Source organism: Pungitius pungitius, chromosome 2, assembly GCF_949316345.1.
Source record: "Pungitius pungitius chromosome 2, fPunPun2.1, whole genome shotgun sequence".
Taxonomy (NCBI): Eukaryota; Metazoa; Chordata; class Actinopteri; order Perciformes; family Gasterosteidae; genus Pungitius; species Pungitius pungitius.
Window position 1 is genome coordinate 30,262,351 of NC_084901.1, and position 72,089 is coordinate 30,334,439.

General features: G+C 48.4%; 2 protein-coding genes across 3 annotated transcripts in view; both read right to left on the reverse strand.

Moving 5' to 3' along the window:
• Positions 1-294: 294 nt before the first annotated feature.
• On the reverse strand, positions 295-54,410 carry efnb1 (ephrin-B1). Its single transcript, XM_037460046.2, has 5 exons — positions 54,011-54,410; positions 30,724-31,001; positions 11,409-11,501; positions 6,363-6,479; positions 295-2,479 (listed from the first exon to the last, which is right to left on the reverse strand). Exons 1-5 carry the CDS (start codon positions 54,124-54,126, stop codon positions 2,085-2,087), a joined length of 999 nt encoding a protein of 332 aa, XP_037315943.1. The 5' UTR covers positions 54,127-54,410; the 3' UTR covers positions 295-2,084.
• Positions 54,411-66,145: 11,735 nt separating this feature from the next.
• stag2b (STAG2 cohesin complex component b) overlaps positions 66,146-72,089 on the reverse strand; it is a 20,253-nt gene continuing 14,309 nt past the window's right edge. The window contains exons 30-34 of one of the 2 annotated variants that reach the window (XM_037459753.2): positions 71,835-72,054; positions 70,900-71,007; positions 70,689-70,815; positions 68,844-68,921; positions 66,146-68,059 (exon numbers count right to left, since the gene is read on the reverse strand). In XM_037459753.2, coding sequence (XP_037315650.1) covers positions 68,036-68,059; positions 68,844-68,921; positions 70,689-70,815; positions 70,900-71,007; positions 71,835-72,054 — 557 coding nt within the window. In that variant the 3' untranslated portion in view covers positions 66,146-68,035. Of the gene's footprint in view, positions 68,060-68,843; positions 68,922-70,688; positions 70,816-70,899; positions 71,008-71,834; positions 72,058-72,089 lie in introns of both variants that reach the window. The other variant, XM_037459752.2, reaches the window with a different exon arrangement.

The following is a 72,089-nucleotide window of genomic DNA, read 5'->3' on the forward strand; positions in this document are numbered from 1 at the left end:
AAGCACCTGGATGTGCACACACTGCGCCCCCCCCCCCCCCCCCTCCCCTCCACGACCTCAAACCCCCTCCCTCACCCCCTCGCCTGGAAGCGGCGTGCACGCGCGCACACATCCGGCAGCTCTAAATCCCGCCTCGGTGCCCCCCCTCCCCCCCCCCCCGCCGCCCGGGGCGGTGTGATAGCTGAGCTGCAGTGTCCTCGCCGGTGAACACCTTGACGGAGGAATATTCTGCACAGCATTTTTCATTCACAGCGCAACTGGCGAGAGGATGGGGGGGGGGGGAAACGAATGCTAAACTACAAACGCCACCCCCCCCAACCACCACCCGGCCTCATTCCCCATCCCCATCTTCCCTCGCAGGTTAAAGCCAAGTCACAGGAACATTCCCTCCCCCTCCCTCTCTCTGGTGTGGGCACGGAGATGGCACACAGATTAGTCACACGCTGGCGACACAGCCGACCGAGCGCTCCACTGACTCATCCACAGATGGCAGCCAATTGGCATCGAGCTGTACTGTATCCCAGCGTTCAGCCGCCGACCGCCATCCGACTTATATTTAGGGCATCCTCCCTATGTAGGCCAGCCACACGACCTACACCCACCTCGCCCGGGCAGCGCGCATCACACGCAGGGGTTGATGCTTACACAGGAGCCCCACAAGCCAGAACAAACATCAACGTGCCTGCTGCACTTGGAAAAAGAAGCCCCCCCTCCCTCCCCCTCTAGAGCTCATCAGAGATGACAAAACCTTCAGCTGAAGCCAACTGGAGCGATGAGAAGGGGGTGGGGGGGGGGTGTTGTAAATGTTTGGGCTCCTCCACCTTTTGGTGCGTCAGTGTGCCGGTGTGTCTCGATCTTAAATCTTACCATACAGAAGCTGAGTGTTCTACCCAGAAGCCAAGAAGTATGCCCAGAACACAGGACTGGTCCGGACATGCCCCGACACACACACACACACACACACACACACACACACACACAGAATACACACCTTCAAATACAAATAGGCAGGTCATAAATACCAGAGTAATGGTAACGCTCATATCAGACCAGTGGAGAAGGGATTTTTCCAAGACACACAAACACACACACACACACACCTCTATGTCAACAGTCCGGGTTACGGTACTTTCTCAGGGGGGGGGGGGGTAAAAGGAGTGGAGAAAATGAATGCAATGGTTGACATGGGTGGTGAGAATACGATGTGGTCATAATGATGATCTATTCAACTCTATACATTGTGCACTTTTAGGAAAAGTCTAACAAAATACCACTGCTTTGTGAACTGAATCAGGGTTTGAGGAAATCCTCCATCAAAAATAGTAAGTAAGGCAAACATCAGAGGTGCGAAGGGAGAGGAACACGTTATCTTCACACGCTGTGTCTGATACCTGAGCTACCTGGAGAGTTTCCTGGCCCAACGCGGCAGCCTGACTAACACACATGCACGTGGACACACACACACACACACACACACACACACACACACACACACACACACACACACATCCACCCGTTTAATGCTTGCAAACAAACTGCAGGCTGAGGGGCGTCTGGGGCCTGTGTCTGCCTGTTCCTGGCGTGTGTGCTGGGATGGTGTGTTTTAATTGGGTGGAGCACAGACTGTACTTCAGGGGACTGAGATAAGTTACAGGGGACAGCCAAACCAGGAAGCTGCAGTTCCATCTGCCGGTTCGCTCCAGCCACCAGCTTCCCTCCCCGGTCGGAGCCCAGTGGGGAGATGTATAGCAGGTGTGGAGGTGAAAGGGTGAGAGGGAGGAGGGGTTGGGGGGGGGGGGTGGGAGGAGGAGGAGGAGGAGGAGGGGCAGGTGGGGATTGTCAGACAACCCAAACAAACAGAGTAAACCTCTCTCATCAGTCAGTCCACAACCCCGCTGGTTACTGGTCAGTGCTCGTCTCTCCAGATTTGTGCAGCAGGTGCTAGAAATAATACTGGGCTCAAAGACGCATCAAGTCCCCCAAAAAATACGAAGGAAAGTGTTCCTCCCAAAGGACAAAAATCAAACGCTCCTCTCTTCCTTCCTCCCTCCCGGCCGCGTCGCTGGCTGTCCGTGCGGAGCGCGTCAGACTTTGTAGTAGATGTTGGCGGGGCTCTGCGGGGGCATCTCCTGGACAATGTAGACGGGGTGGCCATAGTCGCCGCTCACCTTCTCATAGTGAGGGCAGTAGTTGTTCTCTGTCCGCAGCGGAATGATGATGTCACTGGGCTCCGTGCCAGCCGTGCCCCCGGGCAGCTTTGGATTGGACAGCGTGCTGAGAGACAGCGCCGAGGGGCGGGGCTGCGAGTGGGCGTTTTTCCTGGAGCGCTTGCGCATCTTGATGAGCAGGATGACGAGGAGGAGGATGAGCAGGAGGAAGATGATGCAGCCGGCCCCGATGGCGCAGAACACGGCCAATTTGGAGCTGAGGAAGCCGTCCGAGTTTCCAGAGTTTCCAGACTGGTCCTGATTCATGGGGTCTGGAGAGAGGAATAAAAACAGAGGGCTTAGGGACTGTGCATAAATCACTGAAAAATGGCTTTCATGTGAGCCATAAAGGTCCGTTTGGCCATAAGCAGAGGACATGGGGTACGCTGGAGGTTTTGCAGAGCACAAGCCCTCGGGCACAGAGCGGTTGACGGTTCCTGGTTCCCACATTTGGTGGATACGATAACAGTTTATTTAGCGGCTCTTTATTCTAAGACCGAGAGGTGCTGTGTTTTCACAATGTTGTTGGCAATAAACTTGTGCCGAGCCTGAGCTGAAGGGCCTGGGACACCATACAAAAAAGGATCTAAAGTGTTATGGATTTATTACAAACATTCGGTCTGAAAAATATTTAATTATGTTACTTTGAAATCATTTTACCCAGAAATATAAATCACTAAAGGGACCAAAGCACCCAATATGCAACTCAACCGAATGTGTACCTGAATGAGAACTCTTACTGATTAAGTGGACTCAAAACATAAAAACTATTCAATAAACTATGGAGCACATTTAGAATCCTCCCTCACTCTTCACTTGAAGTGAACATTTGAATGCAGGACTTGTACAGCATTCGAAGTTGTTCTTTTTACATCCCAAATAAATGTTTGAGTACACTCCTTCTCCCACCACTACAGAGACGTAAGCAGTTAAGCACAACCGTGTCTGACTAAGTGCCCGAATCACTAAACCGACCATGAAAACACACGCGTACGTTGCGTTGGCGAAATAAACCCCGGTGTGATTCTATTTCCTGTTTACTACCGGCTCATTTGGACTCCAGGGAAGACACCATGGGTCGTGTGCTTGTTTTTTTCTATTGATGAACGTGTAGCGTGTATAAATTGCACTTAGTGTGAGGCGGATGGGATGAGCGGTTGATATGCGGAGGACAGACAGACAGACGCAGATATCTCCGGCTCTGTAGCTGGATCCATTATTTTAAGACGTCGTACTTGCCAACAGAATGAAAGGGTAACAGCCAGTGACCCTCACCAACCCAATTATTCTCATTCAGCTGCTCAGAGACTACAGAACAATCAAGAGGATGGCATCATGTACAGCGAGCCCCTCCTCTCACGTGCAGATCTCACTGCTCGGTGCCCAAATCGGCTACGATCGCGTCCTCATTTGTTGTTCTCTCTACATGACTAACAGCCCCACTGATGTGATTTAATTGCATTAGCTCATTCAAAATACACTCACCGGCCACTTTATTAGGTACCCCATGCTAGTAACGGGTTGGACCCCCTTTTGCCTTCAGAACTGCCTCAATTCTTCGTGGCATAGATTCAACAAGGTGCTGGAAGCATTCCTCAGGGAGTTTGGTCCATATTGACATGATGGCATCACACAGTTGCCGCAGATTTGTCGGCTGCACATCCATGATGCGAATCTCCCGTTCCACCACATCCCAAAGATGCTCTATTGGATTGAGATCTGGTGATTGTGGAGGCCATTTGAGTACAGCGAACTCATTGTCATGTTCAAGAAACCAGTCTGAGATGATTCCAGCTTTATGACATGGCGCTTTATCCTGCTGAAAGTAGCCATCAGAAGTTGGGTACATTGTGGTCATAAAGGGATGGACATGGTCAGCAACAATACTCAGGTAGGCTGTGGCGTTGCAACGATGCTCAATTGGTACCAAGGGGCCCAAAGAGTGCCAAGAAAATATCCCCCACACCATGACACCACCACCACCAGCCTGAACTGTTGATACAAGGCAGGATGGATCCATGCTTTCATGTTGTAGACGCCAAATTCTGACCCTACCATCCGAATGTCGCAGCAGAAATCGAGTCTCATCAGACCAGGCAACGTTTTTCCAATCTTCTATTGTCCAATTTCGATGAGCTTGTGCAAATTGTAGCCTCAGTTTCCTGTTCTTAGCTGAAAGGAGTGGCACCCGGTGTGGTCTTCTGCTGCTGTAGCCCATCTGCCTCAAAGTTCGACGTACTGGGCGTTCAGAGATGCTCTTATGCCCACCTTGGTTGTAACGGGTGGTTATTTGAGTCACTGTTGCCCTTCTATCAGCTCAAACCAGTCTGGCCATTCTCCTCTGACCTCTGGCATCAACAAGGCATTTCCGCCCACAGAACTGCCGCTCACTGGAAGTTTTTTCTTTTTCGGACCATATTCTGTAAACCCTAGAGATGGTTGTGCGTGAAAATCCCAGTAGATTAGCAGTTTCTGAAATACTCAGACCAGCCCTTCTGGCACCAACAATCATGCCACGTTCAAAGTCACTCTAATCACCTTTCTTCCCCATACTGATGCTCGGTTTGAACTGCAGGAGATTGTCTTGACAATGTCTACATGCCTAAATGCACTGAGTTGCCGCCATGTGATTGGCTGCTTAGAAATTAAGTGTTAACGAGCAGTTGGACAAGTGTACCTAATAAAGTGGCCGGTGAGTGTAGACTCCTAATGAAATCTGCAGGCATCACTCCACATAACAGAGATTCCCGCTCTGATAAGACGGAGCCGTGGCCACTTGTGTGACGTGTCGGGGGCCACGTCAGTCCGGCGAAGGCCAAGCGACACATGGGGGGGAAAAAGCTCGAAAAAATATGGTTGACGAGGGCTTATCTGAACATCTGACTCTTATTTTGTCCTTTTGTCTCCGGGGGTTCTGGGGGGTCAGGAAGAGGCTGCGACTGAAATCTGAGAAGAACCCAAATCTGTTTTCCACGTATGTACGCAGCTGCTGTCAAAGAGCAGCACTCACCTCCTCCCACCATCACCTCTTTACTGTCCATGACCCCCCCCCCCCCCCCCACCGCCCCACCGCCCCTCTCCACAGGCACACAAGAGCCTTGTAGCTCCGGAGACGGCCATCCCCTCTAATGACTGTGTCTTTGCACTCGGCTGACCACTCCGCACTTAACCATTTACAGAGATGAGCCCTTGCGCCTTATCACGGCTAAATGACATCACTGAGAGCTACCGATTGCAGTCTTATCGGTGAAATCAGAGTCGCAAGGAATTTCCTAAGTTCTGGGCGCTGGAAGGGAGCCGGCGAGGCTGTCACACATTTCAATTCCTGAAATTTCAGCCCCTCAAAACCGCGGTGACACGTCCTTCAATCCACCCTCCACTTCTTTTACTTGACGTAATCCACTGATCTAACAATGGGAGACGGGTGAAAGCCTCGGTGTAGGGAAAAGTGACCGGGAAATCTTTTTATAGAGCAACTAATGTCAAATAAGCAATTATTTAATGAGGGCAGCTTATCACATGGGGAAAGGCAGAAGGGGTCTGTACTTTGGGGGAGTTTGTGGCATACAAAGTTGTGGAGTAAGACAAAAAGTTGAGAAGTGGTCCTTTCTGTGGGATGGAAGTTGCGAAAGGAAAGGAGGAGGGGCCCAGAGCTCCTGTGACTCCTTCAATTATCTCTGCTTTTAATCTTCTTTCAATTCATCTGCAATTCAAATGAGGTAATAAAAGGGATATAACGAAGAGGAATGTCTTTGGGTCTCCTTGGGTGCAGTGACTCAGCGTGAGCTGTATTTGTTTTGGGTGTGGTTTCGTATTGTTTTAATGCCGATTGCCTTTTGGTGAGGGTTATTCTACTCTGTACAACATCTTCTTTTCCCCATGTCGACCCCCGAAGACATCAGAGGAATGCCTTCGGCATGAAGAAGCCCCATGAGCGAATACTTACTTTGGCAGCTTCAACTAAGGTTTTTTATTTTCTCTTTTCAGGCTAAATGTGATTAATTATTAGAGAGATCCTTGAAGCTATGAACATCCCCTTTTTATCATAAAAAAACCCGTTATTTTACTTAAATATTTGCACTCTAAAAACTAGAAAGCCTTTTGCAAAGAGTCGGCAGTTTTCGGGGTCTAGTGTTGATCTGTCAATCTGCTCACCAGGGTTTCTTGGCATCTCGGGGCCATTCCGACCCGGGTCAGGCGGACTGGGACTGGACTCCGGTATGGCGTTGTCCTCAGTAGCGTCCGGCGCCACGGGGTTCGCTGCGTTTGGGACTGTGGGAAACACAAAACGCACAGAAACTCAGCCTTGGCCTGCTGCATGCGCTGAATTACAATGACTCGTTCGCCCTGCGTCAGAAAGGGTTATTTCTTCTTATGATCTTCTGTTGTATCTGTTATACACAGAGAAGGTTACTGTTGCATGTGTTGAAAGTGTCTCAGAAGTGAAGATGAAAGCAGGAAGGACAAGTTAGCGAACGTCTGCGAAACACGGCATTATCCCTGTCCTGTCGTAAAAAATGAGCTCACATCTACATCAGCAGCTCCTTCAGCAAACACTCAGACAGGCCTTCCCCACACACACACACACACACACACACACACATTCATATGGGCGCTTACGCACGCACGCACACAACAACAGCCCACACCTACAATATACTTACAATACACTTAGGCGTTGCAGAATGAGGGTAAAGTAGTTATATATTAACTTTTTATTGTTCTACATTATTCATCACGTTAAAAGGCCATGATATGTCTTATTTATTGCTCTGGCTTTGACTCTGCCTGAGAGAGGCACACTTCCGAGGAGGAGAGGAGAACGGGGGGGGGGAAGGAGGCGGTTGTATAAGCTCGGAGGGGAACGCAAAGGAAACAGACGGTTTATCTGTCCGTCTGTTGTGATTTCAGAACACGCACTTTGAAGTATTTCCGCGGTAAGCACCCGGTGGGCGCGCGGCGCGGCTTTTTACGAGGGCCGGGCCGGCAGCCAGAGGACGGTTATAAACTATTACCCATGCCGGTCTGATGGATTCCACAGAACACTATCCGATGCACAATCTGCATCTGCCCCGAAGGCCTGCCTGAAGGGTCGTGTGTGAGAAAAAGAGAGCAGGGCGTGTGAGGAGGCAATTTACATCAGGGTCCCTCGTGGCAGCTTTGCACGGCGTATGTGTGTGTGTGTGGCTCTGTGTGTGTGTGTGTGTGTATGTGAGTATGTGACTATTTTCTAGATCCACCTCAGTTTGGCCCGGGACTGGAAAAGGGAAATGATTTGGGTGTGTGGTGTCTGGAAGATATAACTGGGAGAAAAGAGAGTGGGGGGGAGGGGGGGGGGGGGTAAGTGGAGGGTCAGGAGGTAGGATTGGAGAGAGGAAAAACAAAGAAGGAGATAAAATCATGAGCAATAATGTTGCTTTCTGTTGTTGCAAAAACCACCTCCATGTGAACAAATTGATCTCCTCTTCCATCTCCCCCATGCCCAGACCACCGCATTGCTCCGCAGCGTCTGCAGCAGCGGCGAACTTAGCCACGAGCTGTTGTGCTCCGTCAATAATTGATGAGAAAAGACAGGAGTGAGAAGTGGGGGGAACATTCTCTAACGGCAGGCGGTGCGACGGGGAAACAGTGATCTTATTCACACACACACACACACACACACACACAAAGCCCCGACACTGTGCGTCTACCACTGAGCATGTGCGGGGAGCGTTCTAACGTTCTGACCCATTTTTCTGTGTGTGTGTGTGTGTGTGTGTGTGTACTGCTGACATTTTCCTTAGCTATGCAGACAGCAACTACATCAGAACTGCCGAACGGCAGAAGGAGGGAGGATGCGGGGAGGGGAGACAATGATTGGGAGATGGGGGAGAGAGAGGAGAGAGAGAGAGAGAGAGAGGTGCGTTCGAGGCAGTGAGTCAACATATTTCTAATGAGTGCGGTGACATGATGTGGCGGAGGGGAAACAGTGATGAATGTATAAAATGTGGGCTGCCCATATCTCCTCCCCCAATCAATTGAGCTTCCTCTTTCCTTCCCATTTCAAATGGAGACAAAAGGCGGAAAAACCAAAAGAGTACATTTAGATATCGACACGTCAGGATGACGCATGCTTTCCCAGATGAACCCATGATTCAACGTGATTGGGGCGCGGGGGCGTCCGCGCAGGAAAATGCACTACGGATGGAAAGTGCAGATTGGCGTGAGTCACCAGGATGTAATCCACAGAGCAAAGTGCAAGAGGGCTCGAGTGGACACGCAGGTATATGTTGGGATCGTGGCTGCAGGAAGTGTTGGCATTAGCTTTAACACAATAGCGTGCAGGGTGAGAGCCAGGATGAGACCTGGATTGTTCTGTTAATTGAAACAGCATCCAGCGAGGCTGCAGAGGGTTACATTCTGGGGCTGCAGAATAGGGATTGTTTTTTTTGTTTTTTATCTTCAAAAGACTTGAGTTGGTCTGAACAACAGGTCACAAGAAAAAAAAATATTCAATTTGTGGTTAAATGGAAAAGAGAAAAGCAGCACTCTGTGAGAACAGGCAAATGTTTGAGGTTTGTTTCTGGATGAATTCCCAAAACACATTTTTGGTAAATGAAAGAAATGTTCGATGAACTTTCAGTCAACCCTTTTGGCGACTTATCAACACGTCCTTTCAGCACCAGTGGAGTCAGTCTAAAGTATCCCTTTTCAGTTATATTGCTTTTTGGGGTAACTAATGCTTTTCTTTGGCCACTATAAACAGTGGAAAAAAGATTCAGGTGCTCAATCAAAACCAATACCACTAACTATACCATAATGTACAAATACTCCATTACAAATAAAAGTCTTGCTTTGAAAACCTTCCATGGGTAAAACTATAGAAGTATTAGAAAACGGACCCTCTTATATCTTTGTATTATTATTGATACAATTGTTAGTCCACAAAAAATGCTAAATCTTATCCTAATAAGTATATTTTGTCTAATAAAAAATTGTTTTAGTGATATGTAAGGGCTTAATTTTTGACAATATAATTTTAATTCAAACAACTACTTTTGAGCATTATTATGAAATACAACACTTCCCAATAGTAGTGAAATATAGCTAAAAAGATCACTTTTTAATAATAACCCCGTAAAGGTTACATCTTATTTCAATAAATATTTATCACCTATTTATTGCAAGCAAAATCTGTTCTATTTATCTTGACTAACATCCTTAGAATTTGCAAACAGCAGGTAAATCAAAGTTTCAGTCGATGCTCTAATTTCTAACGGTTCTTCCTCCAACCGTTTTGGGTTTGGACGGCCACTCTGTGCATCAAGTACTCCACTCACAGGAATGGATGTAAAAGTAGTAGCAGCTGGGCCAGCAGCATCGTTTTTAAAACAAGGTTTTTAGTGCGTGCCGCTCAGGCCAAGTTGAGTAAACGCCGTAGAAACTCTCGAGACGAGGCTGAGCGTTTCCTTTAGTAAGACATTGACTTTCAACTGCCATTAGCGGAGGCATTTTCTTTATTTTATCCATGTTAATAGTTTAGCGCAAAAGTCTATGCTGCCCTGCATTCTTGTTGTCATTGTTGCCCGATGGGAGATGGAGGAGATGCTTGATGTGACCTCTGTGGAAAGATGAAGCCACGACTGTCTGCTGCCCAAGAAGAATGGTGCAGAATTTTTTTTGTTGCTGTTTTTTTTTTTTAAAAGCCGACCTTGCAAGCATTAGCAGCCGGTTAGCTTCCATTCTCCCGCAGACTGCCAGGACACTCTGCTGCCATCCCACTGGCCAACATTCAAATATCTGAACACAAATTTGCAGACACACAAACACACTGCAAGTCTAAAGGTTTATTCTTGACAGGCTGGGAACCAGCTTTTAAGCCCCAATCAGTTCGTGGTGGTGGGCAGATGTTCCTCTCAAGGGGCGTTTAGTGTCTGTTTAGGTCAAAACTGCCTCGCTGGAGATGAGGGGGGGATGTTTAGAGAGCAACACATCTGTGTACTGTGCTCTGTCACATCCGGGATGTAGACGTCCACATATTGAGCAAAAACTGCATGTAAAAGGGAAAAGTATGATACGAACCAAATGTTGTGTCCAAGGATATCTAAACAAAGCTGGCTTGTTTACTTCCAGACGTTTTGAGACGTCATACCCCGACCGTGCACTTACATATAAATTTTCAAACACATTTCCATTGCTGGTTAAGCTTAGAAGAATCTCAAATAACAGCTGAGGGATATCAGGCGAGGTTTTTTTTAAACATTTTCAAGCAAAGGCCTTTCTTTTTAGTCATGTTGGATGTTCTTTCTCAGCGATCTCAGTACGTGAGGCAATAAAATCATGTATCTAGATATTCAACTGAGACACAGCGTGTAGAAGTAAGTAACCAGGTGGCAGATGTATGGCTACCGATATACCTTATCTAATCAGTGCACTTCATCACTCTGAAGGAAAAATCCTGTAAAGCCAATACGGCAGTCTATAAAGCAGTCCCGCTTATTGATTGGCAACATTGCCTTTAATGGCCTCATACAACCAGAGATATTAAAGCAACGGTTACCTCAGTATGATAAAGTAAGTGGCGGAATTTGGTCTAATGTCAAATATTAATAAATAACTGGAGATTTAAAAATGATTTAAAGCCAGAACAATAAGTTATAATACAATTTATCCACCTGTATGGCATCAATCAACAGTATAGCATTAATATTTAATGGTTTATTTAACCCAATGAGGTAATCATAATGTATTTTTTTGACTGACTAGCTTTATAATAATCAGAAATATATGACCCCATAGTTCATATTAATGTTACATATTTATTGCATACATTCTATTCATGAACTTCAAACAAACTCGATCCATGTAAGAATGTGTTTGTGTGTATAATCATATATTATTAAATATGATTGCTCTGTGTTATCAATCCTTCATTAAATATAAAAACTGTTTGTGGTAGAGATTTTAACTGTTGAAAAATACATGCATTTAGAGATGCGAAACACTACACATTTCTGAATGTATCTGTGCTGTGTCATAACCTGTTGAATAGACATAAACCACATCTAAAGACTCAGCAGCTCTCGTCAGAGGCCGGTGGCAGAAAATGTCACGCGAGGCACACATATGGCGATAAATGAAAACGTCAAACCCAGAGGGAAACACGGCTTTGAGGCAGCAGCGCCCTGTTGTGTTGCACATGTGAGGTGAGCGCGCCGTTACCTTGCCCGACTTTCATGACGACTTTCATGGCTCTGCTCTTGCACACGCCTCCCTCCCGGTTCTCCAGGCCCTCGATGGTACCGTTGGAGGTTGCTGGAGGGGAGAAAAGGAGATGAGGTGCGAGGAGAAAGGAGAGGAAGGGAGTGGAGGAGGAGGAGAGGGGGGGGAGGAGGGGAGAAAAGAGAAGCAGGAGAGGAGAGAGGACACACTGGTTAATGAGCACGTCCACAACGCACAGGGCTAATCAATATTTACGACAAGCACTGATTAGCTGTTCCAGTGATTAGCCGTTCTCACCCTCAATCAACCGTCAGCTCCTCTCAACGGTATCTCTCATTATCCCAATAAGTCAAATGAATGGAACAACATTAGTCCACTGGGAGGAGCCTGGTCAGACCTGTGTGTGTGTGTGTGTGTGTGTGTGTGTGTGTGCGTGTGTGTCTTTGCGTATGTGAACGGTGAGACGTGCCAGCCCGAAGTCCCCCCCGCTGCTCGCCAAGTCCTCGAGCTGCTTACCCCCTCAGAGCCACATGTGTCATTCCTCGCTGGCAGAGCCGAGAGCTAAAGGCCTCTCTTAACGTCTGTGTGTGTGTGTGTGTGTGTGTGTGTGTGTGTGTGTGTGCGCGCGCGCCCGTTCCATACTAGTGTGCGTGCGTCGGCCTCCCTCGACTTGTTTTAAAGTGCGCGTTCTGCTTGGACTTGAGCGAGGCTGTTTATTCAATGTCACATTCTCTTCAGACACTGTGACACAATTGGCTGTCTATTTCAGGGCTCATGATAATGACCTAGGGAGACAGAGTGTGACTCTGACCTTAACAACTGAGCGGCCGGCGCAAGGCGGTTGTGTGTTTGTGTGCGCGCGCGTGTGAGTGTGTGTTTGTGTGTGGCCGTGCGCCTGTGTGGGCGCACGCCATGGCAGCTCTAATTTTGGAATTCCCCGAACGATCTCCATCTAACGCTTAGTCTGCTGTTTCAACTTACTCCCTTCCTCTGAAATGCTTTTGTTTCTCTTCCTCGCATTACCCGCCTTGGCCTCCCCCTCTCTCTCTCTCTCTCGCTTCCTCCCCCTCTCTTCCTCCCTCTTCCTCCCTCTCTCTGTTTGGCTTAGTGCGTGGAGTTTTATTTTCATTTCATCCGACTTAACCCCTCCCCACTTCCCTCCCTTTTAACTCAATGACCATCTCCCTTGGTGATTGCTTCAGATGGCACCCTCATTACGAAGAGATGGTCCTGGGAGAGGGTGCTTATCTAATGATGACACAAAGAGGGGCAGACACAGACGTGGCGGGGGGTAGGGGGTAAATACTTACCCTCCATGGCACGCTCTGTCTAGGTTTCTACTGGCCTTTCACCGCTATATAACTGACGGTGCATCCAGCGGTGCTGAACCACCGGGCAAAAAAAAAAAGCTCATCTGGTTGATTCATGCCTTGTAGTTGCTAAGTATTATTAACGTTGACATTTTTTTGCCCTGTGGGAGCTCAGTTTGTACTCAGTCAAAATTGGAGAACAAAAAATAATGAATTGCGCTAATATTATGTTACGTTATCAGATCATACTGCGGCTGAAGATTAGGAGGGAAACCCCCCTGCATTCTTTTAGCGTGGTCGGACTACGTGATAATTCGCGAGGAAGGATTGCGATAACATTGTGACAGCAGCTCTTTGGCAAATTCCCCCAGCTGTAGACTCAACAGGCTCGAGCGAGCCGGACACTGAAATATATACGAGGGGCCCGGCCCTGCCGAGTGAAGCGCAGGAACTGAACGATCTTTTAAATTTACGTGGGACATTAATGTGAATGAACACTCGAAGGCTAAGTGAGTCCTATGATTTATGAAAAGCCCATGCAGGGGAACACGTCTCTTACTAAAGGGAACATTCAAAGACAGTGAGGTGAACGGGCCTGCCTCAAACCCCGGGCCAAGACTGCCCAATTTCTCCCCTTGTTTTGAATTTCCGGGGGACGGTGTGCGAAAAATGGAGCTCTTTGAAGACGGGAGCTCAAGAGGCTGCTTGAATAATCTGAGTAAGAGTGAGCGTCATGCTATGAATTTTATATCCACTCAGGGGGAGCTAATCTTCTCAGTGTTAACTTACCTCTGTCATCTAAATAAGCTTTTCCTTCAGGCTGGCTGAACAGGCTCCGCAGCTGATGCGGCACAATGATAGGTCGGCCCTTGGGGGGCTTCTGTTTCGGGGCAGAGCACCGAACGAGAGCTGGGGGGTTTTATGGAGGGATGACCACTTTGTACGTTGTTTGTGCTCGGGCCGTTTAAAACGTCAAATAATTCAAGGCTTTTACTGTACCAATGGAAAAGTCCTAATCCGATTAACCGTGAACAATTCTGACCACATTGTCTTATGTCCTTGCCTCTTTTAAGCAATATCTCAGATGGAAATTGACTCCAGAAACGACCGTTGAGTCCATTAACGTATATGTGCTCACGCGCTGCTGTTTGTCATTTCATCGTGTGTGTGTGATATATCTGTAGTTGCATTTATTATGCCGGTCTACAATGAAAAACAGATAACTGCCAGTCACATTACTCAAACTCCAAAACCGTTGTCCACAACAAGGACACACTGTCGGCTCATTTTAATCTGAAAGCCTCTCTCTCTCTCCTGACGTTAATCCAAATCTGGATTTCCAGATATTAAAAGGCCAACGGTCATGTCGTGTTTTGGAAAGAGGAAACTGGGGAATTGGGTCTTTCTGTGTGTCTCGGCGGAGATAAAAACCCAAGGGGATGAAGCAAACCGTAGGATGAAGAACAAAGAGACCCCCTCTCTTCTGTTAATGATTTAGTGGAACAAACCGGTTAAGCGCGAGGAGCCCGGGATACCAAAAGAGCTGGTCATTGCATGAAGGAATGTTGCTCTTTTTTAATAAAGCGGTCAGGCTCCAAAGCTGTTTTTTTGTATAATTTAAGGCTCTTTTTGTGGGTGTGTATCACTGGCCGCAGAGGGGCTAGCGGAGGGAACAAAAGATCTACAGCTGCTGAAGTCATAAGAGAAACCAGGTGCCAAATGTGGACGTTGGGAAATATCTACAGCACAAAAGACGTGTCAGCCTCGCTGGGTTAAAGAGCTGGCCCGCAACAAGGGCTCCTGTTCCAATGCTACACATGCATACCACTGCCAATGGCGCGTTCAAATCCACATGTGAATGCGCACACTCGCGTGTGAGCGAAATGCACACAGATTCGCCCAAGGACGTTCAGGATGGAGCCCGACGAACTGCTCCCAAAGGCGCAGGGTGGGAGACGCGCGAGGGACGACACAGGGGGTGACGCGGGGGGGTCTATATTTGTTCTCAGGTCTGCTAAATGAGGTCACTCAGGTGGGTCCTGCTGAATACATCCCTCCTCCCCAACTCCATCATGAATCATCTGCTGCTTATTATTCCTGTCCAGCCCAGGAGGAGCTGCTGGCTTTCATACAGTGGGCATGTGTGTGTGTGTGTGTGCGCGTGTGTGTGTGTGCCTGCGTACCTGCTCTTGTGCTCAACATTTGCCCCAAAGCACCAAACGAGGGGGATGGATGCAGTCCGTGTGACAGGAGCAGGTTGTTTAATGAGAAAGTGGATGAGAGGTGACATTCATTGGCTACCTTTCTTTGACACACACCCACCCACACAAACACACACACACACACACAAACCCTCATTCTCCACAGCATTCAGACTTCCACTTAGACGAGCCAAGCCTAGCCGGGGTATTCACAGTAACCACCCCCAGTAATAATGACTACATTTTCAGAAAGAAAAAAAAAAAAGCTCGACAAATAAACAGTCACATCCAGGATCCCATCACTCACACTTAGCATCAAGAAACACGCCAGCAAACAAAGCCGCTCTGCAGCCATTGGAGGCAAATCACGGAGCTAGACTATCAAACAACAGCGTCACAACAGAGCCGGGCTATTTCTCATACCTGCCATATTTCCATCTTGGTTTGGGGTTTACATTAGCGCACCGTATTCAAAGTGGTGGAGAAGCAGCCTATTTGAACAACATATTTCACTCCTGAACGAGCGCGGAGAGCGTTAGATTAGGTTTATGGGCCTGGTTCCCTCAGATTACCCAGCAGATCTGGCAATGCCTGCGAGCACACACACACACACACACACACACGCACGCACGCACACACGCAGAGACAGACTGAAGTTGGTAGACTGGAATAATACTGGGGGATCGAGATGTTTGCACTTTGAACCTTTTCTAATCCCAAGTATTAGGCCATGGCTAAAGCCTGATTACTGCACAATGAAATGGATCTAAATAGATGTCTTTGCCAACATTTCTTTGTCCCAGGAAGAAGGAGAACTGGAAATCAATAATCAGCCTCCAACCTCAGAGGAATCGCGCGCTTGGCCCATAGTTTCTTCTCGTTCTCGACAACCTCTATTTTTGCTAATCTCATATCAAATTTGGGCCGGGATAAATGTTTTTGCGTGCACACCAGGCATTGCGTGGCGCCTGCTCCCTACTCGCAGCATTAGAGTCAAGGTTTGAGGTGGTTAGCGGCCCAGTGCACACAACTGTTGCTCAGCTTACCGCTTCAGTATACAGCCAGCAGGGGAGCTCCTCTCCTGCGCCCTGATTAGTCTGCTCTCTCTCGCTCTCTCTCCCTCTCGCACAGTAACACAATCACACACACACACACACAAGGTGGCAAAAATCAAATACACGCACGGCTGCACACAAGTACAACCCCAGTTGAAAATAGTTTTGAAAAATATATAAAGACGTGTGAGCACTTGGCCCAACGGAAGCAAACACACCAAAGTACACACTGACACACTGTACGCACACACACACACACACACACACAAATATACTTATTCACAGGCACACACACGAACACACACACACATTGGCCGCCCTGTGTAGCCAGAAGATCAGGCAGGACTTAAGAGCTCCTCTGACACCAAAATTACAGGCCACCTCTAAGTCCTTCCAGCAGAGAGCAATATGGGATAGCGTGGTGGGGGGGGGGGGGGGTTGAGAAAGAGGTGTGTGCGTGTGTGGGGGTGAGGTGTTTAGAGAGGGCATGGAAAGAGGAGTGAGGGGTGAGGAAGGGCAGGCGAGGAAGCAGGAGATTCCTTTTTTTGAAGATGAGGTAGCGTACGACCTGGGGAGGGGTGAGACTTGATCCGTCTGAAGTGAGCTTGCATGCCAGTGTGTGTGTGTGTGTGTGTGTGTGTGCATATGTCGGTGAGGGAATATAGAAGGAGGTGATGAAGTGAGGAGTTAAGAGGAGGAGGAGGAGAGCTCAGTTTGGAAAGAAGAAGAAGTGGGAGGTGATCTCTCTCTGTGAAGTGGAGGAAGCATATGCAAGTGTTGGATTGTGTGCGTGTCTGTGCGTGTGTGTGTGTGTGTGTGTGTGTGTTTCTGCCAGCCCGCGTCGTTTTTACACTCACAATTTCTTACACGCTGCCCTGAATCTCTCCTTGTGTGTGTTTGGGGCTCTGTGGAATTGTCTGCATTTGAGTATGTGTGCGTGGGTGTCCAGTTATAGTATGCCTGCATGCTTGGACAGATATGTGCACGTGCAAGTTTGTATTCCAGCCATTTACAAATGTTCGGGAACTTTTCCTCGGTGATCTGTGTGTGTGTGTGTGTGTGTGTGTGTGTGTGTGTGTGTGTGTGTGTGTGTGTGTGTGTGCATGTGTGGTCGCTGTACATCAGTCAAGATGGTCCCAGATTACTGAGCCAAAGGTTATGCATCAAGGACTTCTATGGCCTCGAGCTTCAAGACTACTTATGACAGCTTTTAACCTCTGCAACGGACCTGTCAGCAGCTCCCAAAGTGTCTCTGAGTGTGTGTTAGAGTGTGTGTCTCTCTACAAGACTCACAGCCTGCAGACACAGAGAGCATCTGCATCATTTAGCTGAGGGTGTCTGTGTGTCACCTCTGCGGTGTATCCACCGGAGAGCAGGGCTTTCAACCTTCTTTTTCTCCATTTACCAACTCGGCAAACCCAGAGCTCCCCTGCACAACATTAAAAAACAAAGGCCGAGGACAACCCAGTTCCTTGTGCACTCAACGAAGCACATGAGATGAGGGCCCGGACATGCAGAAGTTTTACCCACACAGAGACACACACACACACGCAAACAAACAACGGTGCACATGCGGCGCAGGTCCGTCTGTCGGATCAGTAGGAGATAAAGGACGCGGAATAACAGGAGGACCTTGGGGAGCGGAGCAAGTCATCCGTCTCAAACACGAACAGACTGTGCACACTCCAACATGACAGATGCAGACAGACTCATCTTAGAGTACATCGCATCCTGAACCTCTCTCCAGAACTCCCGCCACCCCACACCCGCCTCTTCCCTTCGCAAACACACACACACACACACACACACACACAACATAATAAAGGCCTGCTTACAATGTGCACACAGGCTTCTAAGCCCAAAAACCCACGTAATCTGACAGGTGTGCACTGTGGGGACTTCAGATCATGGAATTTTAGAATGTGGTCGATTGCCACAGATTAACACAGTGTTACCTGAGGGATGGAAAGGCACAGCTTATAACGCTGTGAGCCGCTGCATGCAGCGTTGGAGTTATACCCACACGCAATGCAAAAATGCAGCCCACCAGGACTGTGTTGATGCTAATGTGGAACATTTTTAGATATTAGCTTTTTTTTCGACTTTAGCAGCTATTTTAGGCTTAATGTATTCTGTTGTGAGCAGAAGTTGCCACTAGCCCACACAACCCTCCCTAATGACAGAGTAGCTAATTGGCTGTAATGGCTCTTTTCACCGATATCATCGAGTTGCAGCCGCAGAAAACCTCAGCAGTTTTAAACAAATCATGTGTGGGGGGGAAATTGCGGAGGGGTTGGGGGGTGGAGGGGGGGGGGGGGGACATTCAAGCCGCTGGTTTTGCCTCAGATGACCGGCAGTTGCGTTCATCTGAAAGCACGTACTCGGCTGCAGAAGGAAAGAAAAACAAAAAACATTTCAGGCGACCATGAATCTGATCAGTTATAAGATTATTATTGTTCTCAAACGGGGCCAGCTCTTGTGGACTCACGCCCACATCAACACCATTGAACACACAACTAACTAGCTAACAGGTGAAGAGTCACGCCCCTTAAAGCGACACACAAAACACACACAGAGCCCGAGCGCACACACTTGCCGCCGCCGCCGTCCCAGACAGTGCATCATCTCACTAACAGCAGCTGAAATGTTGCATGTTCAGAGAAATAAGCAGAAGGGGAACTAGGTCAGAGGGAGAAAAAAAAAGGGCATTGCACTTTCCTATTGGTCAGATGGAAAGGTTAGAAGAGATGCAACACGCACGCACACACACACGCACGCACATATTCACTCAAAAGATAAAGGTTAATATTGTTCATGTGGCCCAGTTACTGTTTATCTCGTGCTGAGCTAATGTGTGTGTGTGTGTGTGTGTGTGTGTACCTAAGGCGGCTGTGTGCGTAGCTAGCAACGAGTACACAGAATGTGTTCCTCCTCAAAGAGGTAAGTTGCGCGTTGGCGTTTGATGCATCCCATCCTCAGCCAGGTGTTTTCCCTCACCAGAGGAATCCGGGGACCCTCTACTTGTGCTCTTGATTTAATCTACAGCAGCGGCCCGTCTGACCCGCCATCGTTTGCCCCGTTATTGGAGCTTCTGTCAGGCTGACGGACAACTTCCTGCTGCTATTTCAAATTAGAAAAGCCCCACACCGTGGTCATATCCTGTTCAGGGTTCAGGCCATTCTAGGAAGTCGTACACAAAGAAATGGAGCATATTATTCAATTTTCTACGGTAGCAGGGCGGGGGGGGGGGGGGGGGGGTACGGGGGTGTGGGAGGTTGACTGTTGACAAGATTAAGAGTTACTGCCCTGAAATTAACTACTAAAATTAGGCTGAAAAAAATATGTGCAATGCAGGGTGTCAAAACTTATTTATGTTCATAGCTAACCTTGATCTCCATTTGGCCGGACCACTAAAAGCTCTGCATAGTAATAGAGTCAGTATACTCACTTTCATTATATGGCCATTATTTATTTATTCATCAATAAAGCTCAAAAACTTTACTTTACTAGTATATACTAAGTATTTTGGAACTATACAACAATGTTACATTTCACTTATTTGCCGATCTAAACAACTTGTGCAGGTCAAGAATGTTTCTTAGTGTCCCACTTAAGCTTAACTTAAGTTAGCAGGGGCTAGCACAAGCACAACAAGTAACGTGCAAGCTATTGATGTATCAGGTCATGGGTTCTGCCGATATGGTTTAAAGGGGTACAAGTATGATACGGATTCATTCACACTGTCAATATTGCGCACAATTCTGAATATATGTAACAACCATTGTTGTCTTCCTGTCGGGATGGAAAGGGCACATGTTGTAATCAATCTTTTCTCTGTTGGAATAACAGTGCATTACATTGAAAAAACATCTGTGCATTTTCCACACTTTGCAATGTCATCTTGTGGGCAAGATTGAAGCCTTAACAGGGCCGGTTCTGGTCCACAGGCCATATGTTTACTAACCTGCATGTAATGGGGTCTTACAGATCTTTTAGGCAACACAACAGCAACCCAAAAATGTTCTTTAAATGATGTCATTTGGCTTGATAATAAGGATAGAATAAATCTAATTCCCCCATTATTGTGTCTATTACAATGCCTTAGCATTGATCTAAAAGCTTATTACAAATCTCAGCGGGTACTTCCTCAAAGCAGCAACATCCGCATTAGTGGGTGGTATTGCTTTTGTCAGGTTACACGTGTGTAATCAGCTGACAGATGCACACACAAGGTCTTAGTGAGCTTGTTCCTCAGCAGGAGGCTCATTGAAGTCTTCGTCTTGCTTCATTTGCCCTGATAATCACACGAGGTGAACCGCGGTTCACTCGCTAAATCCGGGCAGATGATAAAACTGATCCTCTCCGGCTCCTCTGCGGCCTTTGTGGTCGTCTACAAAGGTCGCGTGGGACTCCGGCAGAAGAGTCTCCCCCCCGTACGATCTAAAAAGTCCCACGAGAGACAAATCAGCCCCGGGCGCCGCCTGATAAAAGAAGCGCTGGGACGGATCGGAATGTGGCGGGTGATAGCGGTGGCATGTCAAAGGCCATGAGGCTCCAAAAATCTCGTCTGACCAGAGAGCTAATCTGTGCACAAACCCCCCTCTGAGGGAAAGCAGAGGCGGCGCAGCCCTGGCAAAAAGTTAAGGAACACCGAAAGGAAGGTGCGACCGATCGCCCTCAGAGAACCCGCACGCTCGCGCTGGTGCGTGTGGCTGAAAGTGTGGTGGCGCGTTAAAAAAGGGGCACAGAGATGTCTAAGCGTGTGCAGCTCCTACACTGTGTCCATTCAGCCCTTCGGCGGAGAGAGCAGCTTCAGTTCACTGACCTTCTCAATCCGGCCTCCAACAGAGAGGCAAGACAGCGGAAGCCGCCGCCTTGTGCTCCTCGTCACAACACAACTCAAAGATGGGCCACAAGCATACAAACAAACAACAAACAATGACTGTTAACGTTTTATTCGGATTCATTATTTAGTGCGTCACATGCCGCAGTGGAAAGTCTAAATGACAGCCCGGGGCTTTCAAATGTGGGTTTTTTTGTTGTCCAAACGCTGTCCCCAAAACCCAAAGATATTCAAATTAGAATGATATGACACAGCAAATCTGCCCATTTTAGAGTTCATGTTTGGGATTGTTGCTCGAGAAACGAGTGAAGGAGAAAGCGCGCCAGAGAGTGTACTTGTTATTTAGGTGAGAGTCGATGTCGACCCATCTGCTGTCCGCAAAAACTCTAAATCCGCAAGCCGTACACCAGACACAGAGATGGATAGCGAGATGATGGAGACAGTAAGCGTGTGTGTGTGGGCGAGCTTGTGTCCCTGCGACCGTGCACACACACGGTGTTAATGCAAGTGTGCAAGCCTGAAGCCCGGGGGGGGGGGGGGGGGGGGGGGGGGGCGCGATACTCCTCTACCTAAGCTAACATGATGGCGACTGAGCAAAGCGGACTGCAGCCAACCCAGACATTTGGGATTGCGCGAGGTGGCGGCGCTCATTGGTATACGTAAATATAACAGATGGAGGGGGTGTAAGGAGCCATGGGCTGCGAGCGGGGCTCCAAACCGCAGGCCCGGGCTGCAACACAAGACGCAGGAAAAGCAACACTCTTTTCCCTCCCTTCCTCCTGTGCTGTCGCCAAAACCCCAATCACAGAGCACAGCACACAGAGAAAATGCTGCTGATTACATCCTAATACACACAAAGCCGCCAGCTGAAGCACATATACAAACACACATACGCGCGCGCGCACACACACACACACGCGCTGATTACATCCTCCCTGGTGCTCCTCTCTCTCCCCTCGCGCCCCCCAGGTATCGGTTTCGCGGTAAAGCCACGCTGATCGAGGATCAGTGTTCTTTTGGCGCGATGGTGGTGGACGAGTTCGGAGGCTTAACCTCTAGTCCGAGAGAAACCGGGGCTCCGGGGGTCGTCCTGGCGCCCCCGGCACAAATAAACAGCTACAACACACACACACACACACACAAAAAGAATATATCTGGCAGACTCGAAACAATTTCCTGAAGGATCTGTCACCGAGCGGGAGGGATGGGGAGAGGAGGAAGAGTGTGTTTGTGTGAGGGGGAGGCGGGGGGGGGGGGGGGGGGGGGGGATCTAAGGAGGAGAGAAAATAGGTGGAATGGCAAGGCAGAGGGAGAAACATATTAAGTTGCAGAAGCAAAAAAGGAGGGAGAGGAATGGAAAGAGAGTCAGAGATTGAACCTGTGGGTTTGAAGGAGGGGGAGGGAGGGGAGGGGAGGGGAGGGGAGGGGAGGGGAGGGGGGGGGGGTCGTTCCATCGCCGTCTACAGAATGGTCGCAAACACATCACGTATTTTATTTGAAGACATGGAGCTTTCTTTTCTCATCCATCCTGCATTTACAAATGCATTTAGCAGCTTCTATGACGCAAGCCAATCTGAGCGCAGAGAGCATTGGGCCTTTTTTGGGGATGTTTGTAAGCTTTCATTTGCATGCAAGAGCAAGCATATGAAAAAAAAGTATATATATATATATATATATATACACACACACACATACACGCAGTGTCTTTGAATTTGCTTATGTGGCTTTGTGCCTATGTTTGTGGACACACACACACACACACACAGACACACACACCTCCTGTGTGTTTGTCTGCTCCTGTTACTGAGTTTGTGTGTCTGTGGCCACGCTGGAATGGAACACGGACATCTTGCCACCGAGCTGAATTCACAGAAACGGGCTCGGCCCTGGCCCGCCGAGCAGTATTTAGAACTCTGTATTTATGCTTTGGACGACCGCAGCAAACTCCATCACCGCCACGTGATTCATGTTTTGTTTGCTTTGCTCGGCGCTGATTCCATTCCATCAAGGAGATCTTTTTTTTTTTTTTTCCCATTTTCTCCCTTTAGATCAGACACTCATGCAAAGCCCCCACTCCCTCCCCTCGAAAAAGTGCTCTCTGCTGAAATGTTCTTGCCGAGTTCACGCCGGGTTGCATCAGCCGCCCCTCGTCGTAGCTGACCAAGCATTCAGTGGTTTCCATCGCGAGGATGCGACATTAAAACAGCCTCTATAATTATACGTCCATATTTCTCCGATGAGTTTGTGTAAACAGGCCCGGGCTCCAGCTCGGGGGGGGGAGGCGGACGTCTTGGCAGGGCCCGGCTGAGGGTGCCACTGAATGGCTGTCGGAAAACAAAGCCATTTCAGAGTGCGCCTTGGAAAAGAGAAACCACTGTTCTGGGGGTGGCGGAGGGCGGAGGGGGGAGGGGGGGAGAGATGGAGCTCCATCCGACAGGCTGAGAGCTGTGATTTGAGCTTAGCTATTGGCCTGAGAAGAAAGGCGCCGAGAATATGTGTTGTTGGCAAAGCGGAGGGCGAGCGACCTCAGACATCTCCGACGGAGAGGCAAATATGGAGAGTGTTTCAGTCCGTGGCTGTCGTCGTTTCTCTCTCTCCTGCTCTTAGGTTTTTCGTAAAGAGCGATTCGCCTCCGTTGTCCCGAGCCAAATCGCCTGTCGTATGTTAACCCTAACCCTAACAGCTATTCAAGGCAGGCAAAAAACCACAGAGATGGTTCCTTCCCATAGCGGACGGAATCAAAGACAACAAGGACGCTGCTTCCAACAGCCGACAAGAGTCCTTCCGCAAATGGGTTTGTGTCGAGCTGAGGGGATAGAAAAAGCACAAAAACAAACAAACAGTGTTGTTGTTTCGCAGAGTGAGCTCTGTGGTCTCCTGTGGTCGGTGTGTTGAGAGGAGATCTAAACTATCAGTTAACGAAAATGGCTTGAACACAGACTTCAATTCCTCTACACACACACACACACCACCTCTGTACGTGAGGTTCAGAATAAATGAAGGCGACCGGGAAGGAGCAAGGGAGGACGTAATGGGCGAGAGGGGGGGAGGGGGGGGGGGGGGGCTGAAGAACTCACACGCAGGATGAAATATTCTAATAAGATGAGCATGGAGCGCAGCCGAGGAGGGATGAGTGTCTGCATTTGAAGATGCACGGAGCGGACTAATTGAGATGAATACATGAATATATCAGCTTCATCAAGCAGCGACGGGTTCAGGCGTAACCAATGGTTACCATTCACTTATACAGCCACGTGAGTAGCTATCCCCTCTCAGAGAGACTCTGTCCCCTCCCCTCTCCCTCCCTCCCTCCCTCCCTCCTCCGCCTCAAGACAACACAAACACGCACCCGCCGCCCCCCCCCCCCCACCTCCCTCTAAACAAACTCCTCTGTAATAAACAAAAGGCAATAACCAGCGACAATAACGCTGTGCCTGCTAACCCCCTCCGGATGAAATATCCAGAGGAGAGGAAGCACAGGATGGATTTGCAAAGCAAGCAGAAAGTCATATATTACACCGGCACTAATATACACTGGGCTGTATTCCATTCAAATGGAGGGGCGCGGGTTAAATCTCCTTATCCCAGGTCATGCTGCTTCACCAGCGCTAACCCGACCTGTTAGCAGGGTTTACTGTGAAATTGAAATCCATTAAGGCTCAGCGATCAGCTGCCTAAAACGCTAATCGGCAGCTACAAAACGATCGGCTACGCCGTATATGAACTATTTCACGGTGTAAATGAGGTGACACGTGTTTCTTGTTTTTTTTTTTTCAAGGGTGATCCAGGGAAATGATTAAAACTGATTGTTTTTTTATTCCTTCGCATTTAGAAACTATTTGACCAACTTGAATCTATATTTCAAGTCCTGGGAACAAAGCTGCTAAATATGCAACAAAACAATGAGTCCTTTGTTTGGACAAAAAGAAAACCCTGCCCTGTGTTCCCAGTAAAATCTTCCAAAGAGGGAAAACTAGATGTTGAAAGTTTCACAAATAAATCATTTCACTTCGTCTAGAAATGTGTGAATTATTTGCATCTGTAATCCGACAATAAAAAAAAATCCCTTTGCCTTGTTAAAAACACGTTGCTGACAATTACAACCGATTTGGGGCTTTTTTTTTTGTGTTTTATTGGGTGGCTGTTATTGGATTATGGTCATTTCATAATAGCTCTAAAAGATGACATTCAACACGTTGTGTTCCTAATCAGAATGCAGTTTCTGCACAGCAACAAATAGAGCTACGAACCAGCCTGTGTCGAGGCATTTGCATGCAAACAAACGTGCAGCAGGGGAGGATCAAGGGTCAAAGATTTCATCCTTCACTTTTAAAAGTCTCCCGAGGGGCGGCTGCTTGCTATGGATGGCAAAAGAAGCCATTCATGGAGGTGTGGAGGAGGAGGGAGGAGGGGGGGGTTGGATGGTGGTTGTTGGGTGATACGGAAGATAGCCCACGCAAAAGAGCCTTAGCGTTGGTAACACCCAGCGTGCCGCCTTAATCCTGTCAGGTGCAGACACATCGTCCCACAGCACAATGCAGTTTGTACAGATGCTCAGGTTTACTGTTTCTTTTAAATCCAGGTCAGTAAACACATTTAAACGAGTCAGGAAATAATTTGAAATTCCAAATTCATCCACGAATAATAAACTTGTCATCTGTATTTTTTTTCTACATTTTTTTTAAATACTATATTTTTGAAATGGTCCATTGCACGTTTCACTACGGCAATCCTCTGAAGGTTCGATAGCATGTGCTCCACTGCGGCACTGCTCTGCAGGGGAAGTCGTGTGTTTCAGAGTCCACGATGGCACGCTGAGATGGAGAGTGACAGCTGTCAGGAGGGATCAGGCTTACTCAGCCCGCTGCGCTGGAAATCAAGGGAGAAGGGGAGTGCACGGCGACGGGCTGCCTCTGTTTACTGCCTCGTGGCTTCACCCTTATATAGAACAACAGAGACTCACCGGCCCGGCTACCGACCGAAAGCGTATCACGGAGCAGTCATGCTGCATTATTCCAATGAGGAGCAAATGGGAAAGAAAATGCCCCATTTTCTTTCCTTTTTTTTTGCTCCAACCGGGTTGGCGAGAGTATAAAGACTGTCTACACACACAATATATATATATATACATACACACACACACACACACCATAACATGCGTGTGCTTGTCGATTCTCCATTATATCACCTCCTCCTTAAAAGCCTCCTGCCTAAAATCACTTCTTTCCCGACTCCGACCCCTAAACACAGCACGGCCATTTTACTCCCAAACAGCTCATTCCACATCCTGTGTTTAGACAACGCAGTGAAATACAACCAGTTTGTGCACTCGTACACCGGGGGGGGATGATTATGTGTTTGTGCGCACAAGTGTGTACGTAGGTGGGGGGGGGGGGGGGGGGGGGGGGCGGCGCTGATGGACAGCACCGGCTGGTGCTGGTCTGGGGTTTAGATCAGTCCCGGGTTACCATTACGGATCCCCTGCAGTGTTTCCGCGACCCCTTGTCCGTGAGTTTTGACCTTTGACCCCCCCCGCCCCCCTATGACTCCTGTCAAAGCTGTGCTGGGATAGACGGGACCCGGTCGACGTGGATCCCCTGTTGTGACACCGAGGCACACACGCAAAGAAAATATGCACAGACGCACACCATTTGTTGCTTTCTTTACCCCACACCTTTTGTTGCTTATTCTACCTCATGCAAGGAGCAGAAGTGGAAGTGGGGGGCAGGGGGGGCAGAGGGGGGGCAGGGGGGGCGGAGGAGGGGGAATGATCAAGGACAAGACAAACGGAGCCTTGGAGACAGAGGGGCGGGGGGTCGGGCTTTTGGAGATTTAGTGGAATGTCCACTCCCTGTGCGTCTTCTTCAAACACCGTTTGCCCCGTTAAATCAGCCCAGATAAGCCGGGCGTTTTTTTTTAGCCGGGAAGATTTACGCCCGCTCGCCCCGGCGGGTCCGGAACCGCCACGCCGTCCGACGCCGTCGGTCACATCTTCCGGACGGGGCTAAGCCGGCCTGAAGAGGCCTCAGCGGAAAACGCGGGCAGAAGTCTGCGGTACAAGATAATCAGCGAAGGTGTGAGCGGCGTCCCCCCCCTCTCTCTCTCTCTCACACGTACAGCAAACACGCATCGTCTAAATGATTGATGAAGTGTGCTGCGGTATATGCGCCGGGCGGGACACATGAAAGCTCTCTGTGTTGCAAAGGACAACAATATTGATAACAATAGCGAGGCAGAATACCTCATCCGATTACTGAATGTTACCGCGTTTGAGTGTAATGATTAAGTCGAGTGTTTTTAACGCGTCAGCAGGGAAAGCACGTGGAGTTGGGAGGGTTCTCTCCGATGTCGGGTCCTACTGCAGCTCACGCACATGCCACTAATGGCGTTTGTTAAAATATTTATCATGTAATCAGCAGACAATATATACGGAGCGGCAGCTGGCTAGGAAAACTTTGAGCAGATGCCGAAAAAAGTGCCCAAGGTGTATTCCACAGACATGTGGGCGTAATAAAACTCAAAGAAGTATTTCTTTAAAGTCCACATGATGTGTTGCCACTGGAGCGGCCCCCCCGAAAAAACTGTCGCTTGATAACATCACAGGCTTCATGCTTCCCCACATTGTGGCTCTGAGGGAGAGCTCACAAAGATGGATTGAACTGCTGAGATCAAAAGGGAAAACATATGCAGGATTTAGTTTAGCATGCGTTATTTGTATTATTATTTATATTTAAAATATAAAGTAACTTGTTTTTATTTACTCAAGAAAAAGAAAAACGTACACCTTTTACCCAGGATTCAGACACTTTGATATACAAACCTAAATCATCCGTATTCAGGGGGAAAAGCCATAAAAGGAGTAGAATATTTTAAAAGGTAAACTTTCAAATAACTTCATTCATCCGTTTATTTCTTATGGCCTGCAGAGATTTGCTCTCCGATCACTTCATTGATACGGAGTAGAATCAATTACAGATGTGGCAGGACAACACTCCTCAGGACAGATCAAGCCCACCGCGTGTAATCAACTCCATCCAGGAAATGTAGGAAATGACGGATTCGAGGAATAATTAGATACGGCCAAAGCGGCGTCTAAAATAACACTGTCCTTGGCATTTGTTAACTGAGCCCCAGCATGCAGGCCTCTGCAGCTCCTGAGCTAACATGACGGGGAAGGAGACTGTGGCTTGTCGTCACAGCCGTCAGATGACCTGCAGCTTTGTAACCTACCCGCTCGTTACTTACAAATCCTTTTAAAACACTTAAAATCAACAATGCTCCATGACTTCCCAGAGGCGGGTTTAAGCCCTTTTGTTCCTGCTAAACACGTGAATCCTGAAAAACTGGTCAGAAGAAATGTGACTTCACTAAAGAGAAAACTGTAGAAAAAAAAAACTGTAATTTTCGAAGTTTTAGCAGACGTTACTCTGACCAAAGAAGTGCCTTCTTTAGGGACCACTGTCAGTGTCTGATTCAAACATGTTTGGTGCTCTAGTGAGTTTACAGCTCCATAATATAATATACTGTAATATTGGATAGAGAGCTCAGGTCTATGGTAATAAAATAACATGTCAGCCAGTGATGTGTTTTTAATAGTTGTTGGACAACAAAGGAGCTCTTTGGCTCAGAGGTATCAGTTATCTATATTAGGTTTTGTCAAAACCTGTAGGTAGGATTAATTGATTGCTGTTTTAGGCATTTTCATGGGATTTAATGGTCATTTCAAAAGGAGGATGCCATGCCTGACGATGGTAAGACCAGAACCACAAGACCAGAACCACAAGACGAAGCTTTGAATGGTTTGGAGTGAATTAGCTTGTCCTGCAAATATTTCTCTCCCTTTGGAATAATATATTCTGATGGGTTTCAAACACTAACTCTAATCATTGTAACCTACAGACATCATAACATTTCACCATTTCACCAAAATGCCTGATCCTGAGAAAAAGGCTGCAGAAACTCAGCAGAAATGTCTGTCGGACGAAGGCCGCTTTGAGCCGAGTTTGAAGCAGTGTGAAGCATCGGGTCAACTTCCCCCGCTCCTTCAGGGATGACTTGGTCCTGTCCGTCCTGACAAAGATCAGACCGACCAGCCAATACAATATCGGGTTAGGAGCGTTGCAGTGGGACAAGGTAAATGGGCCGATTCAACCTCAGAGCCTCAAAGTAGGACCTCATCTAAAACCTTCTGCAAACACTCCAGTCCAGGAAGATTAGTCTTGGCTGGATTAGACCTGACTTTAAATGAGGAGTCGCTAACACCCAGTCCAGAGGGAAACTGTGCTGAGGTGGTGCCGCCACCATTTTCTCCAACAACCGCCTAGTTAACCTCCATCTATTACTGGTGTTGAGGACAGGGTTCCCGATGACCTCTCGTGCTGAACTTGTGATCACTGCTGCAGTGCTGGTCGCCTTGACAACCAGCCTGGATAAAACAGAGCTCCCACCCTCAAGTCCAGATACAAACCCTGCTGAGGTTTTGCCCCGAACCAGGTTATCCGACAGCCCCTGTTGAAGCTCACTCATCGATCACTGGCGTTGTAGAGAGATGTAAATCCCCACTTGGATAATTACCCAGAAGGCACCAGTCAAAGGGACTGATGATTGTCTTTGAATATTAATGAATATTGAAAATAGCAGTCATTGTTTACACTCATATTATTATATTAACACAAATTCTCCTCGCTCACTTGATACATATTTTAAATGCTCTACAATTGAAAGCATGAATAATAATTTTAATAATAATAATAACATATATTTTTTTTTCATTAAGAATTTAATGCAAATTTTATCTGTATATTTTGTTGTAATCATTTATCTTCTTTAACACCATCTACTTTTAAACATGTTGGTACAGGGTATCATTTAAACAGCAGCACTGTGATTCCATTGTTTCCTAACAACTGACAATAAGTCATTAATATTGGATTATACCCAGAGAGACGCGTGTCTAGGAGAGGAAAGTGTGTGGAGAGGTGCAGAGTTTTTAATAAACATATTCAGAGCCTAGGATTGCTACTTTTAAAATATTACTTCTGTAAAAGCACAGGAGTGTCACTAGCAAAATGTACATGAGAATCTATGAGTAAAAAAACTAATCATGCAGAATAATTTTTTCTAGAATCGTCCGCCTCGTTCTACAGTGCTGCAATTCATTCGGATCTTTGGAAGTTTCCAGGATATCATTTTATAATTTACAATTTTATAAAAACTGAACTTGTGAAAGAAAAACTATTTTGGCGTCCAAATGAATATTCTATCATTATAGATTTATTATTGAAAACGTGTGTCTCAATTAGATTTGTTCCCTAAACCCATACTGACGACTGCGCAGTGATGACCAGACACTCTCGCAATTCATTGGAGTTCATGAAGTAACGGTGCCCCAACTTAACTACGTAACGACCCAATTACATGCTTAGTTTCAAATAAACTAACGGACATTCTTATTATTGGGAGTTTATTGTGAAAGTAAAGTTGTGTAAATTAAAAGGCTTACCATTGGGTTTAAAATATAATAATGTGGAATTTTCCTCTTGTAGGAGTGAAAAACCAGCTGTATTTAAGGAAGGAAGTACTTGAGGGAATGTCCATCAGGGTTGTAGATTAATCCTGAACTCTGCCCCTCTAAACACCAACCACCAGGATTTCTAGAGTGAGGCCCTCCGCTCCAGGTGTTGCTATGGAGCTGCTGCAGGGCCCTTACAACAGTTTTACCAGCAACCTCCCAGGTGTGACTGTGTGTAACCGAGGGTGAAGCAGATTTGTTTTTTTCTCCGTTTGAGTGCTTAAATGGAAGCTGAAAAGCTAAATAAAGTGGACACACTTTCTGGTCAAATCACATGAGAAAATGTTTCCAAACTTTTGACTGACACTGTGTGTCATCGTGGGAGCCGAACTTACAGGTGATGTAGTAGTTGACGTTCTTCTTGAACTCCAGGCCCATGTAGTTGGGGCTGAACTCCTGGAACTTGATGGTGAACTTGATGTCCTTCTCGGGCTTGTTGCAGTTGACCAGGACGTTGGGATCGAGCACCGTGCTGCAGCTCTCCGCCTGCTCCCTCTTCACCAGGTACAGCTTGTAGAACTCGTACTCTCTGCCCTCGTCCGCTTTGGGGCAGATGATGTCCAGCTTGTCCCCGATGTCTGGGTAGATGACGAGGCCCTGTCCGGCCACAAACCTGACGGGGGGAGGAAAACACAAACGATCACTAACACGTAATAAAGGCCGTCTGGAAAACGCAGCCCCATAATTCGACAGCAGTTTATACAGCCCTAATACTTTGAGCTTTGGGAGTTACAGGTTTAGATGTGTCTGCCGTGGGCCTTCGGGCAAAGCGTGGTTTATTCATCCCCCCGCGAGAGCACTACATGTAGCGGCTTGACATTGTTCAGCGTCAGGCGACGGAGCGTTTCACACAAATCCTCTCAACGTTTATTTTTTTCGTACTTGGCTCCGAATCAAAGCATACCAAAAAGTTTGCGAGACAAGATGGCCACACACAAAATGGCTGCCCGCAGAGGCGGCTGCGAATGGGATTACAACCAGAGAATGCAGCGGCGGCTTGTTTTTTTTCTCCATATTTGCGGACTTCAATAATAACCCCTGTGCGTCGACATCATTTCCGCGCCGCCTCTACTTCAGGAGGTACGAACTCCTGAAAGGAACACAGCGCACCCGGGGTCAGCCCGGAAGGTTCCTCGTATTCCCAGTCCATCTCCCCTCGGCCACGATCGTCTCCTGGAGGATTAAGATAATCCATCTGGCCTCACTGTACCTCTCCACCTCGCTCGCTGTGCTGCCAACTCAATCAGATCAGCTCTTGTTCTTCTTTATTCACCAAAGATGGGGAACAGGAGGAGACCCAGTGTGTGTGTGTGTGTGTGTGTGTGTGTGTGTGTAAAGTGAGCAGGGGGTGGCTACACTGAGTACTTGCAATGTATTTGGGCAGTGGTGTGTATGTTTCTGTGTGCCTGTGTCAGTCAGAAAAATGAGCTGAGTTTGCCGTCTGATGGGGGGGGGGGGGGGGGGGGGTTCGGAGGGGAGGGGGCTAAATCATTGTTCTGGACTTGTTTGAGGCTTAAAATGTCAACATGGTTCAGCTCTGCTGTCCCAGTTAGCCAGGCATTAACCTAGACAGCCGGACTGACCACGGGTGTGTGTTTGTGTGTGTGTGTGTGTGTGTGTGTGTGTGTGTTGTGGTCGCAGACAGCGAGCACAGCAGCGGGGCTATCTGCTAGATCTGCCCATGCCAGCGGATTTAAGCAGGATTTAACAGCGTGCAATGCCGTTGTTGTTCTTTCTGATCCCTCACGTTTTAACAAGACATCAGGGTCTCTCTCTCTCTCTCTCTCTCTCTCTCTCTCTCTCCCTGAGTGCCATCATCACACACATCATTTCACAACTAAATAACTGACTCTTCAGACAGGCCGAGGGAAGGGGAGGACTCGTGAAAGAGTGATAAAGGAGTCTGTAAGTGCAGTGATGGGGGGGGGGGGTCTGTGATCACCATTCCTCCCCTGATGTTGAACACGGGCCATCGTCCAGCCATTGTAAGTTACGGTTGTTTTTTAACCCTGCATGAAAATGAACATGATTGGATTAAGGCCTTTTCCGGCTTCACGGCCATTGTTCTCGGGCAGGCACATTACCAAATCAATTAGTTAATTCACAAAAGACTTAAATCGCAACCACAAATTTGCAAAACGGTTAAAATCCATCCACCGTCAACGGCCTCACTTTTTGTTGTGGGCTGCAATGATGTCATGAAAGAATGCGGGTAGGACCTCTCGTACGAGGCTTAGGAGCGGGTGAGACGTTATTTCCACGCTATTGTCTAGTGCTCATGGGGGCTGGCTGGAGGGGGGGGGGGGGGGGGCGGTACTAATTCAAGGGCCGATAGGAGAGAGAGAATGCAGGGTGTGCTTTGTCCTACCTCCCCAAACAATTTGTGGTTTTCAGAAGCAACACCCTGCCTGAGCCTGTGTGTGTGTGTGTGTGAAAGAATCAGCGTACATATGTTTTCGTGTGTGTGTGTGTGTGTGTGTATGTGCGTGTGTGAAGGGGTTACACGTGCGTGTGTCTATGAAGACACGGACACAATCAGCCTCTAATTGGATCTACAAGATGCATCAGTGAGGCATAAACAAGTTTCCATGGCAACGTTATTCTTGTTTGCTGACCACCCCCCCCCCCCCCTCATCCCCCCATCTCAGCCCTCTCAATTTCTGCTCCCCATCTCATTCCCTCTCGCTTTATCCTTCTCATTCACCTCCTCAACATTTCCTTCTTTCTTTTTTGTATTTTTTACGTTGCTCCCCCTCTCTCTCTCCTCTCTCCTCTCTCCTCTCTCCTCTCTCCTCTCTCCTCTCTCCTCTCTCCTCTCTCCTCACACACGCAGAAAAACACCGACAGAAAAACAAGCAAGAGACCAGGTTTTAAGACCAGGCAAACATTATAATTAGACCTTGATTTGTTTGACTCAACAAGTAGGTATTTTATTCTGTTTCTTTGTTGGAATATTGCATGCAGTTTATTTTTTTAAACAAAAAGTTTATTTATTTTTCTTTCAAATGAAACAATGAGCACGACAACCCGCTTCAAAGTTTCACAAACCATTTATTCCCATTATCAAAGCAAGCGGCAAGAATTTAGATGAATAATTAAGATTTGCAAAATCTGAATATCTTAATATCCCTGAAGGATTTAATCACAAGCCGGGCCCCTGTCATTGATTCAATTTTCAGAGCAGGCCTCCTGGTTGGCGGTTAGATAGCTATCCTAAGTGAATTCTCCGCTTCTGTTTCCCAGCCTTTGTTAACTGTCTGCTATAATGAGGCTCTGGCTGCTGTGGAGGTCTGGAAGCGCCATCGCAGATGGGAAAGAAGCAACATAAAAGAAATAGGGCAGCAATTAGTGTTTAGCCCAGTTTAAAAGCCCTCCACTTGGCAAGCTGCAGCCCAGCTCCAGTCCAGGATGTGAAACTAAACTGGTGGGCTGGGACTTTGTCTCCCGTTTGTCTCTCTGTTGGCTTAATCAGCGCCACTCCGGTGCTGCACACAGCCACACGCAATGGAGAGGAGGAGACGACCGACTGAAGATTATTGTACTTTTGAGGAGGTCGAAAGGGAAAAAGAGAGGCGGGGGGGGGGGGGGGGGGGGGTAAAAGGGAGGTTGAATTGCATCTTTCATTCGTGTCGTCTGGAGACTTTTAGAAGACCTGTTGATGAAAGAGGCTCGAGTGCACAGAGGAAGAGCCGCGCGGACGCAAACAGTGTTTCTGGGAAATGACCCCGAGTGCGAGCGATGGCGGTGGATCTGCCTCCACCAAGCACAATAAAGAGAGTCATTCTCAAAACAGCCACATGCGATTGGTTTTGTTTCATCTGGACGGCTTCGCGGCCGCGCTCAATCCTGTAAAGAGCTTATACAAACAGGCCTACGCTACAGCACAGCGGAGGGAGAACAGAAAACAACTAGGCCCCCCCTTCACCCCCTCTCTTTTTACATTCCACTGGTGAATATGAGCACATGATCTCACATATGCTACAGCCCAACCCCCCTCTACTGCCGCCACCGCCTCCACACACACACACACACACACAAAAGCACGGTGGGGTGCATCCTGGACCTTCCCAGCCACCCCTATTCAGGCGCCCCTGCCCTCACCGACTTTCATATAAAACGCCACCTACACCCAAGGCCCACTCAAAGCCCTCACAGAGCCTCAAACTCGCCCCCCGCTCCCCCTTAACCCCCCCCCCCCCCCCCCACCCCCCACGTGCTCTACACCCCCATCCAGTCAACTCGGGCCTCGGCTCCGGCAGGCGGCCTCCGATGGATGAAAGGACCCGAGACACAGGACCTGCGAGAGAAAGGAGGCGGGGGCGGCTCATATTGACGGAATGCTTTTCAAAATAAATTGTTCCTCCTGAGCAGCAGCGCGAGCGCGGCGCACATATCAATTACGATCCGTTATTTCTCGACTACGTGGACAGGACGATCCATCTCCGCGAGAGGGGACCGGATGGCCGCCTTCCGGTTCCCTCCGTTTCATTACTCTCTCTATTGGTCCCTCCCCCTCCGGCTTTTAGCACATGGCTGCAGGCCACGCCAAAAGAAACACAATCCCCGCCACGACAGGTTGGTACCCTACTCCCCTCGCTCTCTGTGAGGTAATTATCACGGCAGGAGGAGCGTTCCCTCACCAATTATCATCTCTCTCTCGCACCATCCACTGAATCCTCAGCGGCTGCCTCCCCGGCATGATCACAGAAGAAACTTCCGACGCCATATTTCAGGCCCTTTCAATCAACGTCCCGCGTGGGTTCGCCTACGGATTCTATGGCGTCCCGTGACACATTACAGTTATTCAGCCCCATCACAAGGTAAGGTCCGTCAGCGGCACAAAGCGGCATTATGCAAAGAGCATTGTAGTTCAGCTCTGCCGTGGGTGACTGGTGGGGGGGGCGGGGGGGGGGGGGGGGATTTCAAGCGGATTCACTTGCTGGAGGCGGTCTACGTTTTTGTGTAATCACAGGGTGCACAGGGTCCATCCCGCCCGAGCTCAGGTCAATCAATATCAAATAATGGCCCAGGCCGTTCCTGCCATAAACCGCTTTCAGATCCATCAAGATAGAGCGGCGCGTCCGGCCCGGGCCTCGCAATGCCGGAGCGGCTTCTCTCCTGATGTGCGCTGGAGATCCAGCGCGTGCTGTGGACACAGCGTGATCACTTCATACTCGCCACCGCCAAACTGTCACTCCGCGTAAAAGCTCCAGAGGATTTTGCCGTCGAGCTGCGCGTCAAACTGATCCGAGGATGGTTTGAAGTGTCCGTCCGCCCGTCAGTCGGTCCTCCCCCCCCCCCCCCTCCCCACCCCTGCCGTCTGAGACGGCGCGGCGGGGGGAAGGGGGAGCTGGTCATGGGTCCTCGCCCGCAGTGGCCGTAGCTTGTATACATAGCTGGCTTCCGTCAGGCCGTCGCGGGGGCAGATGTTCTTAGGGAGACCTGTCTGTAAACACGCACGCATAAACACACGCCCCGCAGTGTACACACGCTGATTTCCTCACGTCAAACACGGTAAACAAGTTGCCGCAATGCAGACACAGGCCACACACACACTCACACACACACACACACATACACACACACACACGTAGCAAAAGACACACCCACACAAACACAAGGATCCAGAAATTAAGCAAAACAAGGCCCATCTGGCTCCAGGATTGTTTAGCAAAGCAGGAAGGATTTGACCCTTATTATAGAGAAGCAGGACAAACTTGCTAACGAGTAGTGCTTTGGGTAAACTACGCACCACCAACTTGCATTTCCACTCCAGTGGCCAGACTTGGCAACTGTGACAGAAAGCTGAGTATTTTCCCCTCTGTGCTGTCCCCATTAAAAAGGGACATAAATGAAGATGTCACAGGCATAAGAGGGGGACCGAACATCCTGAATTCCGTCCTGCCGAGAGCCGCTTTGTACGTGTGAACACAGACCCCCCCCCCCCTTCTCTCTCTCTCTCTCACACACACACTCACACAGACAAACATGCACTAGCTTCGGTTAGCTCAGTCAACAGGCTGGCATGCAGAGCAAATCACATTCAGCATGACTCAGAACAGTTCACGGACGCGCTACACAACACGGAAGCACACACACACACACATTCACCAAGCAAGCCCGGGGCGTTCGCCCTCCGTCACGATCACGGTACGATCAGGTAACGCGATGGCGGCTAAATGGTCGTTGCCCTCGGAGGGGAGCGGAGGCTGAGAGGAGTGTCAGAAGTCGGGGGGGTAGAAGGAACACAATCGGTTCCTCCTTACGGCCTCTGTGGTTTTCGTCGGTGCCGAGCCCATCCCTCTCCAAGAGCGGTTCGCAGTTAAGCAAGCACGGGTGTGTGCGGTTGTGATTGAACCTCGTCCACGGTATCACTGACAAGCAAGAGAAGACCCAGGCTGTTGCTCTCTGCCTCTCCACTTATTCATCCCGGATCTCAGGGACTGAGCTCTTCCAGCTGGAGGGCTCCGGCGGCGAAGGGGAGGGAGAGAAAAAAATAAAAAAAGAGGAGGGAAGATTTGGCTCGGCTAGGCGAGAGCGCTTGGGTCAGTTTCAGCCCGAGTTTAGCCCTCATTGTGGGGGTGCTCTCTGACCCGAATGCACACACACCTCCTCCTTCCCTGGCCTCAACAACAACACACATACACAACCACACAAACACACACACACACACACACAGCTGCCTCCCATTGCTGAGGAGTCGCCACAGATGGGCCCTGCATGCTCCGTAAAGATCTCTCCACAGGCCCGGTCTACAGTCGCTGCCAAAACCCGCCTGGCCCGAGCCCACTGTATGCGTGAGCGTGTTTGTGTGACCGTCGGGGGGGCCGGGGGGGGGGGGGGGGGGGGAGAGTGAGATAGAGCCAGAGAGAGATAGAGAGATTCCCCCAAGGACCAAGAGCTGCAGAGTCGAGAGCTGGACCACGATGCAAGGCTGTAATCAGTGGCGAGCAGAGCAGGAGGGGAGAGAGCAGCAGAACCTCCACCGCGAACAATGGCCTCTCTCACACTCTGGTGATTGTTCTTCACTCCAGCATTGGGGGAGAGCGGAGGAGAAACTAGGGAGAAACTGAATGACGGACACTATCAAACCCGAGCAGCTTGCCCCGGTTTGTAACCCGGCGGCCATTTTCCTGCTCGGTATCTCCGACCATATCGATTAGAAGCCCTCCGAAAAGGGCCCGTCACAGCTGCTACTCGATCAGCACATTACGTGTGCTAAAAAAAAAAAAACAGCCATAAATATGCACAAACAGCTCAACTTTTTTTGTCCTTCTTTTTTTTTTTTTTTTGCTTGGTTAAGAAAGAGCCGGTCATGGCTAAATTCAATTCTCAACAAATGCCTTCCTATCTCGGCATGGTTAAAAATGACTCGCGGGATCACGGTTTTAAACTGCATAATGAAGCAAAATGAAAAGCTCATGGATGGGATGGGAGGCTTTACAGCTCAAGTTAGCTCTTTTTTTTAAAAATTCGGGTAGCCCCGCTAAACTCTGTACCAAGTCAGCGAGGGATCACAGCCACGAGGCGTCCCCCGGACAAACCCGACGTCCATTGCTAATGAGGCTCCATGAGACACATCGAGCCCCTTTCTGGCCATGAGTTGAGACGCCGCTGAAGCAAATATGTGGAGCGGCCTGTTAGCTTAGCTTTAAGACTAAAACAACAAGGGGAAACGGCGTGCATAGCTCTGCAGGAAGGTAACAAAATCTGACCGGCAACACCCAGTTACACGGCTGTGTGTCGGCGTTACACTTTGGCACGGATTGAACCAACGGGATGCAACGCGAGAATCAGTGCACTCCGGAGGTGCTGGTAGGAAAAATGTGTTACTTTTCGACAGAGCCAGGCTGCTTTATCTCCCCCCCCCCCCCCCCTTTTAGTCTAAGCTAAGCTAAGCTAACTGACTGGAGCTTTGAATTCAGGTTACGGACGTGAGCCTGAAAATCTCTAAATGCAAAACAGAAAGCAAACAAGCAAATTTCCCTGTTTCCTAATAGATGTAAAACAAATAGATTTTCTGTTTTAGGGTTGGAGATGCGAGTTGAATAGGATCACACAGCAACTCCTTACTGATTAAAGGGGGGGAGCTGAATAAATATTGCAAGAGTCTGTGTGTTGTTAACAGGTGTTAATGTGCTACAGAAAGTGATGCTGGAGAGGAACCAAAGCCTCGCCACAAGAACAAAGGGGGCGACGCGGCGCACAGAGAGCAAGTCAATCAATCTCTGCCAGAACTCGTCTGGCTTTGACAGCGCGATTCTGAACCCAGAAGTAAAAAGATAGCACGCCCGCAAAGTTCAATACTTTCATTGTTCATCTGTCAGCGGGAGAGACAATCGCAGCAGAGCGGGAGGGAAAATACCAGCACAATATTTATCTTGCGTCCCCTTCCCTCCTGACTCTTTTTTAATGTATTCCTGCCATTGTAAGCGGTGCTGGGAGATGGATGGCTGGAGGAGTCCGGCAGGTTACAAGCGTCTGCTACCAGCACAGGGCGGTCACTCACAAACATTTGCCCCGTCTCCAATCTTAAGCAACGGCAATAATTCAGGCACCAACACACAGCGCCCGGGTTTTTCTTCTTTCTTTTTTTTTTGTCATTTCGATTGTCGGCAGTCGGTGTTTTTTCTTTCTGCATTGTTCTTGAAACTGCTTCCCTGGGAAAGTCAAACAGCTGACGAGACGTCACCTCGTGAACCCTCTCCTTGGTTTCACACACTCACAAACAGCCACGTCGGCGATCCACCACACACACACACACACACACACACACACACAAACACTACCCTCTCTTTTTCTCCTTCACACACAAAATTCTAAGGATCTCTCATCAACTGCTTGTCAAGCTCAACGGCACACAGCGCTGTCTAAACAGGCCGCGAGCCTCGGGTCCGACTGGAGCCCTTCCCGAGGCCCGTGACATTTGATCATAACGCGCCGGACACGTGAGCCTCGCGTCGCCTTCTGGCCTTCCCCCTTCGTTCACATGTTGCGGTTAAAAAAACTCACAGTAAATCTCCGGGCCTGCTGTCGAGCGCGCACGCATTCCTGTTTCATTTAGCCCGCAGCCGCGAGAGCTCAGAAAATAGAACGTCTGTGTGTGTGTGTGTGTGTCTGTGCGTTTGCGTGGCGCGCTAAAACCTCCACGGCCGTGTCACCGCGGTTGTACCTGCTCGCGGTGCACGTCCGTACCTGGGCCTCACACAGGCCTGTTGGGACCGGTCATGCGGTGCTTTAAAAGGGGAGCGTGTATGACCTGAGGAATTATCCTCCGTTTGAACAGGGAAGTATGCATGCATGAGCGCACATTCTTGCATGTGCCTGTGCATTACACACATGCACGTACGCACGCAGGCACACAGGCACACACACACACACACACACAGGCAAATTCTTTAAAAGCCAACAGTAGCGAAACAAGAGAAGATAGGCCTCTCTGTGTGCGGCTGACAGAGTGAATTACACGGTGCGCTAAAGCACTAGCTCCCCGTCTCACACAACAGGATGCCTTTCAGATGGATTTGGCCGAATCCTGTACAAACAGTGAGTCAATAATGGGGTAATGGCCAATCGTTGGGGGGAGAACAATTTGCGAGTGATTTGCGGCAAAAGTGTGTATTTAGGGCACTTTGTACCACAATCTGTCACCCAGCCATAACAAGGGCCCGCTGCCAGTGGGCTCCATCTGCAGGGCGTGACAGCATGCAGATCCCCGAAGATCCCCCCAGCCATTAATATGGAACTCCATACACCTTATTGCGGTGAGGTAGAGGGGAAAAAAAAGAAGAAATTCCACTAATGAAAAGCAGCTAACTCTGTCTCCAGCGTTTAAAAAAAAGCCATGAAATCAAAGATAAATTTCATTACGAGCAAACAAACAAGACATTTTAATCCTTCGGCACTTCCTCCAGTATTTATGCCTGTTGGCTGCTCTGTCGTTACCATAAAGCGTGTTTCATATTTCTCAGCTGGGCGAGGACCCGCCACACTACAGATGATTGAGTGCACTGGATTTAGTGTCTCTTCCTGCCCCTCTTTCGCTCTCCTCCAGCTGTGTCCACGTACTTCAGGACGCACACACACACACACGAGTTGACCAAAGAGAGTAAAACAGAAGAACAACAGAGGGTGGAAGGGAGGGGGGGCAGGGCGGTGGCACTGTGTAAGCACTGAGGACATGGTGCCAACCAGAGAGGCCCACCGTACCTCGGCCCCATCTCTCCAGCTGAGGGCTTTGATTCGCCTGAATGTCTCCAATATTGAGACACACAATAAACACAACACTTGGCGGCCATTTGCAATTCTAATCAGACCCTCTCGACAGGCCTGGACAGCCCAGCTACGGTCCACTGGGATATCACTCGTCAGACTGCAAAATAATGACACAATCATCGCCATGGCTACGCTCCGAGCGCGCCCCATGAGCGGCAGCACGGAGGGGATATTAATACACAATAGTGCACGGAGGAATATATGAATTGGCTAGGAGCTTAGCTGGATGCCAGGTTAATGAGTGTGCCACGAATGCAACTCCCCTCCCCCCCGTCCAGCAGCATTGGGGGGTGGGGGGGGGGGGGGGGGGGGGGGCGGCCCCCCCCAAATCACTAGCTGCGAGTAGGCGAGCCAGCAGGCCCACACCTGCTTCTGCGGGACGTGCTGAAACAAGATTTCAATAAACAATCTTCCTCCAACAGGAAATTCTGACTATGTAAACTCTGGGGTTGATCGTTTCGTGATAAAGTTGCAAGTTTCTACCATCAGATTGTGACACACTATCAAGTGATATTTGATCGGAATCTGCCAGAATGTTGGCAAGTGTTCGTTTAGGTCGGACCACGTGAGCCGGTTTGTTTTGCCGATGTTAAGAATTTCAAATTGGTGTAATTTAAGTTGTTTGGGATCGGTCCAAAGCTTTACCTTCAACAAACTGTCCCAAAAAATGATCCAAAAATGATACATCTGTGAACAATCAGAGCCCATCTGCTGGCTGTTCCTGCGCTGTTTTCATTGACTTGACAACATGATGGTAATAGATGCTCGCAGATAAATGAGAGCAAAGTGACATGCAATCATCCACGTTTTAGCGGCCTTGACACATCTGCTTTAACAGTCACCGGGAGGACGAGGAACACTAAATTTATCTCAGCAAATAACAGCCGCATCTCGTGAAACGGGATATTTGACTTGCAAATCGCTCCGATGATTCATAACGGCTGCTGTGCTCGTCTGCCTTCGTTTTCAAGAATTGCAAGGACACGTGCTTCCAGGAGCTAGGGTGTGAGAGAGTGTGTGTGTGTGTGTGTGTGTGTGTGTGTGTGTGTGTGTGTGTGTGTGTGTGTTGTGTGTGTGTCGGCACTCCCACAGCCATGTGAATGACAGCCTGTCAGTGAAAGAGATGTCATTATCTTGCTGATGCCTGTGTGAGCTGTGACCGGGGGGGGGGGAACCGGGTCACATCACTAGCGGGGAGCCGACACGCCGGACAGGAAACATTACTTTCTGATTTCCCACTAGAGGGGAAACACTCTCGTCCCCATCTGCAGCGCCACTGTTGGACCTCTTGTCGAGGTTATGGCAATACGTCCGAAAGGAGCACATCCGCCAATGTGGCCTGAGAGGGAACTCTCCAAAAGTCCTTCCCTTTTTAAAACAACGCTGTGGGGATTATTTCTTCTTTGTTCAAACGGCCTCGGAGAGAAGAACAAACCATTCCCCTCCCTGTCCTTAGCCTTTGACTCTTTCTGTGTAACAACAAAGCGGGGGGGGGGGGGTTTGTAGTTCGGTGTCCTGCAGTCGATCTGTTAGGGAGCTGATAAGAGAAGCTGATGGATGGGTTTAATCAGCCGAGCACAGGGATCAAGACCACGGGACACATCAATCAAAAGCTGTGTGGTTTATAAAAGGAACGGCTTTTATCTGTGTCAAAGGGGTCTTTTTCTGCCTCTCGGTACGATCTGAGGCGCACGCGACGAAGAAAAAAAAAGTTGCAGTCGAAACGAAGAAGGCCCACGACACACAGAGACTGTTAAACTCTGAACAGCAAGCACCACCTCGACACAAACTGAAATAAAACCTCCTAAAAACACAAAAACCTTACTGAAAATAAACCAAAAACGAAGCACAGCGGAGAGACAGCCGACAGCGAACCATTGATCTCCGTGTTAAGAGAGCGCCCGGGGGGGGCGCTTTTACCACCAGGACGTGGCGCTTTTAACACGCAGCTGCCTTCTGTGTCTTAAAAGCATCTTCTTATCACAACGTTTGACTGACAAGAGCATTCTCTGCTCCCAATCTCTCGGGCTCGTGATTGAAACGACAGCAACACATGTCCCAATTCGATCCGGGACAAATGAGCTGCTCTTTCTTTCCTTCCTCCCTCGGATGGGAGATCTTATCCAGGCGGGCGTGCTTAAGTTGTCAGTGGCTTTCTAAGATCCATATTGAACAGCATATTGACTGATGCAATCGCCGTGACACACGTCATTAGGCTCATTAACAGCAAATGTAAAGGGGGGGGGGGGGGGGGGGGGCGGCCAAACTGGTGTAGCGGGAGTCTGTGTCTCCTCTGATAACACGCGTCTTTAACAGCGCAGGCAAGATGCCGCCGCTTGGTATTAAAATGAAGTGTGTGTGTGTGTGTGTGTGTGTGATATGCGTGCTAATAAATAGCGTGTTTAACATGATGCTATTCTCATTCACACGGTTTGCTCTGTGATAACCGGGCGGATTGTGGCCTCGTAAAGGCACTCCATGTGTTGTTTTAGGAAGCCATTACAAACCGGGCCGTCTCCATTACAAGGGCTATCTGATCATTATTACCGCCATCTGTAAGCCACACTCGAACCTTTAGCCCGCCCGCCACAGCTGCAGACACATGCGCACGCCACCATCCGCTTCGAAGTATAAAAAAGAATAAATATAAAAACGTATAAATATGAATCCGCCGCATTTGAATTAACAGTCAACTCCATTGGTTAACCAGAGGGGCAAATTATTTATCAACATGTATCATCCTGCAATATTTTGTGGTGAAATAGTTCTTATCTGTTGATTGTGGGCTCGTGTTTCTGCTGTGATTATAACACATTTGAATGAATGCTAATTGCATGCAGTTGTGGAATACAAATGTCCCGAATAGTATTTGAATTTTAAAGTCAGCAGTAAAAATGATTAAGGGCAATAATAAGCTACAGTTATTCTAAATGGGTTATTTATGAATCCTTGCGTTTTCTACTTATTATTACTTATTATCGGGAATTTCATGCAAAAGGAGGAGATTTTATTGCGCTTTGTAAATTTGAGAAAATGTACCGTACAATAACTTTAAAACCCAGTTATTCTTCTATCGCATATTGTCATCCAATATAAACGGTAAAATCAAGTTAAAAGCAATCACAAGAGTTACGCTCTGAGATTTTACATCGAACGGGGGGGGGGCCCGTCGCGGCTTTCCGGGTCACAACGCGCTCTGAGTCGAGCCCGCTTCAGCGAGCCGGAGGGCCGCAAAAAAGAAAGTGTCAGCCGAGCACCAAGTCTGCCTGCAACCCCCCCCTCCTCCTCCTCCTCCTCCTCACCACCCCACCTTCCCGCCGACACCACTGCCGTGCAATCGCAATCTTCCAGCCAGAACTGCCCGCACCCTTCAAAGGCTCATCACAGGACGCACATCTAATGCGGAGAGAAGACCGATTAAAGCCTCAGCCAGACGCGGTCGCTTTGAAGCGACTGCTGCGGCCCTTCCAATAGGAGCCAAACCATTTTTCCCCTTCCCTTCGCCACTCCATTGTGCGCGAGGTGCACCGGGCGGCTCCACTCGGTGGCCGCATGTGGGGCGCCTTCGAGGATCACGCCACTCCATTCCATTCCGGAGCGGGAGGCCGCTGAAGGAAATGAGACTCGTGCCCGATGCACAAGGGGCTCCTCTGCAATAAATATATTCATGCATTCATGTATATTTAAAATAAGAATTTGACTCTGCCCGCATAATGCGCACGCAATGTTTCCTGCTTTCACATCTGCGACGTGTGCGAGGTGCAACAATCAGAAGTGTATAAATAAATCAGGAAACGCGGCAAACGGAGCTACTGAAGGCGAGCAACAGCAGGGTTGGCAGAGGTTTGTGTGCAGAAGAAGCCGTCACATGGGAGACGGGACGGGAGGAGACAGGGCCGGTAGAGACGAGATCTGATGGGAGAAGCTAAAAGTAGCAACAATATGTATTTTTTAGTGCGGAAATATTGGAAGACGCAAAGAGCGCCATTACGTTAAAAGCGAGTTAAAAGTCGCAGAGGCCTAAGAGGAAAAACTATCCCGGTGACTCATTATGCCGATTCAACGCTCTCTGCCTAGTTCATAAAGCGAGTTGGGGAGAGGTTTGAGGATATTGTGTTTGCTTAAGCAGACCTTCGCTCACATTTCCAATATCGGAGAGATGAGAGGCTTCCAAGGCCGAGGACATCACGGGGGGAGAATAAACACGCGTCTGATGGGAAACATGTGTGTGGGAGATGAAACGGACTCCCTCATATGAATGGGATGAAATATAGACCTGTGTCCTGCCGCGCGCCAATCACGGCCGTAAGAACTCGGCGCGGAGGGGAAACGGCAGACCCCCCCCGACCGACTCACAGACACACACACACATAGACACACACACACACAAACGCACACACACGAGCTGCCAATATGGCCATTCTAGAGCGGATTCATGTTGAGGCCAGCGTCTGACAGTGACATCTCCATTCACTCTTGAATTCTTTTTCTCAGGCGTCGACTGACACACACACACAAACACACACACACACACACACACACACACACACACACGCATAAACACACACAAACACACAGAGAGCCAGAGGCCATGGGAGGAGGAGCAGTGCTGGGGCATAAAAAAAGCCTTTCTCCCTGCAGTGGGTCTCCATGGGGTTTAGCATGGCATTATGGGAAGATTAGACTTTAGAGTGCCCTACTATCTGATGTCATTGTTGGTTTTTTGCGTTGTCTGCATGACTTGTGGAACTCAGACCTCGATGGCAGGCACATTTCTCTCCAAACCAAAACGCGCCTTTGTGATTGATTGCCGGTTCCTATTGTATCTGTCTGCTGTGGTTCTATTGGAGGAGGAATTAGTGGGACAAAAACTCACGGAAAACGGTTCACATCTGACTCCATCAATCAAGTCGGCAATCAAAATAATTCGATTAAGAAAGTTAAATCCCGCTGGCTTATGAGTCCCTCCAATGGCCCGGAGACAAACTCAATTTACTGACAATCCATACATGATAGCATTAACTCCACTTTAAGGCTCAAATCTTTTTCCATTACTTACATTTTCTGAATATCAAGGGAAATGCAAAAGGAAATCGCCGAGTTCTGCTGTTTACTTAGGGGAGAGGACTACCAGCAATAGATTAAATAAACAATAGCAACTTTAGATACATAATAAAATTGCAGCCAAGCCGTCCAGACAGCTAAACTAATTTGCAAGTTGTTTGGAGGGGTCCATTTGCAAAACACAGAAACTTTAGAAATGCTTGTTTTTTTTTGTTTTTTTCCTCTTTCCAGAGATCTGGTCAATGGCCGCACATCAGAGATGGCGGACTGCGGAGAGACTGAGAGAGGGAGGTTTCTGAATATGTGTGTAATTGTCTTTCCCCCCCCCCCCCCCCCGTTTCCGAGGTGTGAAAGGGAATGCAGGGTTGCGCTGGGGCGTCCCGGGGAGAGGCGATTGAAGCGTCAGTCACAGCTGCCACACAGAGCCCCGGCGCGCAGCAAATCCCAGGACCGGCCCTCATGGGCGGAGGGGCCGGGGCCGGGCCTCGGAGCAGCGGGAGTCCCACAGGCCCTTTCTTCCCACTCCTCTCACCAGCACAAGGGGAACGGGATCATGCTGGGAGTTTGCTTAGAAAAGCCTGGGCCAAGACTTGGCAGAATGGGTTAACGGGGACTTGCACGCACACACACACACACACACACAAACTTTCAAAGCTTTTCGGGGCTGTCCATCTTGCCTATGGGCATGGTGGGAAAAAGAAAAAAAAAAAGATAAAGTAGGTGGAAGAGGGAGGGTAAAATTTGGGACACACGTTTAAAGGGAGAGACACACACACGCGCGTAGTGTAGGAAAGGAACTTTTCAAACAAGATTACAGCAGAAATGAGTTTTTTTTTTTTTTTTTTTTTGCGTGATGCCTGGGGAGCCTAATAGTGGTAAAGTCCTGAGGATTATACACTGGGCCGTTTCCATGCTGGCCCTAATAGTCTCCATGTCCTGCCCCTGTACGCCGTGGATGCATTATGATGCTTTATAATTAATGGGGGAGGGGGGGGGGACATTACAGACCGCCCATCTGCCACACTGACACACTTACGAGGGGCATCCCTTGGGAAATGGGGGCCGCTACCACACTATTCCATTACTTTATCATTCTATTATCCTAGCACTCCATTCAATTACCCTGTCACTCCATTAGTGTACCCATAACAGTGAACAAAGCGCTCCATGATGGTCATTAATGATATGTTCAGAGCTGGTTGGGTACGGTCATGCCTCATCCGGTCTCCACTTGTAAGATACCATCGGTTACAAAAGTAAAGTTCCACCGGAGGAGTCACTCAGTGGCCTGAAGTGGTTCAACAGTAGGGAATATATTGTATTATATTAATATTAACATTTTTTTTGGAAGAGAAAACAATATTTAGTTGTTCCGTGTTCACCTTTTTAAAGCTTTTCCGCCGGTCACCTTCAGCCGGGGACTCACGAGGGAACGAAAGCTGCTAACATTTCTATCAAAGTTACTAAATTAAAGTTTAAAAAAAAAGTTGGTTGATTTAGTTTTTTTTATTTATGATAGTTTTGCTATTTTGTAGCTTAAAATGTAGCAAGAAGATTTACTAGCAAAGTGTGTAAGTGGACCTTGAGTCGAGATTTTTTTTGTGCGGAGTATATTTTTGTATTTTTATGTGTGCGGTCGAAAAGTAATATTACCTACTTAAAGGGTCGTAAGTGGATTATTTTTATGCGCTCATTTTTAACTATGTACATTGATATATTCCCTTTTCGGTAATTTAAAGTTTTGGTTGGAAACCACCTACTAAACTATTGATCGTGAGTTACTAAGATATTTTGTCCTTCACCACTGTCTGCAATTGCGTCATACCTTTATAACCTTTTTCTTTTCTTTCTTTTTTTTTTTTTTTTTAAACGTATTAATAATCCACCACATTGTTTGCTGGGTACCGCCTCGTCCCCTTCCTCAAAATCCTGGCCCACTAAATTCAAACCTTCCCCTACAAAAAGTCTTTCAAGTGCCACAGACTGGGTGTAAAAGCGGTCCCGGGCCGCCCGTGGGTCCCGGAGACGACTCATGACGTCTCGTAGCGCAGCTGCCTGTTAAGGGTCGGCCCGCCCGCTGTTTCGGGGGCCTGGCGTCTGACGAGGTCTGCCTCGGCAGCACAGAGGGGTTCTCTGAGAAAGAGTTAAGTCTGTGAGGTCAGTCCAGAGAGGGAGGTTACGAGTTCCCTTAGTCGAAGCCGCAGGGGTAATGGTTTTAGAGATGGCTGTCATACGGATCCGTTCCACTGTCCCACACCGCCGCTGATCTCCGCCGATTCAAGTCCACTCGCTTTTCAAAATCGCTCAACTTTCTTTCCCCGTCCCCCCCTTTCTTCTTTTCTCCTTCCCCCCCCCCCCCTCACACTGACACATGGAAGTAATCTGGGAGCTCTACCCTGGACTGAAAGGATGTGCGGTTGAGCCCAGGGCTGCGTTTCAGCGCTCTACATTAGCTTCCTTCCCTGTTTAATCCCCTTATTTTTCAACTGCTCTTATGCAAAATAACTAAAATGGCAAACAAAAGGCAGGCTTTTCCCCACTTTTGCCAGACCCCCCCCCCCTTCTCTACTTCCTGTAACTCCGCATCCCTACGCTTTTGATCGATTCAGCCGAAGCAGGAGCGACGAAGAGGGGGATCTCAAGGGGAAGCCGTCCAGCGCCTGTGCCTCCGCTTGGCAGAGCCCGGAGCTGATGGGAACGTCCTGGCCGCTGCCAGCCGGGCCTCCGTCTAATGAAGCCGGCGGGGGGGGGGGCGGGGGGGGGGGGCGGCTAGCGCGGCCTGTAAAGGCAGCCACTGTTCAGCCACTCCACGCTCGTCCAGCACTCGGCCCTCAACACTTTCACAGGGGCACACTGGCACGCTTCTAACACTTCCTTAATGCTCCTCTGTGGCGGGACAAAGAACAATGGCACAGCAACGTGCACTCTCCAGCACTCAATCACCACCGGGAGCTTATACGTGTCCCTTTCATACCACACTTTGTGTATCGTAACTGTAGCAGGAGCAAAGAAATTGGGTAAAATTGAACTGGCCTTTTTTTTTTTTTTACTAAATAATTGGACTTCATATTAATGACGTGTTTGTTTTTGGCCCGCGTCAACTTAATTAAGTTTTATTACCAAAACTGTTATGTTGAGAAGCACAACGTTTCGACAGGTTTGTAAGGGTTTTAGGTGACTCACAGCAGACAACATAAGCCTGTTGTCTGTCACGCCCACATGAGAGTCTAGCAGTTTCAATCTCTGGTGCTCAAGATTAAGACATATTTAAGATAATTATATGGTCTACGGAGACAACTAATAATTATTAAAATTAGCAATTTATCCGTCTGTTGCATTATTGGTTACCTGACTCATCATTTTGTCTACACAATCACGATTAAAAAAAACGTACAATTACTTGGGGGAAAAAAAGATAATCTTTCCAAAGTATATACAACAGGAATGTGAGTTCTCACAAAATGGCCGGCAAAATAAACAATGAGATAAGATACATGTGTGAAATATTTCTCTTGCATGTTGTATTAACAGGATTGTTTCATCAACGCGATGACCTCAATTCCCGGGATCAACCTAAAAAAAAAAAAAACCACCAGACATTCCTGTCTCGCTAATTCAGCCACAAACTGTTTCACAACTGAGTTTCAAGAAATTAGAATTAGAATTTACTGACATTGTGAGTCAGTGTTAAAATGTTTTTTCTCAAAGTCGCCTCACAAGTGGTTGATTATCAAATGTCATTGTTTTCGATCAGCCAACTGATAAATCAAATGATCTTTTTAGCTCTTCTGTCAACTGACTCATTACATTCAGCTGTTGGCCCAGTCGCGAATCAAGTGGCTCTCGAAAAAGAAGAACCAACTCTTAACTCCGGGTCACAAGGGACAGTTATGATCACATCCATGCGCACAAGATGTTGTTTTTCTTTTCTTTTTTCAAATCCAAACCAAAAAAGATTAGTTGCAAATGCTCCCTAAGCCGGGGGAACGAAAGCTGGGTTTTCATGTGCCTGACTGCTCGGATATAAAGAAACAAACGCATCAATAACGCACAAAGAGCAGAATGATCAGTCGCCAGTGATGTGGCGGCCAAAACCACCAGCGGGTAAAGTGGGTCCATCTGGAGCACAAACCATGATTGGGGTGGGGTGGGGTGGGCATTTCTCCCCCCCCCCCCCACACCCCTGAAATAACGCAAAGCCGAGCGCAGGTTCTTTGCGTCGCTAAAAACCAAACGAAGGATCCGCCGCTGAAACAACAGACGTGTGGACACAGAAGTGCGCGCACGTAGAAGCAAACGCAGCTGTCCGCGGAGCGGGACACAGTGTGGGGGGGGGGGGGGGGGCCTTCACAGCACCGCGGGGCCAGTTGCTCTCCAGAAATATTTCCTTATTGGTCAAGCCCTCGCTCTTTCTCAGGCTCAGGCCCTGAGTCCTCTCGGTGTGTAATGAGATCTTTATCAGAGGGAAACACGATCAGAGAGGGGGGGGGGCTCTGAGAAGCAGGGAGAGAAGGTGTGTAGGTAGGGGTTAAAAAGGGGGGGAGGGGGGGGGCGAGCAGCGGGGTTGAAACAGAAAACAGGCCTCGGGGGGGGGGGGGGGGGGGGGGCCCTCTCGGCGGTGGAGGGGAGCGTCCACCATGGGGCCAGATCCGGTTCCTCTTCCCAAGTCCACGAGGCTTCAGCAGACTCTCGCTCGGCAGGTTGCGGCAGTTTGGAGTTTTTGAAGAATTTGTTTCCTTTGTTTTGTTTTTTTAAAACGCTCGTTATGTATTCAAATGTCAGCGCGGGGGGGGGAGGGGAGGGGGGAGCGTTTTCTGAATACCACTTTGAGTCAAAAGGTTCCTCGGTGTTCTAGAACATAAGCTTTGGAGAAAAAAAAAAGTGCTAGGATTGGATCTGGTTCTAAAAACAAAGATACAGGAGTATTTAGTTTTTTTTTTCCTAATTAACTCGTAGGAAAAACATTTTTTTACCCCAATTATCTTAATGGAAAAAGGGTAATTGTGAAAACAAATGTTGAAATTTAATTAGGCCTTCTGTGCACCTCTTCTCCTAATAGCAGTCGCATATAATTATTGTAGTTTTGTAAATCAGACTCCATACCTCATCCCTTCAATGTGTTTTTGCATCTCTCTTGCCCTCTTGAGAAACGCTCTCTTTTGGTGAAGAAAAAAATAAAATAAACATGTTTACTAAATACCACAGCGGCATTCAAATCCGACTTAATCATCATCAAACCCCCTGAACCTTTAAAGTGCGCACGCACACCGCCAAGCCAAGCGGCCGAGTGTTAAGCGGAGCAGCAGCTGAGGTCAGTGGACAGAGAAACAAGGATGAGTAAGTGAAGACCGGAGGCGACCCGAGGCGTTAGCTGCCCTCCGTCAACGCCAACGCCTCTCTCCCCCCGCGTTATGCTGCTTCGTGCTCGTTCGTGGGCTTAGGGGGGGGGGGGGGGGCAAGAAATGTCTGCAAAGCGTTTCCGTGCCTCGGCGAAGCGCAAACGGGTTCAAAACCAGTGCAGATGACTTTTGGCTTCATTCCGCCTCCCCGCCGTCGTTTTGTTTGCCTTTCCTGCGCCGATGCAAACAGGCCGCGGGGGGGGGGGCTCCGGGGTCATGAGGTAAATATTAGCTAAGGAGGGTTGGAGGACATGCAGGACCCACTCACAGCAACCACGTCAGATTATCATTAAATTCAAGTCACTGCAGCAGAATTCCTTATCGCACCGTGTGTGTGTGTGTGTGTGTGGGGGGGGGGGGGGGTGGTATACGCGGCGCTCATCTCAGCCAAACCGATGGGACGTGACCAGTCATAACAAAGTGACATTTTCGGGCGTAATCCCACTCAGCTAAATGAGAACTAATCCGATTTGCTCTGATCAAACGTTAGACGCTTCTTTACCGAGGACGTTGACACATCGAGCCCCCTTCCTCCGCCCGAATACTCCTCCCTTCGCCACCCCTCGCCATTTCACTCCTCCGCCCTCAAACTAATTACCGAAGAGGATTGATAGATCCTGCGGCGAAAACGTTAAACTCTGGGATGTTTCTCCATCTTCTACTTTCCATATTCTGAGATGATACATGTAGCCTGTTGCAGCCCACTGGGAGGAAATCAATTAAGCAAACCCTGGTTATTGATAATGGAGGAGCGGGAGTGACGGGCATCCTCACATGAAGATCCATGATGACAGGGTCGCTCTAGGGGACCCGCACATAAACACATAAAGAAAGAGAACTCACACACACACACACACACACCGTAGTGGTTCAAACCTGCTGGTTTCCTGCACTTTGGCTCATAACTTACGGCCTTTGGGGAGGCCCTGGTATTGTTAGCTTTGGTGTGTACGTGGAACAGTGTGCATGCAGAGGGGCCCGATTCATTTATTAGCTGAGGCAGCAGCGCTCCCCAAAGTGAGAACAGGAAGTAAGATATCGTAAATCTAGATAAGTCGCCAGATAGTGTACTGTATATTTCTATAGGCCTCTCTCTCGCCTCCCGTGCGTTATCGCCGTGCAGTAATATAGGAGGAGGCAGAGAGACGGAGATTAAAACAACAAACACCGAAGACAGATGCTGATTGCCGCACAAGTATTTTTTTTTTTTTTTTATTGCCTCTGCTGACAGATACATTTTAGGAGAAAAACAGGTTTGTCTTTTGTTATTGCAAAGCCTTGCACACGGCACGATAATTGTCTTTTGTTTTCTAAGCGCAGCGCAGCAGGATAATTAGGTTGCGAGGAACACTTTGCAGAACGCATTATTGTTCCACTGTGAACTTTATGAAATATCGGGCTGGCGGCGGTAGTGAAGGGGGGCATGGGGGGGGGGGGGGGTTTAACAAGAAGCTGAGTGGAGAAACACATGGAGAAATGATCTTCTCGGGCCCTAAACCGGCGTGGTAACCTTCTGAGACATTCCCAGCAGGTGACATCATCAGTCAATAAATGTCTCCCTTCTATCTTTTTTTTTTTTTTGTTCATTTCTCTGTCCAGGGCTGACACTGAAGTGTGTGTTTTTTTTTTTATGGATGTGGGTTAGTGATGACGCTCATTGTTCCACTTCCTCTGCAGCCATATATTCAGATAAAAGCTGATGGGCCGTAGAAGTGTCACCATTAGGACCAGGCCCCACACACACACACACACACAAACACACACACACACACACACACATACACGCCATCGAACATGGCAGCAATATTCATACCTACTGACTGCACAGCGAGCTCCTGTGACACCTGACATTTGGGTGATGAATCATAGATTCACTTGAATGACTAAGTTCTAGTTATAAGCTGGTCGAGCTACTCTCCATTTCCCCTCGGTGCAGCGAGCTCGGATGAAGGTCAGCTCCTCGGCTCGGCACCACACAGAAACACGGGAGAGAGGACGCTTTCTCTCTCTCGCTCTGCCCTCCTTTTATATTATTTTCCCCTTATGAACGCTTTCCAACACCTCGCGACTGTGGGAGTCAAGTCTAAGTGGGTGATAATTGTTACCAGAGTGTATTTTATTATCAGCAGTCTGTGCTCCCTTTTTACTTGTTTTGATGGGAATAAAATGAATCTTTAAGAGAAGGAAAGAAAAGAAAAAAGTCTGGCTTAAAGTGGAGAAGAAAAAAAAAATCGGGCAGGATCCGAGCCAGAATTTAACAGAACATTTAAATATATTTTGAGCATTTCCTCCTCTAATACGTGAAACCATCTCGCCCCATTAATATGTGGGCAAACTTAAAAAATCAAACTTAGGGGACTTGAGACTCAGCGTGGCCCTCACGATGAAGCCGCCCAGGGGCCCCTGAGAGGAGCATCGTCCTGGATCCAGGGAACTGGACCAGACCTCGGCACACCGGGCGGGCTTTCCACGACTTGGCAAATTGCACCGAAGCACAAGGAACGACAAGGAAAGAAGTGGACAAACTATCACAGGTCACTGATATAGGCCCGACTTTGCCCCTTGCCCCTGTCTGGTAATAAAAGAGGGCGTGTAAAATAGCCATACGTTATTAGGATTAACCATCAATTACAGCCAGGTCTACTGTAAATAGTAGGAGACCCCCCCGAGAAATAATTTAACACCACACAGTGAACAAGCAAATAGATTATGCTCGCCTTTTCCAAGTGTCACGTTGAAGGGACACAACTGAACATTCAACGCAGGTCGCAGACAATGGTAACTTTTCCAGTAATGCCAGTCCTCCATTACGCGCGCACACACACACACACACACACATACAGCGACTTTGGCTCGCCGGTACAACATGAAATACAAGACTTACTTGGAATTTTGCGAGCCCCAGATTATAGTCTCCAGCGATTTGGTCGAGGTTAACGCCGTGCTGCACATTAAAATAAAGATCCAGAGGCAATACTTCCAACACCCGGGTCCCGCCATTGTGATCGGTGTGCGGACAGGGAGCCAAAGGGTCTCAGAGCGTCGGGCCGGTGCGCGCGAGCCTCTAGCTGTGGTTCGCCCCGTGGGAAGGTGAGCAGCGATCAGTCGGGAGCATGAGAGGTCGTTATCAGATACATGTCCTTCTGTCCAAAACCTTTGTTTCTCTTCCTCCTCCTCCTCCTCCTTCTTATTCTTCTTTTCTTTCTTTTTTAAAGAGAAACCTGCTCCAGACCTCCGGGGTGTCCTAGTGTAAACCGCCCGTGGGACGTGTCGGGTCGGAGGGGCGAGCAGAGCCCCTTAGTGTCCTGGTTGACCCGTGGCCGAGACGAACGGCAACACGGCCCGTCGCGTCCTTCTTTCCTTCCTTCCTTCCTTCCTTCCTTCCTTACGAGTGGGACCGGTCAGCGGTGCGGTCTCGTGCGCGATGCCACGGATCCCACCAAGGGGGATAGTTGTGTTTTCCTATGTGGAGATTTAATTCGGCGATGCTTCGCCGCGTCTCTCTCTCAGAGGTGCGCAGATGGCGCGTGTACCTGTCGCTGTATAAAGCCTACAGATGGCCACATTCACCCATCAGTCACAACTCCGCAGCACGCTGGGAATCCCGAGGTCCACTTCATTCCAGTGTTTTCTTCCCCTCCTCCTCCTCCTCGACCTTTGCTATTCTTCCTCGCGAACGAACTGTGTTGCTATTGTAAATATTCCTCTCGGGGGGGGGGGGGTCTCGGTGCCGCTGCGCTCCCGCGGGGTCGCCTCTCTAGTCGGCTTGGGACATGCTGCGTGACCGCCGCGTTAATAAACTGCGCGTCGCGTTTCGTTCTTGTTCGGCGGCCAACAAAAAAAACAACAACAAAAAAAGAAGGGAAAAAAGTGGCGGGTTGAGGTCAGATAAGTCTATCGTTCTGCTCGGTGGCTCTGAATCGGCTCGGCAACACCTCCGCGCCGGTGTATTTTTCTCTTTTGAACCGCTCCAGCCGCTCTGTGCGCTCCGCTGAGTGCAGCAGCTCGAGCTCCACTGTAACCCGAGCCGGAGAGGACCGAGGCGGGGGGCCCGCCCACAGTGCGAGCAGCGGCCAATCACAGCGCTCCGCCCGAACTCGCATGCAGGAAGCGAAGGCATTTATGGGGACGTGGAGCGGCTGCGGGAAGGAGGGGTAGAGGAGGCTGCCAGGGGAGGGCGTCTGTTATTGGGTTGACCCCCGGGTCTGCACCCCCCCTCCTCCTCCAATTCACCCCATGCCCCCCCCCCCACACACACACACACCAAAAAAACGCCGGCCCGAGCCATCGACGCAAATTGAATTGGACTTTAGAGTTATTCGTCATACTGAGAGCTGTGGAGATGGGGAAACGAGCGTGATAGGCTGTTGGAGTGTGTGCGTAAAAGTGCCAACTGAAGGAAAAAAACTATTTTAAAAAAGTCCCCTTTAAGCCCAGGACCTGCTTGTCCCTGGAGATCCTGTACTAAGCATGCATGCCATAACATTGCTGTAATATAAGCCTGTGAAAACCTTAGGTTTAGGGAATTATAGTTATGTCTGTGGTACGTAGATAGGTAGAGAGAATTTGTAATATTTTCTCTATAAATACACTGGCAGGTTAAAGCCTCTCATCATTTAAATCATCTTTGGAATGTACTGTAAAGGAAAACAGTATCTGTTATTTTGGTCCTTTCCTCCTCTGCTCTGTGAAAGGCATGATGATTAATGGTCTCGTTGGATCTCTTTCTAGTCGTCCCCTTTAGGGATAATGAACTGCATGAGAACTTAGTCTCCAGTGTCCATAGACAATAGACGGTCGGTAGCCTATAGTCATTGGGCCATTCATTCATTGAGGAAGAAATGCTTGACACATAATTGATCATGTCCATGTCTGTGCCCCCTTTGTGGGCCTGTGGGTGTGTGTGTGGGAAAGAGAGTGTGTGTGTGTGAGAGAGAGAAATAAGGGGAGAGGGAGGGCTTCTCTTAATTTTGGAGCATTAATTCAATCAATGTCGCCCCCTAATGGTTGGAATGAAATCGATTCATGAAATAGAGGAGGTTGGATTCAATATAATTAGAGAGGAGAGATAAGAGACATTAAGACACGATTTATGGTGCCAGAATTTAGTTTTCATAGTAACAGCAAACACAGGCCGGTCAGCACAGAGCTGGCATGTGCCCCGTCCGACTTTCGGGTACCTCCGGGTCCAATCAGACAGTGGCAGATAGACCCTGAGCCACTGCGAGCCAATGAGACGCCTCCTTTGTACAACTTTGGGGTAGAAGACGGGCCCGAGCTGAGCGGTCAATGGGAGCGTTGGCCCAACAAGGACGGCGGTAGACGTAGCGTGCTGTTATTTGGAAGCGTTTCATCAAACCGCAGCTTGGGAAGCAGCGGAATTCAAAACACATCATTAGCCAAGCACAACGCAACACAGACCTTCGCCTTGAGAAGCAAAATCCAAACAGTGCACGTGGCAGAGGACAAACTCATCACCATATACAGCGAGGATTATTGGCGTTATCGGACCATCAACGCTACGCAATGAAGACATAAAAGCTCTACAAAGTGGAGTACGCGTATAAGGGCAAAGGGAAGCATTGAGCGTAACTTTCACGTTCTGTCAAACACACGCGGAAGGCAGTTTGATTTATTCCCCCCCATCTTCAGACAGCCACCTATGAGGTAGCGGCATTTCCAAGAAATGAGGTCATCATGTTAATGTGTATAGGTAGCTGTGATTACTTCCTCTATAAATAGCTTGAATGTACTTTGATACCACACGAGCTCACACACAGACGCTCTTCACTCTACTCAAAATGGAGTCAGGCAGAAACAAAAGAGTGTTATTAATGCTAATGCCATACATCCAATAGACATTTCTCATCACAATTGAACACAAATGCAAACCTCTTTGGGCAAAGATCACAATGGTCATGAAGATTTATCCTATGGGGACCCCGAATATCACACAAAATCTACTGTAGTAGATGTTGTGGTACTTCTCAAAATAAGTGAAAACTTTGACCTGGCTGTGGCCCAACAGGATGTGTGATACAATCAGAAAAGACAGAAGGATTCATCCTCCGGAGACTGTAAATATTTGTGCAAAATGGAGCGGCATTTGATCCAATAACTGTCCCAAAATGTCATTAAAAAGCAGAAATGTCCACAGGGCCTCGTCATTAGTCAGGAGAAGTCATCCTCTGGGGACCACCACTGTCTGAAACCAAATCACATGGCCATCCAACCATCAGACCTACGTGCCACTAGTATGAATATGATATGAATACATTAAGTTTATAATGATATACAAGAGAGGGAAGCAGATACATCCTCTCGTTTAGAGAGAATCAATAATAAATAAGAACATCATTAATTAGTAAAGATGTTTGCAGATGAATATTTCCTTAATTATCCACGGATTGGTTTTAACTCTAAAATGGAGAACAGTCCGTACTTCTTTGTGGGTTTTGTTTTTCCACTCCCTGCTACTCCAAGATGAACCCTGCCGCCGAGGACACGGTTTCTTCCCAATCGGCTATTTACACTTCGCAAACACCGAAACCATGACATCATCATTCCGGGATGAAGCCGCAGCGGTCCAGAAGTCAACCCAGCAACCTCACAGTGAAAATAAATCACAGCAAAAAGTGGCCTCTCCTTTGCTTTTAAGGCGCCCTTAATGAAGTCCGCCGCGTTCCCCTCTGGAGCGGCTCCCATGACACGGCCGCGATCCACGCAGGCCGCGGCCCGGAGACCGGCGGGCCGCGGCCTGCGTGGAGCTGCGGGACGTGTGGCTTCGGCACTTGGCTACGGATCCGGGTATGAGCGGAGCCCCCTTTTTGGCATGCACAGGGTCAAGTGGTTAACCCTCGTTATCTTGGAGAGGACGAGGAACATGTGACTCGGATGTCTCCAGCTGCAATCAATATCGGACAGCCATTAACCACTGAGACAATACGTCTCAAGGCAAAAAAAGGCAGACGCGCACAAACACACACCCGCGCCGCGCACTGTGCAGCACGTTTCCTGTCCGTCTCACGCGCAATCGAGCGTCCTCTCAAGGAAACACAGAGGCAAACAACGTGGGTTCAATCCAAATACTGGGTCGGTCCGAAACAGTGGGAAAGCTCTGTGAATTGTAAACAAACTATTTTCAGGGCCTGCCACTTGAAAAGTTGTCGTTCGAGCTATTCCTGCTGCTTCGATTTGGACCGGAACAGCAGCGAGGTCAGCAACAACAGCCTCGGGGCGTCGGCCAACGCGCACTTCCTGTCCGCGGCGCGCTCGATGGCCGCCCAGACGTCGTCTTCCTCTCGCCTCCTCCACTTGCTTCTCTCCGCCTCCTCTCGTTTACTCATCACGGGACATCATGACTGACAGGAAGGCGCTGATTACCAGGCAAATAACAATCTGCACTAAACACATCCTCCTCGATGTGACGTCCCACCAGGGGATGTAAGCAAAGCTTCCTCTCTGCTCGTCTCTCACATCAGTCATTAGGTCTGATGAAAAAGCCTCGACAATAGATGTTTCGTGTAGCCTTCTGTGTTTACACATAAACATCTGGGGATCTTGATAAGATTCCCTGATTAGTGGCTGTTTGTGATCCTCCTATGTTAACTTGTTCCCTGAATCAGACCTCTGTTTTGCAGCCTCACGGACGAGATTAAAATGTGAAAGGAGGAATTGTTTGATGCTCGATATCAAAGCGCTTAACAGTTCTCGGCGGGAAAAAGAAAGATGGTGGAAAGTAACGACGCGCACGCTCCCAGACATAAAGCCCCCCCCCCCTCCTACCTCCACACACAAACACGCATGATATTAACTCGCTGTGATTATTTGTTGGCTTAAACTGCATTTAGTAGGTCGGTCGCCCGGAGAGTTTAGAGAAGAGCTAAATGGATGGAGAGAATATGCCAAATTTCAGCCTCGGGGGGGAGGGGAGGGCAGGGGGGGGCAGGGTTCTGTCTATTCTAATGGAATTACAAGCCTCTGATAGATGGGTCTTTTCTCCAAGGCTACTTGTCTGTCAAACATTAGGTCACACTCAGCTTCCAGACTGGGCTGGGAGGAAGGGGCAGTGAGAGAGAGAGAGAAACGGGGGGGGGGGGGGGGGGGGGGGCATACAAAGGGGCTCAAGGCATAGAGGAGACAACGTCTGGAGAGGTGCCTCACTCCTTGCCAAGAAAATGAGGGCAACAAAAGTGGAAAAAAGGGTTAGTGGAGAGATGGAGGAATGGGATAAATAAGAAAGGGTGGGAGCTGGTGAAAAGGGAGTGAAATGAGTAAGGTTGGGGGGGTTAAAGAAAGAGGGGAGCGAGAGTGAAGAGGGCACAAAAGGGGGCATTCGAATCCCCTCTAATTAAGGCCCGTGTGATGGACAGGACCTGTGGACGTGCTTTCTTTTCTTCCCGAGTGTGTGTGCGAGGGGACGGCGTGGCGGTGGGAGGAGCCGGGCCTCTAGTAGAGATGTCTGCTGCCAGCAGCCTGAAAGGGACAAAGACCTGAATAGAAACTTCAAAGCGACCTCTGTGAGCTCACTCACCCCCCCCCCCACCTCCCTTCCCCTTCACCCCTCTCTTCTTCACAGTCCGCGGCTGTGTGATGGTCAAACAAGCTCCTGTTCAAGTGCTCTGTGTGTGTGTGTGTGTGTGCATGTGTGTGTTTGCACGGCTTGTGTGATTCTGTTTTCCAGCCTGTTATTTTCTGACTGCTACATGCATTTCTTGGCAACTATGTGCACGGTGTGGATATCAAAGTGTGTCTTTCTGCCTGCGTGTGTTTCTTGTCCCACAAGATGTGTGCGTGTGTGTGTTCGTGTGTGTGCGTTTGCTTTTAAGAGGGCAGACTGCAGGATGCAGATATAATTGGGCCAGTGGATCTGACTCATTGCTCCTCCCGCTCTGAACCAAGTACTGGAACTAAAGCGAGTAGCCCACAGAGCAGACGAGTTGATGAAAATTATTGTCCTTAAATGATACAGAGCGATCTGGCGTCTCATTTGATACCGAGGTCCTTACAAATATTGGCCCGCCTTGTGATTTTGCGGTGTGCGCCATTTCACTCGGCTTGGCTCTGGCCCCCGGTGCTTCTGATGATCTTCCACTTATCACCCCCTCTCTCTCTACAGTAGATACTCCTCAAAGTGGCTCTCCAGGCGCCGCTAATAGCCGCGCACGACTCCACTGAGTCGGAATCCCTCTGTGGCCCCCTGAGAAAAACAGGAAGGCCCGGGGTGACGGCCAGGGCACGCAGAAAGATAAGATTTGTGTGCGTGTTTGGCCTGTGCGATCCCGTGTCTGTGAGGGGGGGTTGCATGCCTCACAAAGGTATCTCTCCTATCTGAGCCCCACTTGCATCAGTCAAGAGTCGGGTCAGGCTCCAAAGCCCCCCTGGGATCAACATGTCACTGTTGCTGCCTGGTGTCACTGACATGTCCTCAGTGACATCATCACTCGGGGACACTCAGGAGCGCCCCCCCCCCCCCCCCCCCTGCCCTTCCCACTATCGGGGGGGGGGGGGGGGGGTGCATTGTAATGGCGAAGGACGCCACAGCTCCTAACATAGAACATAGACCTACATTTCAAGAAGGAGCACGAGAAAAGTCCACGTTATTTATTATTATTTCACTGTACGAAGGAGGATATTTTCAGATTGTTTTGCATTTTTTCTTTAACCAAGCTTGGGGCTAACTAGCTGTTGTGTTAAATATAACTATTGTTTACAGCATCATTTTGCATTTAACATTCCTGGGGTGAAAACAAAGTAGCTGAAAGAAAGAGGTTTTGTAACTTTGTGACCTCCCAAGAGTGAAGTTCAAACTGTTCATAAAATATTGAATTGTAGTTGCAAGGTCAACATGGAGGATGATTTATGTTTGTGTGTTTCTTGTTGCCGTTTTATTTACTTAAATTCCGTTCTGCTTGTGTGTAACACTGGATATGTGATAAAAACAGAAAATACAATGATTGAATGAAAGGTGGAGGGGGGGGGCGGGGGGGGGGGGGGGGTGTTGAGGCCCTGCATACCGGCCCAGACCTGAAGAGGAACATCCTCAGAATGAACATTTCATGTGCACATATGATCCTCAGAAAATCACATCGAGATAACCTTATCTGCAGATACTCTATTATCTATCATGCTGATTATGTCATATGGTCTCAGCTGAGTGTGAGTCTGCAGCTATAAATAAAGGACCATAAAAATCCCGGAAGAGGTCTGCGGCGTGCAAATGCCCACACCCACACATACACACACACACACTCACAGAAACACAAAGCTGTAATCATGACACGCCCTTAAAACAAGTGAATATTCACTGCTGATGTACAAACACGCACACAGAGCACAAAGGAAGCATGTCCCCCCCCCCCCCCCCCCCCTGCCCCCCCTCCAGAGAGCATCGCTGCCCCGAGCAGGACCTCAGGTAACATTAGATGGACACCAAGAAAAAGAAGAAATAAACCCCACACGCTTTAAACCAAGGCAGACATGCTGCTGGATCCGAGGATGTCCTTGTTAGTAAGAAGCCGATGGTACACGAGTGCTCTCAGCCGCATCATCAAAAGCCTCGGCAATTACTCCCATGCTCCCTCACTCCGGCATAAATCTGCTCTTATCTCGGCTCGCTGCAGGATCAGGGAATATCAGCTCCAGCATCTGCTCCCATCTACAAACCCAGCCACTAAAAGCACAACAAAGTGAATCTGCAGGCATAAATAAAAGGAAGGAGGGGCACCGAAGGAGCGAGTGGGGGGGGGGGGGGGGGGTGGGGGGGGGGGGGGGGGGGGGGGGAGCAGAGAATCGAAAGATAGGGAGTCGGAGGCCCACGATGTGTGTGTGTGTGTGTGTGTTCCGGCTCGTTCTATTTGCCCTGAGCAGTCGGGGGGGGGGGGGATCGCTCCCACTGCAATCTGTCAATCAGACAGTCAAAGGAAAACTTTACTCAAAACAGCTCTGCTGCGGCTCAGGGGAAATTCTTCACGGGATATTAAGACATATGGAGTGAGAGAAGGTCACCAGCTCGGGTTGGGGGTAAAAGGGCAGAGTTGAAGGTTTAGTGGTCAGGGGCAGATATGAAGTTAAAAGCGGCGTGTCATATTTATTGCAGGGGTGAAGATGATCACCGATGCTTTGTCAGTGGACTGACAAAGCATCTCCAGAGAAGTTGGGATTCAGCCCCCCCCCCCCCCCTCCCTGCCTTATTTTCTCTTCTTCTCCTTCGCACTATTAACCCAGTTCCTGCAGATTCCAGGTCTGTTAACGAGCGCAAAGTGTCTCACACCTGCACGAGGCCCCCCGCCATGAACGGACGAGCAGGTCTGCCAACTATTTTTAGGAGGACAATTGTTTTCCCTCACGGCCGCTCTGAAGCAACATCTTTCATCCTGACCTCTTTATCGCAGCTGTGACCCCGACCTTCCTCCCCCCCCCCCCCTTCCCGTTCCGTGTCCTGTAACTCTCGTCCTCTTTTGCGTTTCCTCCTTCCTCTCGATGCCTTCCACTCCCATTCGCCCCAGGGTCAAGCACTCCCTGCCATGCAAACACTGGCTGTTGCTATTTTAATTTTTTGATTCATTGTTGCTACAGATACGGATCAAACTCACAAACCTTCGTGTCGCCCCCCCCCCCCCCCCCGGCTCAAAGAAGTCCGCCCACCGGTCTTGAATCAGACCCCCAATGTTACAGGAACATTTTTACAGGGAAATACCTTGGCTCCAGGTGCTGGTTGGGGTTCAGGGGTGAGAGGTGAGGGGTCACACAGATCCCCCTCCACCCCTTCAGGGTTCTCTGACCTCACATGACTGATGAATAGTGTGCTAACGAGGACCAGCTCTCTCTCTTTGCGTCTGCACTCTCTCTCTTCGTCTTTGACTATACCGCTTAATCCCCCCCCCACCGCCCCCCGCCTCCCCTTCCGCTTCTCACTTTCCAAATGACAGATCTGGCAGCACAAGAGTAGTAACAGTTCTACCTGCCGACGCCTTTAAAGCACCCCGCCATCTGTCGTCTCCCTCGGATTTATAATTATCATCATATCACATTCAAAGCAGGCGCGGTCACACTCTTACATAACCTAACCCCACATCCACAGGCCCGTGCAATCCTTAAGAATAGATTGAATAAATTATTATTGGGTGGGGCGTTACGTCCTGGCCGGCTACAGAAGTGCTTTCTGTCTAACGAGGCCCGGCTGCGTCACCGCTGGCCTGTATCCACGCAGAAGGGAGGTGAGGAAAGCTAATCACAGGCACATGCACATTACACCGCGCCCTCCCCTCAAACGATCCCCCAGCATGCATGCATGCATGCAACGAAAAGAAGAAAAAAAAACCACGACACGGCCGCGGATATTACGTGCACGGCCATTTAAGAAGCGCACCCCCCCAGGCCGTTTGCACGGTCACGGCGTACAGAGGCAATTAAAGGAATGAGCCTTATTAGCGAGGTGCCCCGGCCCTCGTTAATCACCGGGGTTTCCTGGCAGGGGCCCGGTGACATGCAGGGCTCTCTGTCATCTTTATTAGACTTGTCTCATCACGCCCTTATAAGACACTCATCCAAATTTTACAGAGACTCGTGATTTAGCAGAGCTGGCTCGCCCCAGAAATGGGTTCAGTCATCGGCGGGTCACCTTTGAGTGAGCTTCAAGGGATCCTTTTTTAGGCAGGGGGGGGTGGGGGGGGCGGGGGGAAATGGGAAGAAATGGAGGCTGCCTCAAAGGCTTGCATGATTATTTTCCCTCCTAATGGAAAAAAAGAAAGAAAAAAAAAAAGCTTCATTTGTTTCAAGTTTCCCGCAGGAGAGGACGGGGGGGGGTTGGGGGGGGGGGGGGGTTGGGCATTGTTTTGCTGGAACCAGAGAAAGTGGTTCCACAACAGTGAGGTGAGGAGAGAAGGTGTAGAGAATCAGATTGCAGGGTCACCCGGGGTAAAACATCCCCCCGGTCCCGGCTGAAAACAGGGCCTTGTTTTCTCGCCTCACAGGGTCGAATGCCCCCAACGCCCCCCCACGCGGGCCTCTGGACCACCTGCAGCTCGGGCCGATGACAGATTTCCTTCGACGCGCTGGACCGTCTCAGGACTCGGCGTCAAAAGGGCCGAGCTAATCCTCCCGCTCCCGTCTCCTCGTGAACAATGGCCCCCGTCACTCGGGCCCGTGTTGTCAATACCAGGGGGAACCGACGGGAGGCCGACGTCAAGGTTCCCACACTCTATTCATAGCGACTGGAATCTCCGACCTGTTGTGGCCTGTCGTCTCGTGAAAACCTGCACCTCATAATGAAGGGCATTGAGCCCTTTTTTTTTTTTTTTTTGCTCATTTCACGTTCACCTAGACGTCTCCGTTACGGCCCACGGAGCGTCTCCTCTTAATCCGGGAGAGATTCTTTCCCCCCTTTCACAGGGCCGCCGGATGTTTCATCGGGCGGCCCGCACATTGTCGGGGAGGTTGGCGTGTGACACGTCAAGGACGGGTGGTACCGCGGCGGCCCACCGGGCACTGGGTGGGTCAGGGTTTCAAGCGGCTTGGGAGGTTGGCGTGCCTGAATGCGTGCGCCACGTGGCGTCCCTAATCTGACTCCCGGGTCCCGGTAGAAGATTCAAGCGCTTTCCTCTGGCCGGCGGCGAACTCAGGAGATTACAAACCAATGCTCTCATTGAGGATTAATCCGTTGAAATAAAATTTGAGCAGTTTATCCTCTCGCAGAGTACTGAGAAAAAAGAAGAAAAAAAAAACAGCTCTTCTGAAAGTTAATCAATTACACATGAGAGTTGACTTCAGAGCTCTTACATGTATTTTAAATACTTCTGAGATGCTGCTAGATTAAACGCCTCCCCCCCCCCCCCCCCGTGTGTGTGTGTGTGTTATGATTCCCAGTCCTCCTTGACCCCTTTCTAGGGTCTCAAACACCAGCTTAACTGATAGGACCCCGTGGCGGCCTTTTGGGTTATCAGGGGTGAGTACACGCTGGAAGCCTCGTGGCTCTGATCTAAACCCAGCAGCCCTGACCTCACACAGATAACTGGAGCTCGGCCAGAGCAGGCACACCGACGCGGGGGGGGGGGGGGGGGGAAATAGTTCTCTTTTTGTGCTCAATGAGGCTTCTTATGTCAGCTAAACCCGGGGATGGAAGTTCAAGCGCCGTCATGAAAACGCAAGTTAACTGACCTTAAAAACATGCCTGTCATCCAACTCGGAAAAACACGGTTTGTAAAGTTGATCCAACTGCAGGTTTCCAAATGCCTCAACGGTGTTCTTTTTTTTTTTTAAGTTGTCAGAGTCGACTGAACGTTTCGACACTTGTTTCAACCTGACGCAGCGAGTCAAAACAAACAACTGTTTGACACCGCCATTATCAGCGCAGGGTGTTGACATGAAGCACCCCCCCCCCCCCCCCCGCGCCAGGAAGCCGGTTTGACAATCACCTACCCCAAACGTGAAAGACTGTCACGTTGGTTCTCTTCTTCTGAACGAACGGCACCAACAGTGAGTCACGGAGGCCCGTGAGAGGTGATCCGATAAGAGTCTCACAGGCCGCACATGAAGGGGGGGGGAGCTCTCGGGCCGCGTCCCATTCTAAAACACCTGCATTAAGCACAGCTACTCTTTGGTAATCACACACACACACACGTCTGTGCTGCTTTCATCATCCCCGAACCTCTGGTCCCCCACTTTCATCATCATCATCGCGGCGACCATGGCGCCCTTTGTCTCAGCAGGAACAAGATGACACGCCGGAGCCCCTTTTTGATGGTCAGCGCACACACACGAGAGCCATCAGACGCAGGGCCATGTGTGCACTGAGGATGAGGAGCGCCCGAGAATGCATATTCATCGCCTTCTGACATTAGAAACCGCACCACAGCGTGCAGCAAGACCAACGACCGCCGTGGGCAGTGTACTTTAGCCTCTACCGCCCCCTGGTGTTAATAGAGTATTATAGTCACACACACCACAACTAAACCAGACCCATAGTGCATGACTAAGAGGGAGAGGGGGTCCTTGTGGTCAAGTAAAAAAGTACCACAGATGAAATGTGTTGATTTTTATTCAAAATTTACTGTCTCCAGACAAGTACAAATCAGAAAACAGAGTGACTGAAAGAGGATGGGATAATAGACAACAACTTAGAGTGTAGGCAAGGTGCAGAAAAAAAGGCCAAAAAAAAAGGGAAAAAAGGATTTGAAATTTTGTATATATACACACATGATCGAATAGGAATTTATACCAATGTAGTGGTAAGTAACAAACAATAAACAGTACTTTTTCCTTAAAAGAATTTTCTTTTTTACTTACATAAAATAATTAGGCAAAACACATATAGGCTGTTCATCTACTTTATCACATTACATCTGACCACCTCATGTTTCATGTTCTAAGAAGCCAATTTTCCACCTTTAAACATGACTGATCCTCTGACATGGAAGATTACTGTGAGAGAAGGTGACCTCCACGAGCATGTTTAAGGCTTAAGCATGGAATGACTACAAAATAAAAACCTCAGTAGACAAAACATTTCATTAAAACTTGTGTGTGACAAATATATGTCAAAATCTAAGCTTTGTCTAGCTGCCACAGCGCTGCGGAATAACGTTCCTCTTCAGTATCGTCTGAATGACTACCTTTCACCTTTAACAATTGAAGTTTAAGTATTTTGTGAGAGGACTATTTCATGTTGAGAAAACCTTAAAGCTGAATTTCACAAGTCTTTTCATTAGTTTTATCCAAACTAATTTACATGTAGGAAAAAAGGTAGAAACCCCGAAGACATTATCAAGACAAAAAAAAGGAAAGAAAAAAAAAAAACATAAAAATACAAATTTAAAAATCTTCCTTGATGCATGGCTTCGCATGCTTTCATTTTTTTTTAGTTTTTTTCTTTTTACTTACATTTCTCAAACTTTTGTGACTGAAGGTTGAAAAGTCGAAAATAAGAAAAACCAAAAGCACATATATAAAATCAGCACCGATTCATATATAACTTTTATTTAAAATGTAGAGGTACCCATTTCAACATTATGCTGCTGGATTTTAAGAGAAAAAGATGTGTGATTCTTGGACTGAGCTGCTATCTGCCAGAGCCCACACAGTGGCACTACTGGGAGAAAATCTGCTCATTGTTGGAAGGGAGGGGCGGTTAAAAGGGGGGGGGGGGGGGGCATATTTCTTGAGTAGATGGTGCTAAGGGAGTGGTCCAAATCTTGGGGTAAGCTCTAAGACTTACTGCTTAACAGTGTGGGGCGCTCAGTGGACTCTGGAAATCTTCACAGCATAAAAAGGGGATCATGACTGATTCTACGCAACACCTCAACATCTTAACCACCAGTGGTTACCAGGACCTCAAATCAGGCCCAACAACAGGGAGAACAAACTAAAAGAGATAGAAGGGGGTGTTGGGGAGGGGGGGCACAGAAACAAAGACCTCCATCCACTTGGCTAAACACAGTACAAGCAAGCTACTACAGTCTGTTTATAAATTACTACTTCACACCTGGTAACTTACTACAATTGTAAAAAGGGTTAGACATAAACAAAAAAAATGTATCTTAAGTTAAACACACCAATTCATCCCCGTTTTGAAAAAAAAGAAGAAAAAAAAAAAGAAAAGAAAAAAGCTATCATGGATTTTCTTCAGACATGTCTCGTTTCTAATAGGTTTGGAAGTGGCCTGTTACACTATTTCAGAACAGGAAGAGCTTACCCAAGATTATAAAAAGTAAATATTTGAAACAATGTCCTCTCTGAGCAAGCAACACTGAGTGTGGGTTGTCATTGGTCCACGTGGAGTACAAGCCAGACTTTTTTTTTGTTGTTTTTTCTTTTTCTTACAGAAAACACTTTTGTTTTCGCATCTAAAATTCTCTTTAAATACAAAGCGCCTCTTCTTCCATCCCAGCTTCAAAATCATCTGGATATTAGCTTAAAACATGGACACTCCAAGGACCTAGATGAAAACAGAAACGGGAGAAATGGGGGGGGGGGGGGGGGCAAATCACAGGTTAGCAACCAGTTATTGGGTGGGACATAAAATTGAAGTTTTAGGCATCACATGGCAGTATTAAAAAGACAACATAAAATAAATCACTTCCTTGTGGTATGAAAAACACCAACAACCAACCCAAGTGTTTGATAATCTATCATGTTAAAAAAATGAAAATCTCCTGAAAAAAATGCCAGCTGCAGTCAACATTTTCTTCATTTTCATCTGAACTCTGGTGTGAAAACTCTCCTCTGCAACCGCGTTGTTTCTGACATTGAAGAAATAAAGGGGAAGGTGATGCGCCATCGGCGCGCCATCGTGTGAGAAAAGCTCAATGGAACACACCGCTGCATTTCTGGTGAGGAGAAGCCCGCTTTGATATTTTGCGTGTGACAAAGAAATTGTTCAAATTTGACATGAAACACCCACACATTGTCAAGAGCGAGCCCTGAGGCGAATCCAGAGGGTTTCTCAAGGCGGGAAACTGTAAACGAGGCTTGTTTACGGTTCGAGACGGTGGCGGCGTGTGTGGCTGCAGACCAAAAGGCCTTGCAAGTGGCCCTTCTAAAGAGATTGACAGTAAACCAAGACTAGGTGGCTTGCCATCATGGAGTTATCCTAATTCTAGTGCCGCTTCGTTTGAGGAGACCGCAGATCTCGAGAGCTCCTCCAGCCGGCTGTTACACAGAAACACACAGAAACACACCAGCACATTTCCCACAAGTGACAGAAGGCCGATGCTCCTTACCGATTCGTCCATGATAGAAGCCGGGTCGAAGTAGTCCGGCTTTAGCTCGGACCTTTCCCGGCGGTTCTTTGAGGGCGGCTGGAAGAGAAAGACAGCGTTACTAACACCAACAGCTGCATTGGGAAGACAACCGGAATATTGAGACAACCTTTACCAGCACTAAAAACACACACACTGCAATATTGGAACGAAAGAATAACCACATTGTGATCTGGGTTCCAATTAAAGAAAAGTATCTAACTGATTAACTCATACGGCGCAATTTCAGGCATGGGCTTATTTTTGAAAAGGGATATAAAAAGCATTCCCATCTTCTGTTTTATCAGGGCCAATTGGTAACCCTTCTGCCTCGGACCACCACACGCAAAAGTGAGACTTTTAAGGTTGAGATCCTCCCTCAGGAGGGTTTTTGAATTAAAACCAAGCAACTTCCCAATTATCATCATTTCAGATTAATGTTATTGCTGTAGCTAGCGGCTTGGATGCTGAAAGACAAAAAAATGGTTTAATCATTAAAGTAGATTAACAGATTAATCTATTAACTTTTATCTAATCTATCGGAATTGTGGAAATCCTGTTGTATAAATCAAAAGAACAAATATTTAAGCTTGCTAGTAGTATTGATAGCAATATACTTTACTACTATACTTGTAGCGCATGGGAAGCAGCTGTTTTGTTTGTTGGACTGAGGATGAAGGCGGAGCCTACGGTCCATGGGCCACCGCAGCTTTTCTTAACGTTTTCCCGAATCATTGCAGAGGAAGAATAACGACTGTGTTTTAGTATCCCTGAGTGGGCGATGCTTGGGGGGTGTGTGCTGTCCGTTCAGAGTGGACGGACCAAGTAAGTTAAGGTCGTGACTTGCGTGTTTAGTGATGGACACACATTTTATCGTACAATTTGATCCACATGCCTCCAGAGTGCAGTGTTTTCGATTAAGAAAATTCTGAGGTCTGAAATAGATGCAACAAATGGAGTCAATTTAGAAAAAAATGTAACTCAATTTGCTGCTTTATCGATTCAATATGACATTTGAGTTCCTTCCCATAGAAGGCTGCCCTGATGTGAGCAAACCAAAATAGACCTTCCGAGAACAAAAATAAAGTCCCGGCTTTAAACTCCTCAGATAGGGTTTTGTTGCATTTGGGTAAATGGCCAAATAGATTGGTCATGTGGTCATGTGGCTTCGTGGTGTGGTGAGTTATAAGGCACTAGAAAGAGTCTCTCATTATCTCTTCAAAAAACCAAAAACACATCTCTCCCGCCCCGCAGTCAACAATTCTCTTTTGCCTTTCTCGGCTCATTTTGACATTGCATGCGAGGATCAACACGAGCTGCTTGTTATTGATTTGTTGCGCGCTAAACAAATCTGTCTTTTCTTAGGATAACCAAGTGGTTATTCCCCAGGCAGACAACGGATCCAAAGCCAGCAACCATAATGCGAGGAGCGTTTGATGTGCATTCGCTATCGAGGAGCAGCGGGGGAGAAGCGCCATGAACCAACAATTTTGAGGTTCTTAAGATGCATCTCAGAACGACAATGGACCAAGAGGAGCGTCGCCTCCTACTGGCATTTTCGCAAGGTGTCTGCATTTAGTTATGAAACGCCTGCTTGCTGTGTAATTTGATCTCCAGATGGCCTTTTTGTTCAGTGAGGCATGTGGGTAATGGAGACCCACACGGAACACTAAAGGCAGTGAGGATCAAGCGGTTACGTTTGCTAGAGGTCAAGTACGAAGAAGAAGATCTAATCAGTTGATCACAGCGACTTCCACTTGTTAAATGGTCACAACCAGGAATGTTTAACACCATAACGCATGAATTAAGATTGTGGTGTTGTCTTACCAGATCAATGTCCATTGTGTCAAAGTCCATGCCTTCGTTGAGGTCGTCCATGCGACCCTCAGACGACATCATCACATCCTCCACAATTGGCTCTTCGTCTTCCTCCATAAGCCCAGTACCTCGACGACTGCAATTGTAAAGCACGAAACAATGAAGCGAATCACACCTTTGATGAGTTTCACAGGAAACTCAACATGTGTGTGCATCTTACATTGCTTGCTGCAGATTGGTCCGGAGCTTGGCGTAGTTCATGGCCCTTTCCTGCTGCTGGCGCGCCTCTTCTTGCTGTCTCTGAGCCAGCATCCACGTCACCTGGGAACTGAATGCACATGAACACACATTAAATCAGAATTCTTAATGCACGCATTTGCAGGTTCAACCGGGGATATCACGAGCGCGTCAGATTCCACTCCATGGATGCGCCACTGGCCAGGTGCCTATGAAAAGTCAGGTTGGATAAGTAAACTAATCAGTCAGTGTCCCGGTAGGACCGACACTTGGCAGGCTGTAAGGTAAGCGTATTTCACATCGTTCACCCTCAAAATTAATAACATGCAAATGGGACATTTCATTCAACATTTTCCTAATTTATTTTGGCTCATATTCTCGTCCCGAGTTTCCCTCCCAAGAGAATGAGTGATCCACGGAGCCGTATGAAGGGCCTGGATACATTTAGAAAATATTTTGGAAGGAAGCGTTGGATAATTAAATAAAAGACAATTATGAGTTTCAAAAAGTAAAGCAAATTTAAGAGGTGAAGTTAGAGTGTAATTAAATTTGTATTAGCACAATAATAGAATTATTAAATATTCCCCTTGAATTATGCCTCTTAGCAGAACTATTATTTTTTATATGAATAAATTCAAAGCAATCAGCACAAACGACCAGAAACATTATTAATACCAACATTCATATCAAATGTTTGTCTGAAGTTTTGATTTTGTAGTCAGACCAAACAAAGTGTTTTTGATCATTTTTAAAAGTACAAAAAAAAAACTGGAGGAAGGGAGGAGGACTTGAAAAGTTTTGAATGAGCTTGTACAGCCAAATGTTCATTTTGTACAGCATCAATTTTTTATGCACTAATTTCATGACCCCCCCCCTCCAAAAAAAATAAAACAAATCTGGTCTCTTTCAAACACATACTTGTAGTCCATTGGGGTTTGATGGTGCTGTGGCGACTGTTGATGGTGCTGTGGGAGTTGGTGGGGTTGCTGCTGGTCGTGGGGAAGCGCATAGACCCCCATGAAGCTGTCTTCTCGGGCCCTCTTTGGGTCTCGCATGGCAGTGGAGGTGAGATGGGGGGACGGCAACATGACCGGGGTCTGCAGGCTCTGCTGCCACACCTCGCTGCTGCTGCTGCTCTCTTCTGGAGAGGAAGGTGCACCTTGTTAGACTTTG

Bases quoted from the DNA above. Each gene is read 5' to 3' on its own strand.
- efnb1 (XM_037460046.2), bottom strand. From the start codon at position 54,126: ATGGCGGGACCCGGGTGTTGGAAGTATTGCCTCTGGATCTTTATTTTA. The intron at 31,002-54,010 runs GTAAGTCTTGTA...TCCCCCCGTCAG, and splicing joins TGGGGCTCGCAAAATTCCAA to GTTTGTGGCCGGACAGGGCC. The intron at 6,480-11,408 runs GTAACGGCGCGC...TGTTTCCCACAG, and splicing joins CGTCATGAAAGTCGGGCAAG to TCCCAAACGCAGCGAACCCC.